Raw genomic sequence first — 70,385 nt, forward strand, 5'->3', positions numbered from 1 at the left:
CTTTTATAAAATGAAAAATAAAATATTATATCTTATTTTTATCTATTATATAATCACAATCAATCATGTTAATTTTTTATCATATTGAACTTAATATGATAAAAGTATATTAAATTGATAAATATTTAATTTTTATTTTTATAAAAATAAAATATTTATCTTAAAATATAATATGATGACAAAGCGACCTAACATTAACAGACTATATACTACATGTATAAAAATTAACATATTTTTCACTTTGTAAATATAATAATATATTGTGTAAAATGAATAAACATAGAAAATACTGTTAAAAAGAAATTCAGTTTTGAAAGACGGATAAAAATTTAACACAAATTAAATAAAAAATAATTGTCAAATATATTTTTCTTGCACATATTAATAACTAAATGTAAATACCATAAAATAAATATATAATAAGAAGCAAAAATACGTACAATAGTTTAAGCAGTTGATTATTTACAACATACAAACTATATACTATTTTATTTGAAATAGCTTTATAAATATTTAAATATATGATTAAAACTTAAAATGTGTACTACTAATGATCTAAATAAATATATATACATATAAAACTGAAAATAAAACCCGCACGGTTGTGCGAATCGAAATCTAGTTGAGAATTAAATCAAATACTAGATGAAGCGCGGATTTAGGGGCCTATGTATTTGCATGACCCCTGCGGAGGAACCCCTATCCCGGAGCCAATCCCCTATTGGTCCTGCCACCACGCCGCAGAACGAGAGCTCGTGTGGAACCTTTTCTTTCTGGCGTAACAGCGGTGGAACGTAACAAAAGATTACGGTCGCCTAACATTAACATAAGGGCGGGGGGGGGTACGGTAAACTCGGCCAAAATATGACACCCGAAGGGCCCGAACGCACAATCCTATCCCATCCGAGTCCGAGTTTACCCCTTGCACTGCGGACAGCCTTCCTTTATTTTTTTCTAAATTGACAAATATTTAGTAAATTTCATATTTTCATATATTTGTTTTTTTTATAAAAGACTTAAGCTTTTTATCTTTTTATCGTGTTTCATTTTAAATGAGTATAAGCCTGAGTAAAATATTCGGATCCGAAAAAACAATTCGAAACCGACCCGAAAATCAGGATCCCGAACCCGATTAGACCCGGGGTAGATATTCGAATGAGTTCTAAATTGCTGTAGCCGAAGAACCGGTCCCAAATCCGCCTCGAATCGAGAACCGAATGAATATCCGAAGATATCCGAAATGTGAATATATATCTTAAAATATATGTTTTAATTATATTTATAATTATTTTAATATTTTTAAATTAATATTATAAGTTAACCATAGTAGTTATTTTCGGTATTTTTGAATATTTTTTGGGTAAAATATGATAGTTTGGATAAAAGTTTACCCAAAAAACTGTATAGAATGGATATTTTTGGTTACTTTTGGTTACTTTTGAGTAATTTGGATACAAAAATTTGAACCGAATCGGATACTTTGGTTACTTTGAGTAAAATAACCGAACCCGCTTTAGATACTTTGGTTATCTGGTTATTTTTCAGATTCTTATGCATGAGAACCGAACCCACCCGGACCCGGAAAGATCCGACTCGAATCCAACTCGAAATTTTATAATACCCGAATGGGATTTAATTTCAAAACCCAAAAAACCCTATACTCGAAAGAACCGATCCGTACCCGAATGGTATAACTCTGATAAATTAATTTTATGTGGTTAATTTTTTAAATAAAAAAGTATATACTTTTAATAAAGATTTATACTTTTCAATAAAAAATTCAAAATTTTTTTATGAATGCTTAAATCATGTTAAAAAAAACATAATAATTAAGTGATTAATTTTTGTTACTACACAAAATATTAAGAATGATTAAAAAGAAAAGGGCAGTGGGCTGATTTCTTAATCGGCCCAAGAAAGATCTGATGTAGGCAGTAGACTGGATAAAAAAAAATGATCCAATATAAATGTATTATTAATATTACTTAATTGTCTTTAATGAAATTAATGTTTGTTAAGAAAATAGTATTTTTATTAAAAAGCATAATAGGATCATGCTTTAATAGTATAGATATTCTGAAAGTTCTCTCTCCTCTTCTCCGTTCTCTCACTAATCTTTCACGGGGAAGGAGATGAGACTTCCGATTTTTGTTGTAAAAATCTTCGATCAAGTGATCGATTTTCACCTTCGCTAGGCGATTATCTCTTCGTTAGGCGACTTTTGTAGTGTTTTTTCTAGACAAATCAGTTATGTTTTTCAAGTCCTTTCTCGTTTCTGATTTGGCTTGAACCAATAAAGATCCCATCTTGTTTTGATCGGTGATTTCGATCTCCTCCTTCGCAAAGTTATTTAAAATTCTGTTTTGTTTGGGTTGGATCTTCTTCTTCGTTCGGTTATGCACATTTACTTTATTTATGGGTATTAATCTTTACTCTCACTAGATGTGAACCAATAGTCAGGCAATTGAGTAAAGTCTCCTAGACGTAAACTAATATGTGATTTGTAATTGATTTTGTTTGTCTTTTTAGAGGCTTAGTAGAGTTGACACCTTTTACGGTGGTTCAACAAAAGGCTTTCTCTTGAGTCAAACAAATCAGATTCGAGACTTATCAGCCGGTGTTGATAATCAATTCAGCAACGAACGGCGGCTTAGGCGAAGGATTGGAGCTAATCGTTACATCTGATATCGGACGGATAAGAAGCTTTAATCTAAAGGTGTCAGACAGAGAGATGAGGTTGAGAAGCAATTTCGTAGAGGTCTATGGTGGTTGAACGTCGGAGCAGTTGTGTTCTTACCGCTTCACGCATGACGGACGCATGTAAAGGTGTATGTGTCTCATGCGGCTCAGAAATTGAACACGTGTAGAAGCCAAAAGATCCTAGACGCTTCTTTTGGATTGTATTGTATTATCTTAACTAGTTGTTTTGTTCGCATTTACAAATTTAATAGTTTTTTTTTAAAATATAAACAAATATACTATAAATTCAAAAACTTTATAATAAATTTTCTCATGTTTTTTATATATTTAATAACTAACTAAATATTAAATTGATATTCAATACTTTTATTCTAATAAATTTTCTCATGTTTTTGTTTTTGCTTTAAGGTTGGGGATGTAGGCCCCATTCTTGATATGGTAGCGGTGGTTCTTGAGATGATATCTACTAATGTACTCGTTGCTAGGACCACAGCATCAGCCATTCTCCGTGCTGCACATTAGGTACTGCACATATAGTGTTATAATAGTAAGATAGCCAAAAAAAAGCAAAATATTCAATTATTTTTCATCCAAAAATTAAATTATCCGAATAATTTTTATTTAAAATACTTAAATCTATGAAATACCCTGTATTTAAATTATTCTGGTGGTTCTGATCTTTTGTTTAGAGACTCCAAAAGTGATTGATAGATAGGAGATTTTGAGATTGACATAACAGCCTATAGCTCGAAACCTGAAAAGGCTATGATAGATTTTTGTTTTTCAAGACTCTTTGAACGTAGTAAAAGTTATTTCCTTTCATCCAAATTGTTTCAATTGAGTTTTTTTTTTTTCTGAATGAATTCATTTGCGTCGTTAAACCAGTGATATATAGCAACCGGTTGTCCTAGCTGGCTAGTGGAGGTATTTGAAAGTGATAAAAGTTGATCTTCTGTTTTTAGAAATTTTTGTGTTGATTTAGGTTAAAAATCTCAGCCTATTTTTCGGTTCGCTGTGGTCGTGCTTTTCTTTCAAGCAAGGCTTGATGATATAAGGTAGAACTAGGATGTGTATTGGGTCTTGTACGAAACTCAGTTATGGTAATATATATTAATTCGATGAAGGAAAAAGAGTTGTTACTCTAGTGACCGAACACTTTATCAGTTTCAGAGCCAGAGCTAGCCAAGATAGAAACCATAAACAACAAGACTTTGTTTCAAACTCCAATTCGTACAAAACACACACACACACGCAGCTCACGACAAAAAAAGACAAACAATTAACAAAACTTCACATCAAAGTACAAAAGACAACGAAGAAGACAATTCAAGTTTCTGCACGACTTTACGCTGCTTCTGTTCTTGGTTACGCAAATGCTTTCCTTAATGATACAACATTTTTTGTTTCATCACAACATACAAATGGAATGAATCAATCACAGTTGCTTCCAAACAAGAGCCAAGATGTGACTATTTGAATTATATGAAGCACATGATTACACGTGATAATATATATATTACGCCGTGTGTGTATATATATATATATACGAATGCACCGGGGTTTTAACATCCAGCTGCTTTCAAGAATTTATCGTAGGGGCTTGAAGGAGGTAACCGAAAAGAGTTTTGTTCCGCTTCGAGTGAGCAGAACGAGTACTGGCCTTGAGGTTGGACTTGTGCCACAGTGAGTGCCTTCTGATCATCTTCATCAGCTTCTTCTGTCTGCAATAGCAGTAAACAAAAAGAAGTTTAAACTTGATGAGAGGACAATTAACTTTTAACAGAACAGAGAAACAAACTCTCTCTGCCTCACCTCCTTGAGAAGTAGGAGTTCCTCCTTTTCATCATCTTCTGAGAAAGTTATAGCTTTGGTTGATTGGGGTTTGAAACTTCGAAGCACAGACATCTTCTGCTGCTTGCCCGTCACAAGAGCTTCACACTGATTCATCATCTGGTCGTAAGGTACAGGAAGGGAGGAAACAGGGAGACTTGCAACTTGCCTAGCAGTTTCTGATACCTACACATCACCAATGAAACCAAAATTACATGAGAAAAGCGGATCACAAACCAAAACAAGACAAATTAGATATACAAATTATATTCAAATATTTTAATTTTCTAGGTTTAATTATGAAATTATTTTGATGAATTATAAAAAATTTAGATATACAAAGAAAAAAAAAATCAGAGAAAATTGTACATTTTCGCTTGATTTAACAGAATTAAACTGGTTTAGCATAGTTTGAACCGATTTGAGGTAAATAAATCGGATTTTAAGAAAATCGTTTCAGATATTAATCGATTTTCCGACTAAACCGATTTTTAGAACCTTGCAAAAATTAGTATGAAGTATTGAGTGTATGTATATTACCGATTCTAACAACTCGTTGATACTCAGAACATCTACAGGGTTAGTGTTAGTGGACAAGGACGTTCTGTGACTCCCACTAGCCCCCGGTGAAATTCCTTCTATTTCTGAAAGCTCATCCTGAAGAATAAAACGCAATTTCAGTTAAGGAACTCACACACACCTGAAAGCAAGTTTCTAATGTGAGTCACTTATACCTCTTCAAAAGCTGGAAGTTCTATTTGATTAAGAGGAGAACCAGGTCCTGGTGTATCCATGAACAATGGTGCCCCAAGCGGGTATGCATCATCTCGTGAAAAATCTGACTCAATTTCCTTTCTCAAATTTGATTGCTCCTCCTAAGACCATTACACACCAAAACACAGTATTAGGATATAAGATAAAACAAAATAACAAAAGTATCATACGAATGGATACACCATACACTATAATTTGAAACTAGAGAAGTAAGTACCTCGGATAATGTCTGGAATCTCGATGTGAAATGACTGATAACGATTTCCTTAAGGCGACTATCATTTGTGGCAATCTCTGACGAGTTGAGGGGAGAACTATCATCTTTCTCAGATCCATATGCTACCACTTCTTCTTCACGTGGAAATCCAGAACAACCAGCACGCAGTCTGATATCTCCTTCCAGTACAAGATAAGGATCAACCTATTCAGTACATACAGATTAGATGACAGCTGAGCATCCAACAGATGTAATATTTAGCAAAAAAAAACTAACCATTTGGCTAGTTAAAGACTCTTTGACAACTGGAATTAGCTCCGGTATACTAGAAATATTGGCACTGAAAATGAGTAAATACGATGCAAACGTGAAGATTGATCTTCTACGAGAGAGCTGCAACCCTCCTTTAAGAATCATATACCAAAAAAATATACTGTCAGAGTTGCATTGTATCTAAAGCCAAACACAAAGTAGTCTTTTAACTTTTACCATCTTGATTCAATGAGAGATTCCGAAGCGAGAACGCAAGCTGAAAACACCGCACCAGAGCCATATGATTTGATTTCTGCCATTAGCATTCACCAAATCAGAGAAAATAACTACAAAATTCTCTCAGAATCCATGAAGTAACCAAAGTTCTTTTTTTTTAACTTAAGCATAAGATAAGCGTGGGCTAACCTTTGCTAGTGAAAACAAAAGAGTGGTATTAAACGTGATAGCCATTGCCTCAAAATTTGCAGGGGTGTTCTCGGTAGAAGTTGCTTGGATCCATAGTGATGTAAGGAGCATATTTACTTGGTGACTACTCAGTCGAAGTGAACATAACGACTGTAAAAACCATGAACATCACACTATCTCAATTAAACATCATAGGCGGAGGAAGGCCAAGCAAAACACACGTTTAGAAAAAACTCATACCTTTATAGCACCATCCTTTAAGCTATCCAAGGACTGACAACTAAGACCACTTGGATGAGAAATGTGGTTTACATCTTTACGCAGATCATTGTCTAAGATTTCCTCAACTTTATCTCTCTCTTCCTCCTGTAAACTGATACTCTGGCTCCTCACAGCATCTGAGGTTTCCTTATATTGGTCTGACCAAGGCAAAAGAAGAGTTCGAAGAAGCAGGACGGAGAATATATTGTGTGCATCAACTCTAGTTTCATAATCTGTGTGGGACATGGCAAGGAGAAGTTGGTGAAACAAGGCATCAGGGAATACCTGATATCAGACCACAGTAAATAAATCCGTTAAAACAGAAGATAGTCAAATACAAAATAAAAGTTGCAAGTAGTAAGAAAAATCTCACTTTCTTGTGGTAAGAAACATTTGGGACCACCGATACTATATGTGCAGCACGGAGAATGGCTGATGCTGTGGTCCTAGCAACTAGTACATTATTAGATACCATTTCAAGAATCACCGCTACCATATCAAGAATGGGCCCTACATCTCCAACCTTAAAGCAAAACAAAAACAAAATTACAATGTTCAAAAATATTTAGGCAGACAAAAATACACAAGATGATATTTAGCAGTATTTGTGAAGAGGGTAGGATCAAAACCACAAAGAAAAAAGGAAAGCAGCAAAACTAACCTTATTTGAGAGCTCAGCGATGCACTTATCTAAAGCTTGCTGCAAGTCACAGTTCTGCTTAGATACATCAGCAGACAGATCTGACTCAGCTGCATTCTGCAGGCATTTCCGCAAGTGTTTAATCAAGTCGGCGATTACAGCAGTCATCGCTGCTGAAGTTTGCTGTTTAGCATGTAGCGCAAGGCATGTAGCTACATTAACCATGTTAACTTGAATCCCTAGTTGCTTCATCACATTCTTATGATCCAAGTGCTTGATCAAAGAAGATACCAGCACATGACAGTTTTCTCCTGCTTAAAAATACTCTTCTTTAATCAGTCGCCTCATAGACAAGATTAAGAAACAGGAAATTATAGCAATATTTTATCATCTCTGACCTGATTCTTCCAGACGAGACTGAAGAAACAACAAAACAGAAGAGGCAACGCCCTTCTCTGGAGACCAGTAATCTCCACTGTCAAAAGCATTCAAAAGAGGTTCCAGAACACGACGAACAGTTGTAGTTTCCTTTGCTAATTTGGCTATATTGCAAAGGCATACCATAGACCAGTACGAGGGGCTCTTCGAAATGTCCCTGAATGGATTTAACGAGAGAAAAAAAAATCAAATAACAAATATATATGATGATGCATTTCAAGTGACAATAAAGTTCTGAGAAAAGCCTTACATGTTTTCCAACTTAAAGTCAGTCACAGGATTTGGTTTGAAAGAAACCTTTTCACTCATGTTGGTATCTTCTTGGCCCTTCTCCAAGTCCATGTAGTTCTCCAGAATCACAGTAATAATCTATTTCAAGATGAAAAAAGAAGAAGTTAATAATATAACTACAACGCACCATCACTTGTATGGAAATAGACCTGACTCACCATATCCAAGTCCATTGATAGTTGGGCATGCTCACCAATAAAAGAAACCTGGCACATAACTATTGGTTAGTAGGATATGGTTTTGAGAGAGAAATGTACAAATCTAAAACACATTACCATGAATGCCAAAGCCTGCATTCCTGCAGACCTTAAACGGAGGGATCTCTCATCATCTCCCATTTCTTGAGCAAGTTGACAAAGCTTAGGGATTAGACCTTCTAAGTTGAACATGTGTGAATTCTCAGTCTGTATGTAAGCAAATGTGTTACCATATTATTATTATGTAGTCCGAGCTGGAAAAAGTAGCTTGCGAATTAACATGTAAACCATGCGTACCTGTAAGCTAATAAAGTCAACAAGGGTATTGCAACCCAAGATCTGCACTTCTTCATCTCTTGTTTGCTCCAAAAGAGTTCGGACAACACTTAGCAAACTACACGAAAACAGAGGCCTAGAAGGAAAAAAAGAAAATGTTCAATATCATATTAAAAAATAGTTATAAGGAAGCAGAAGATGCCAAGTTTATCCAGAAGAAAGCTACTACTTACATCTGCTCCTTACATGATGAAAGCAACTTCTTGTAAATGCACAAGACGACTTTAACTGATCCGATGTTTCCATGTCGCAACTCTTTGTAACATTTCTGCTCAAGGTACTCTGTAATCTGTCAAGCAAAGACTGCAACACATGAGAATAAAAACTGAGAGTGAAGTATGTGCGAGCAGCAGCTACACACAATAGGGAATAATAACAGAAACATGCAAGAACCACCTTTGGGATTCGTAAAGGGTTCCTTGACGCATACTCACAAAGCTTGCCAATTTTTCTATCATTTGGCTCAGCATCCTGCCAAACCACACAACATGGAAAAAGAAACATGTTAATTTAATCCGAATTTTAAAGTAAAAAAAAAAAGTCATTTTGCCAAAACTTCAACAAGACTACCCCTCTAAATAATCACTAAACAGAAAGGAAAAGAAAACACTTAACAATCTAGATCATCTCCATTAGCACCAAAAAAAAAGAAAAAAAAGAAACTATAAGAAGATTACTATAAAATTTAACAAGTATAAAACATCAACAAGACTAGATGATCTTCATTAGTACTAAGAAAATTGAAACTTTAACACAATTGACTGATATAAAAAAAAAGAGGGGTTGACCTGATTACGAGGAAAAATCTCAGCGAGCATCTTCTTGTAGCGTTTAACGGGATGCCTAGACCTAGCCCTCAAGGAAGGACAGAAGAAACAGAGGTTACCACAGGCGGGTAAAACCCGTCTGGACATAACCCCCATTGTCTTCTATATCCTCTTCTCCCCCCAGCAAGCAGCAAGCCGATTCTTATGTAAACCCTAATTCAGTATGCACACCCTGTAACAAAAGGGGAAAGATTTAAGAATTGGGATCATCAGAAAAGGAAACAAAAGAATTAATCAAAAAGAGAAAGAGAGAAAGATGTGGGATTGAAAAATTTACCGAGGAAGATGGGGGAGGAAGGCAGCTGGAGAGAATTGATAAAAATCTAATCCAGCTTTGCCCGCTTGGAGGTGGCATCGTGTTCTTCTCTCTCTCTCTCTCGTCTCTTTATCATTATTATTAATCGCATTATTTTAAAGTCTTTTACAACTTCTTTCTCTCTCTCTTTCCGCCATTAATGTCGGAAAGTGTCAGTCCGAAAAACAGTGTAATGTACGAAATTACCCTTTGAAATATCTTTGTCTTGATCAGACACAGCTTTTACTTGGTCCGAGCAATATACGTTCCGGGTTTGGAAGCTTCTTGTCGGCCCGTGCGCTAAGATACAACTACTGGGCTACGAGTATTGGCCCATTTAATTAATAACCACCACACTACAAATATCCTTTGTAACACAACACCTAAGTTTGATCTGATAGTTTGGGCAGGGAAACAAATTGAATTGCGACTACTTTTTTTCTTAAAGTTTACTAGAAAGGAACAAAAGCCCGTATAGCTCAGTGGTAGAGCGTCAGTCTTGTAAACTGAAGGTCCGTAGTTCGATCCTGCGTGTGGGCACTTTTTTTAATTCATGGTTTAAAATACTTATTTTCTTCTTTTTCTAGTAAAATGAAATTAAACAAACCTGGGAAAATTCCTTTTTCTCGTTTATGTTTTTCCATTAAGATCGAGCTATGGATTTTTTAACCAAAACAAAATCTTTTTGATACTTTCCTATTGTGGTTCACCACTCAATTGGTTATTGGTTTTTTTTTTTTGCTAGCTGTCTTTCTTCAAGAAAAATGTTAATTAAATGGAGTTCTAAATATAGTAAATTAATTGTTTGAAACTTTGAATACTGCTGAAATTGAAAATGTTTGGACCCAAACGTGCAGCCAATCTCCTCTAATATGGGGATGGTGCGATCCATACTTGCCGACCATTATTTACAATCTGTCTTACACTAAAACATATATTTGCTCATCTTATTTGAGAATAACTGAATTATTCTTGATTAATTGTAGTTGGCCTTTTTACTGTGGAACTTTTAATTGTGATAGGTCTAATTGTTTTTTTTTTGAATGAATGTTAAATTTATTTGATACAAAAAACGTTCTACAATGCAACTTCACTTCTACCATCTATTGGCTAAAAAACAGATTACATGTGGAAAATTTCTTTAACTTGTGTGATAAGCAAACCAAACAGACTTTGCTCGCTCGTATCTTTTTTTTCCTGTATTTTGAATTGTGGAGATACTGCTACTGTTACATTGATAAGAAAGCAAACACATATTGAATTGTGCTCATAATCATTGTTAACACTCAGATTTCTAGAATGTAAGTCATGTGGTTATGTCGTATTTAACTAAATTATCTCTCCTATAAAAAAAGTTGTCATGTATACCTTAACTAATAATTTTTTTTTTGTAACTGGCATTAACTAATAATATAACCATCTTTTTATTTTTTAAAAAATGTTTTAACTTGTAACCATGATATAATGTGTTTTCGTCTCAAAGTGGCACTTGCATTGTACGCATATATAGGGAGACATGGAGCCGATAATGTGAAAGTCTTTGAGAAAATTCTATCTTTAAAAGATACACAAATCTATTAGACTATATATTACTCCGCTTTCCCCGTATTGTTCCTTGCTCATTTGTTTGGAATCATATATTAGTATCTCTTTTTTTTTGTCCAAAATAAAATAAAATATTAGTATTTTTTTTTTATTGGGAATTCAATCAAATCATTACCAAACAAATAAGCAGAAAAAAGAAAAAAAATCGTATCCTTTTAAAGCCCCCGCAACATTTTCTCTCAAACAAGAATAACATCAACAAAATGACAAATCTTCCTTCCCTATCCTTTTTTTCTTTTTTTGAAACACAATCTTCCCTATCCCTTCCTATATATTTTTGCTAACTATAATGTATCTCGTTTCATCTCTTTGAGTGTTTCTTTAAATTCCGTCTAGATTTCTGAACTGTCTGCCGTAGCTAATCGGAGCTCTCACTATTCCCCTTTTTCTTCCACACGCAATCTATAACAGTAAAGAAGAAATGGATCCAACGGAGCTCAAACGCGTGTTCCAAATGTTTGACAAGAACGGTGACGGTTCAATTACGAACAAAGAGCTGAGCGAGACGTTACGAAGCCTAGGGATTCATATCTCCGACAAGGAGTTGACTCAAATGATGGAGAAGATTGACGTGAATGGTGATGGGTGCGTAGATATAGACGAGTTTGGGGAGCTTTACAAGACGATAATGGACGAGGAAGACGAAGAAGAAGAGGACATGAAGGAAGCTTTCAATGTGTTTGATCAGAACGGAGATGGGTTTATAACGGTAGATGAACTGAAGACGGTTTTGTCGTCCTTGGGGCTCAAGCAAGGTAAGACATTGGACGATTGTAAAAAGATGATTAAGAAAGTGGATGTTGATGGTGATGGTAGGGTCAATTACAAGGAGTTTAGACAAATGATGAAAGGTGGTGGTTTTAGCGCTTTGAACTAATGTTTTTTTGTGTGTAAATGTTTCATTTCTTCTTACTTAAATTCTATTTATAAATATGAAAAGCACAAAAAACACAATGTCCATGTTTATCAGTTTATCACTACAAGAATACAGCTCAAGTCCGACAAATCGACAATAGTTGATGCCGCTGGCGGCTAGGCCTTCACGGCGTCTTGGATTTGTGGGCAACCCTTAAAAGAATATGGGAATATCATTCGCAAGATCTGGTCAATATTTTTTGTTAAAATTTAACAGCCATAATCGTTGGGAAGTTGTAACTAGTTTTCTTTGTCTGACTGTATGGTACAACTAGCGTAAAATGAAAAAGGTGAAAAATATTTTCAGCTGGTTTACTCTGGAAATGAGAATAAATGACGGTTGTGATTGGTAAAAATAAGTGGAAAGTTGAGTAAATAAAATGGTGGAAATCAGCGAGAAACAAGATGCATGGTTAAATCAGCGAGAAATCATTTAACAAAAAGTTTTCAAAAAAGCAAAACTCTCTCTCCTTGTGATATTTATTTCTCCGCCTCCCTTACTGTCTAGACCTGGAACTGCTCCGGTGACCGGCACATGGCGGCTCCGTTAGCGCCATCGCCGGTCAGATCTGTCACGGTTTCTTTTCCTTTTTGTTCTGCACTTTTTATTTGTCTGTTTTGTGGAGATTTCGTGGTTGATGAGGTTGAGAGTTTGCGGCTTAGAGTTGTTCGTCGCGTTTCCCATGGGTCCATGGTATGCTGAAGCCTCTGTTCTAAAGTTTGTTTATGCAGTGCTGGCTGTGGTTGGTTTTGGCTGCACATGTTCGATCAAGTCTAGATCCGACTTTTATCGGGTTGCAGGCTCAAATCAATCTTTTCTTACCGAAATCTTTTCTTTTATTATTATGGAATTTGGTGTAGAGAGTTTCATCGCTTTGGTTTACTTAGTGGAATGGTCATGGAGGGTTTATGACAAATCTTGTATAATATCAAAAGTAAGATGTCTTTTATTGATGAGAGAGCTTGGTTTATATACCCAGCTAAGTACAACTACAATAGGAAATTGATAAAGACAAACTAGAATAGGAAAATCTATGAAAACCTTATCTAAACATGATCTTGTATAATTCCTAAGTCATATAGGAATTATACTCCAATACCTCCCCTCAAGTTGGAGCATGAATATTGTTAATGCCCAACTTGAGAAGAAAGGCATCAAACTCTCGATGTCCAAGAGCCTTGGTAAGAATGTCTGCAAGTTGGTTTTGAGAAGACACATGAGTAGTGGCGATAACTCCTTTGACGATCTCTTTTCGTACAAATTGACAAATGATGCCCATATGTTTGGTTTGCTCATGTAAAACGGGGTTGGCACTGATGTGTAAAGCTGACTTGTTGTCGCAACAGACAGTCATTGGCGCGTCGTGAGTGATCCTGAACTCGGACAGAAGACCCTTGATCCAAATGAGCTCCTTTGTGATTGCTTTCATTGCACGAAACTCTGCTTCTGTGGAGGACAAAGATACTGCATTTTGTTTCTTCGTTTTCCAACAGATAGGTGACGAACCAAACTGAACAATCCATCCAGTAAGTGATTGACGAGTTGAGGAGCATGCGCTCCAATCAGCATCACACCAACCAGTTATATGAAGATTTGTGTTAGCTCTAAAGAGAACCCCCTGCCCAATAGTACCTTTCAAGTACCAGACCGTTTTTACTGCTGCTAGCCAATGTTCTTCTCTAGGTTTCTGCATAAATTGTGATAAAATGTGAACAGAGTAAGCGAGGTCTGGTTGTGTTGCAAGGAGATAGATCAGACGTCCAACAAGTCGGCGATAACGTTCAGGATCAGGTAACAAGTCCCCTTGAGCACGTCCTAGAGTATGATTTTGATCCATTGGTGATCCCGCAGGTCGACATCCGAGCAGCCCACACTCTGTAACTATATCCAAAGTGTACTTTCGCTGGCATAAATAAATTCCCTGAGGACTCCTAGCAACTTCTAAGCCAAGAAAATACTTAAGAGGACCAAGGTTCTTCATGTAAAAACATGTAGAAAGGTAAGCTTTGAAGGATTCAATCGCAGCACTGGAATCACCGGAGATGATCAAGTCGTCAACGTACACTAGAATTCGAAGCGAGATTCCGTTCTTTGAATAAACGAAGAGAGAGTGATCGGAATATGTTTGTTCAAAGCAATACTTGAGGAGAGCATCCACCACTTTAGCAAACCAACACCGAGGTGCTTGCTTAAGACCATAGAGTGACTTGCAGTGGCGGCAAACACGAGTATCATCTGAATTTTAGAATCCCGGAGGCAGCTTCATATATACTTCTTCTTGGAGATCACCATGTAAGAATGCATTATGTACATCCATCTGATGAATCTCATGATTCTTCTTTGCCGCAATATCCAAAAATAGTCGAACTGTTGTCATCTTTGCCACCGGAGAAAACGTTTCCGTGTAATCCAAGCCTTCTTTTTGATTATTATCTAAGACTACTAAGCGAGCTTTATAACGCTCAATAGTCCCATCAGAACGAAGCTTAATCGTATAAACCCATTTACAGCCGAGAGCTCTTTTTCCAGGAGGAAGTTCTTGAAGATCCCAAGTGTGGTTTCTCTCAAGAGCCTCTATTTCAGCCTTCATAGCATCGCGCCAGACCTTAGACTGCATAGCTTGCTTGAAATATTTTGGTTCAATGTTGGTTGATAAGGCGATGATGTAGCTGCGATGGTTAGGAGATATACAATCATAAACTAAGTAATCAGAGAGAGGATAATTCGAACCTGAGGATGGCATTGGAATGGAGAACGGGAGAGAGGGTGGAGAGGAAGTAGAGGGGATCGCAGTCACAGACGTGATGATGAAGTCTCGATAGCGAGTAGACGGCTTGCTTGTCCGATGACCTCGTCCCAAAGGTTCGGTTTCAGGATGCTCTGTTTCAGTAGACCCGTTTTCATGTTCTGTTTCTGAGACTTCTGTAGTTTCTGTAGTTGTAGGAATAGAAGGTTCTGAGTCATCTTCTTCAGTATGTGAAGATGATGGTGAGATGATCGAAGTGTCACATGATAAAGATGATTGTGTTTCCAAGTAAGGAAACACGGTCTCTTGAAACTCAACGTCCCGTGAGATGAACACAGTTTCTTTGTCTAAATCAAACAATTTCCAGCCTTTTGTTCCCGATGGATACCCTAGAAGTATGCTCCGTCTACTTCGTGATGCAAACTTGTCTCCTTTAGTATCTTTATTATGAGCATATGCGAGACAGCCAACAACACGCAGATGAGATAGAGACGGAGGATGACCATATAATACTTCAAACGGTGATCTCTGCTTCAGCAACGTTGCCGGTGTACGATTGATCAGATGAGCCGCAGTCAAGATACATTCTCCCCAAAATTCTATAGGTAGATTTGCCTGAAACCGTAAAGCTCGGGTAACATTCAGAATGTGTCTATGTTTGCGCTCTGCCCGTCCGTTTTGTTGTGGTGTGTGGACACAAGAAGTTTCATGTAACACGCCTTTCTCTTTAAAGAACTTCGTGAGACATGTAAATTATGTTCCATTATCACTCCGTATGGTTTTAATCTGTTTGGAGAACTGTGTTTCGATGAGAGCCAAGAAGTCCTTGAGTTGCTGAGCCACCATAGTCTTGTCGGGTAAGAGATAGAGCCAAACGGCTCGGGAGTGATCATCTACGATCGTGAGAAAGTATCTTAGAACCACAAAGAGAAGTATTCCGATATGGTCCCCAAAGATCACAATGAACTAAATCAAAAATCTCTTTTGCATTATTAAAACTGTCTGGAAAACTTTGTCGAGTTTGTTTGGCACGAAAACAAATATCACAAGACTTTAAAAAATCCTCGCTTTTCTTGGATGAAGAATTTCCTGATGCAGAGACTATGCCGGTAATACGAGAGGATGGATGCCCAAGACGACGATGCCATAAAACTGAGTCTTCTAGAGCAGTTGTCTGGAGTGACGTCAATGACTCGATCCCCCGAAACCGGTACAATCCCTCTCCCTCTCTTTCACCCGCTCCAATCAGCATCATCGAGGTACGGTCCTGTAAGATCATAAGTTTATCAGTAACTTGTCCAACCAGAAAATTATCTGTAACAAGCTGGCCAAACGATATAAGATTAATGTGGAAGTTCTCCACATAATACACATTCTGGATGTGTAGTGATGAAGTAAGCTTGACGGTTCCTTGTTTGGAAGCTACTGCTTCGGAACCTGCAGGTAATAAAACGGGGATGAGGGCAATGTCGCGAATGTTTTCCATCGTTTCAAGTTGCCCTGTCATATGGTGAGTAGCTCCGGTATCTAATATCCATACACCCACGTTTTCCTTACCCTTTAGATGATCATTGGTTGCTCCTTTATTGATTAGTTTGTGAAAAATGTTCCATTGTTCATCCGTGATTCCACTAAGACCTTGACGATCAGCATCTGTGATGGTAATGTTTGCTTGAACCGGTGCGTTGTTTGTTCTAGCAACACTTGCTGTATTGGCCTTCGGTGTTACTCCTTTTGCGTCTGCAGGTTTAGCTGGTGCGGGACGATTATTAGCTCTGTTTTTCTGTCCTTCCCACCATTCAGGGTAACCAATGATCGTGAAACAACCTGAAGCTTCATGCCCTGTTCTGCCACAAACGGTACCTTGACGAGTAGGATCTTTATTTCCCGGTCGTGTTGATGAGTTTGGTCTAGGTGTACTCCGAGTTTGAGAAGCAAATCCCATGACTGGTTGTTCCGGTGTTATGTTTGAACGAATAATCTCATTCTGCGAGACGGTTTGATAGACACTATCAAGATCAGGAAGTGGTGAGATCGCACAAATCTGAGATCGTATGACACCATGAGTATTATCATCCAGACCCGACAAGAAATCATGAACACGTAAGATTTCTGTTTCTTGATCTCTTGCAGAGTTTTGATATCTTGTGTATTTGCATCATTTTGATATTTGTTTTATTTTCTTTTTGATCATTAGAATCCATATAGTATGCATATAGGATGCATTTGCATTGCATTTGTCCTTATCAGGTATTGGAGATGCTAGTTGGTGATTTGGAGACATTAGAGATGATTTTGGAGCAAAAGAGGATGATTTATGTTCAAGAATCTCACCACGGCTAAGTGTCCCAGCGGTCTCGCGCCCCAGCGGTCTCGTGTCCCCGTCCTCCATGCCGCTGTGCATCGACAAAAAGCTGGAGAAAATACGTAAGCTCACTCGGCCTGGTCCCGCAGTCTCCCTGCCCGCGCCACAGAAATGAAGCTCCCACAGCCTAAGTGTCCCAGCGGTCTGCGTGCCCCAGCGGCCTTGTGGCGCCTCATCCAGGCTGCTGCGGGTCTGAAGAGTGATATTTTACCATTTTGCCCCTCTACGTTTTACTTTTCAAAAACCTAATTTTAAGTGTTCTGTAAGCCAGGGAGGCTAATCTATCTTTTTTACACTTGGTAAACATCAAAAACTATTGGGGATTAAAAAAAAAAAAAAAAAAAAAATACACCCCACTCACATCTCTCACCCAAAAATTTCAAGAACATAACTACAAACTCTTCAATCAAGGGAAATATCTAAACTCTTAAAACACAACCTCTTAGCTCATTCACACTTTGCTAGCCCCCTTTCTTTTTTTTTTTTTTTTTTTTTTTTACCTAGCGGCTACCGAGGCCGCGTCACAAGACCGAGTCAGAGTACGTCAAATTTCACACAAACCCCCGCGGTCTCCCTAGGCCGCTGCACCAGGCCGCTGGGACACTTCAGGAAAATCAGGCAACGCCAATTTCTTTGCTCCAATCATTTCATGCTTGCTTTCATACATGCAAGAGAACATCTTGACCAAACAACAATCAAAAATGTTCAAAAATAAAAACAAATATATACAAGGATAGACATGGGACTTCCTCCCAAGTGAGCTTGTTTTAAGTCTCTAACTTGACTTTGCCTCCTTTGGATCAGGCGGGACTAGGTGCAGAGAGTGGAGTTGACACCCCATCTTCCTCAGGTGGTAGCTCATCAAAGTGATCATCAGCAGGAGGAGGATTCATCTCTTCAATGGTGAAGGCTTGTCCAAATACAGTGGGGTTCCTCATCTTCTCCTTGATGTCAAAGTGGAGGATGTTCTCCTTGCCCAAATGGAGGTCAATCTTCCCTTCCTTCACATTCACAATAGCTCCTGCTGTAGCTAAGAATGGCCTTCCAAGAATCAATGGGTCTTGAGCCTCCTCACCCATTTCAAGCACCACAAAATCTGTAGGTATCTCATACCTTCCAATCTTCACAGGGAGGTTCTCTAGAATGCCCACAGGGTACTTCACTGATCGATCAGCCAACACCAGAGAGAGCCTACACTTCTTGTATTGAGTGAAGCCAAGCTTCTTTGCCACAGACAAAGGCATCAAGCTGACACTAGCTCCCAAATCGCAGAGACATTTCTCAAATACCATAGGTCCAAGAGCACATGGGAGTGTGAAGCATCCTGGATCTTCTAGCTTCTCTGGAGCATCAAGCCTCTGAATGATGGCATTGCACTCATGACTCAGAACCATCATGCCCTCCATCTCCTTCTTCTTAGCAGCTACAACATCTTTCAGGAGTTTGCTGTATTGAGGAATCAGCATGAAAGCATCAATGATGGGCATTGTAACCTGAGCTTCACTCATCTGCTTCTCAAACAAAGCCTTGTACTTCTGTAGCAGCTGCTTCTTGAATCTACCCGGGAATGGAAGCTTTGGTTCATAGGGAGGGGGAACAGGAGAGCTCTCACTTGCTGGAGCAGCAGATTCACCATCTTTTGTTGTTTTCTTCTCTTCTCCAACCTTTCCTTTACCCTTGGCTTTCACAATCTTCTCCAAGATCTCAGCATCTGTCTTCTCATCAACAATGACCACTTCATCATCTAGGTTAATGGCCACCTCCTCACCTTGTTTCTCAGCATCCTTGGTGAGGGTTACATGAGTCAACTGCTTACCACTCCTAAGTGTGACAGCTTTTTTTCATTTAGTTTGCATTATTTGCACTTTTAGGAGAGTCTAGAGCATATAGGTTGCATTCATTTGCATTGGGAGCAATGATTTAAAATGCCTTGTAGAGAGCACTGTCTAGCCTCGTTAGTTCATGCGCCTCTCTTGAAAACCTTGTAAGTTTCGTGCCTTGAAAACTCTCCATGAAACTCAATCTCTTAAGCCAACTACAACCTTGAATGAACTGAATGAACTTAATTTCTTGCTCATGGTCCCTTGTGTGCTAAGTCATGGATATACACACTAGAGTTGTCACGCCTTTTATGCTGATCTTTTTGACAATCTCTAGTGGCAGTCCACTCCCTAAAACCCTCTCCTCCTTTTAAGCCTTCATTGATTGTTGAGTGAGGCCTTTTTTCGGAAAGTCTTGCATGTGCATAATCTTGAGAGTATTGGGAGCGACAATGCTCAGTCTTCATTCTTGCTAGATTGGATACACTATTGTCTAGCTATAGGTGGGGGGTGAGTGTTGTGAAGTTTGACTTGGGAATTTGAAGGTTGAAAGAAAATGATTGAACTCTTGTGCTTAATTGTCTCTTTGGGAATTGTATAAAACCTCTAGCTCAAGTTGTGAAAGTCTTGGCCCCCCCCAAAAAAAAAAAAAAAAAAGAAAACAACAAAAAAATAAAAAAAAAAATAAAAAAAAATATAAAGAAAGGGGGCTAGCAAAGTGTGAATGAGCTAAGAGGTTGTGTTTTAAGAGTTTAGATATTTCCCTTGATTGAAGAGTTTGTAGTTATGTTCTTGAAATTTTTGGGTGAGAGATGTGAGTGGGGTGTAACTTTGGGAATAATTGTGTCACTTGTATGTTTGAAAAAGGGTAGAACAATGAAGATTGAGCATTGTATGCATTAGTTGATCCCTTTCTTAGATATATTATGTGCAATGTCAAGGCTACTTGTTTTGAGAGTGAACCACCTTGAAGATAAAGAGTTTTGAACCCCTTGATCACTAGAACAAAAAACCTTCCCTTACCCAAATGACTTAGACCAATTGACCATTTGCATAGAGCTCACTTGTTGTATTGCTTAATGAATGTGAGAGTTGGCTGAACTGAATGTGTGAATGAATAATGTTGAGTTAAGATAGGCCTAGAGAAGCTAGAGGATAATAAAGAGAGTGTGCTTGCGCTGAATTCTTATGTTGAAGCGAGTGCTTGTGTGTTTCTCTTGGCTATGAGCTCCCACTTTCAAACCTCTTTCCCTATGAGTTCTAGAAAGTTCACTTGTGGACAAGTAAAGGACTAGTGTGGGAGAGTTGATATCTTGTGTATTTGCATCATTTTGATATTTGTTTTATTTTCTTTTTGATCATTAGAATCCATATAGTATGCATATAGGGTGCATTTGCATTGCATTTGTCCTTATCAGGTATTGGAGATGCTAGTTGGTGATTTGGAGACATTAGAGATGATTTTGGAGCAAAAGAGGATGATTTATGTTCAAGAATCTCACCACGGCTAAGTGTCCCAGCGGTCTCGCGCCCCAGCGGTCTCGTGTCCCCGTCCTCCATGCCGATGTGCATCGACAAAAGCTGGAGAAAATACGCAAGCTCACTCGGCCTGGTCCCGCGGTCTCCCTGCCCGCGCCACAGAAATGAAGCTCCCACAGCCTAAGTGTCCCAGCGGTCTGCGTGCCCCAGCGGCCTTGTGGCGCGTCATCCAGGCTGCTGCGGGTCTGAAGAGTGATATTTTACCATTTTGCCCCTCTACGTTTTACTTTTCAAAAACCTAATTTTAAGTGTTCTGTAAGCCAGGGAGGCTAATCTATCTTTTTTACACTTGGTAAACATCAAAAACTATTGGGGATTAAGTTTAGATCACATTCACACTTTCCACAGCTGCATTGCTTGGGTGTCATACAGTCGGAGATACCATCCCATATTTTTGTTAATCGTCCAAAGTACTCATCAATGGAGGACCCATTCTGTTTGCAATTTGCAAGAGTGTTCCGGAGTTGTTGAAGACGAGCTCCACTCTTGAGAGAGTAACGCTTTTTGATTGTATCCCATAGATCTTTAGCGATTTCTCGAGTTGATATAGAAGATCGGAGCTTTGGTTCGATGGTTTGTTTTATCCAACCTACGATGAGATGGTTATTTGCTATCCAATCTTCAAGGTAAGTTGAATCGGCTGCCGGTTTAGGAAGACTGCCGTCAAGAAATCCAAACTTCTTTCGTGAGCTTAATGCCATACGAAAGTTGATGGCCCATTCGTCATAGTTGGTTCCATTGAGAAGTGGTTGAGAGATGATGGCGCCTGGATTAACATTAGAGGATAAATCATGCGGCGTTATTGTTTTGTATTTGACGTCGCTTGCTGCAGAAGTAATCGCCATGCTTGATGATTAAGATGAAGTCTCTGTTTCGCGGTAAAACAGAGGTTTGAACTGGATGTGTTGTTCTACGATTTGTAGAGACAATAAGATGTCTGAAAGTTTTGAAGTTTTTGAGAAATCGGTTTTGAAGTTTTTATTTTTGTTCTTGCTCTGATACCATGACAAATCTTGTATAATATCAAAAGTAAGATGTCTTTTATTGATGAGAGAGCTTGGTTTATATACCCAGCTAAGTACAACTACAATAGGAAATTGATAAAGACAAACTAGAATAGGAAAATCTATGAAAACCTTATCTAAACATGATCTTGTATAATTCCTAAGTCATATAGGAATTATACTCCAATAGTTTACCGTGAAAAAAATGGAATGGTCATGTTTTTTTGTCTTCACCTATCGGGAAATTTGTGGCTTACTTATGGTCTCTTGGTTCCTAAGCTTGTAATGTATTCAGGTCTTGATGATGTGAACGCTTTCTTGTCGCAACTACCGGTCTCTTTCAGTTGCCGGTGAGTTTGGTGGGTTAGACCTCGTTTTCCAGTCCTTTTGAGGTTGGAGTGTGCAGGCTTTTATCGAGGCTAGTTTGGTCGCATGAAGTACGTCGCTGCCGTATCCGGAAGAGGGTGTGACCCTAGAGTGGATCTTGCCGGGGTATAAAGTCTGGGTTGGTTGGGTTCGAGAGGTGCTCTCGGTGTGTCGTTAGAGGTTGAGGTTATCGTTCGGTGGGCCGTGGGCGACAACGATAAATCTCGTTCACAAGCGCTTGGAGTTATTGTATTGTTGCAAGTTTGGTGTTCTAGTATCACTGTGAGTTCCATTTAATTTTCTTAAGTTAGTTGTGGAGTTCTATTTGGTCTTGTAAGAAGCCCCTGCGTGGGTTGAAGTTGCCTGTTCGTGGGCTCTTATTGCTGTAGTTTCAGCTGATGTATCAAACCTTGGTTTCTTCCTTTGAATAAATTTTATCAGACGGAAAAAAAAAGATGCATGGTAAGAGGAGAGAGAAAATTGGAGTAAACGAGTTTCTCTAGTCAATGCTAGAGTAAAAATTAGAGAGCTTTTTTCTTTATTTGTACAGTAAATGATTGAAAAGGTGAAACACTTTATTCTACCTGATTGGTAACATTTGGCTGAATCTGGAGTAAATTTAATTTTAGAGTAAATATTTACTCTATTAATACCATACAGTCATAGTGTAGAGTAAAGTTTTATTCAACTCAAACGAAATGGAAAATGTTTGGGCCAACGATATTATCTTCTCTTCAACTCAGTTTCACTTTTTCTTTTCCACCTTTTTACTCATCAAGCAACCAATCACACCCTCTGTATTTGTACTCTGTAATTTTCTCAACACAATTCAAGGAAATACAAAGGGTATGATTGAAAGCATTTATAGAGTAAAAGTGTGGGATAAAAAAGTGTAATTACTCTAAGAGTGTGATTGGTAGTCTCAAGAGTAACATGGAGTAAAAAAAGAAGTGGAAAAGGGATGAAAATAAAATGAAAGAAAAGAAGAGAGAGATAAAGAAAGTGGAATAAAATATTTTACTCTAGCAAAGATCAGAGTAAAAATGTGTGTGTACTTTTGCCTTTTAGAATAGTAAGTAGAGTAAATTGGTGGAAATGACATTCCACCTGATTGGCAAAATTTAAGTTGAAATGGGAGAGAGAAATGTTCTCGCTAAAATATTATCGCCAGAAAGACTATTCAATCAGACCCTAAATGAAAAAATAATATTTACTCGCAGTCTCGTTAGAAAATAATAATTGATATTTTGTCTTTTTTTTTTAGTTTGTGGTATTCTTTTCCCTCTTTCTTTTACTGGAAGAACGTAGTAACAAAAAAAACTCTAGTTATATTTAATTTAATCTTTTATTTTACTCTCAATTTGTCTATTTTTTTTTATTTGTCTTACGTCTAATTTACTCTGAATACTTCTACACTTGTTACTCTAAAATTTTACCAATCACACCCAAATATTTCCACTTTTCAGAGATCAATATCAACACTTTTAACAATATTGTTTGTCTATAAAGTCGTCGGAATACTGTTTGTCGATAAAGTCGTCGGAAACAATAGCAAAATTTGCGGAAGAGTAATGTACGGTCATGTGTCCTGTCTAATTTCTAATTTTTTAACAGATATATAGAGAATGATTAATTCCGGTCTTTTATCCAAGTTTTTTAACTCATAATTTGATATTTTTTTTACATTTTTCAGCTAAAAATGGTTCTTATATCTCTTATTTAAGAGATGGTTCTTATCTTTTCTTAGTTAAAATCTATGAAAAACTAAGAACGTCTTTTAGCCAAAGTTAAGAACCACATTTAAGAGATCGGGGTTAATCACGAACATTTCCATCTGAGAAACTTCAAAATACATGACTAAATGTAAAAATAATTATAATTTAAATATATTTTGACTATAATAAAATTTTAATAATTGTTGGAAAATAAGACCAGTAATATGTCATTAGATATCAAAGAGAGTTTGAAATCGGTTCTTAAAAAGAATGTATGCACATAACTCCTAACACCTTTTTTATATTTCTATCTAATTTTTATTTTTCTTAGTTGGTTTATATATTGGTTTAAAATTCTTTTTTTTTTGAAAGAATGTTAAATTGTGTTCCTCAAACAAAGCCTTTGTACAAAATATTTTTGCTACCCATGATTAAACATGAAAACTACACCAACTGAAAAAAGATAAGAAAGCTAATCAAACTCTAGTTGCAAACCAAAGTTGCAAAACATCTTCCATCCCTTTCACTCTCTTGGATATCAACAAACTCAGTTTATTTCTTACTCCCTTATCTGTTATCTTCTTTATCACCTCCACTGGCAACAACTTTTCCCCATGTTTAACTCTATTGCGTTCTCGTCAAACTCCATACATCACTGCTTGAAAAGCATAGCGAAGACAAAATAGCCTCTTACGATCCATACGTCTACCTTCCGCTATCAACTGCATAAGATCAGACCATGAACTCGTAAAAGAACTTCCCATAATCCCCATTGCAAGACTTCTCCAAATTTGAGCAGAGTAAGAACACTCGAAGAACAGATGATTTCTGTTTTCTCTCGCATTCTTACAAAGCACACAACCTTCATCAATTCCTGGATTCCAAACAACAATTCTATCCATTGTAGATAACCTGTTTAGATTTGCCAGCCACACCATAAACGCAAACTTAGGAGTAGCCTGTGGGAACCAAACTCCTTTAGCCCACACACACCTTTCCTTTTCTCCCCGAGTAAGCTTCCAAGTTTCTTCAGTCGAGAAAGAGTTTTTATACCCGATTCTCTTCTCCACAAACTCTCATCTTCCATTTCTACATTCAAGTTCTCTTTCATATAACACAGCTTCTCTTCAATACCATTCAAAATCTCAATTCGATGCCATCTTCGTCTACGAGGTTTGAATACTGCTTCTTCTACCGTAGCTTCTTTTCGTATACCCAAATCTATGAACCCTCTAGCACCCAGCAGATCAAATAAGACTCCATCATCACACCAACTATCAAACCAGAAGGAAGTGTGCTTCCCATTACCTATATCTTTTCCGGTAAAACCTTTTTGCTATCTCCCTAAGTTTGAGCATCTTTCTCCACATCCAGGAACCAGTTTGAGTCTTCACATTAACTTCCCAGAAGCTTTTCTTCTTCATCAGATTAGACTTCATCCATTTACTCCATAAAGACTTCCCCATTAGTAATCTCCATACCAACTTCAGCCCACAGACCAAGTTAACTTCTTTAAGAGCTCGAATTCCCAAGCCCCCTTCTTCTTTCTGTTTGCATACTTCACTCCATGCAACTTTCGCACCAGTTGGTCTGAGAACCGGACCAGTCCAAAGAAAAGCTGCACATAACTGTTCCACTTCCTTCATACATTTACTTGGCAAACGAAAAGCTGCAGACCAGAAGTTGACTATGCTCATAATCACTGCTTTTATCAGTTGCAATCTACCTGCATATGATAAAAACCTGCTTGTCCAAGTATTCATTATGCAACGGATTTTCTCCACCAACGGTTTAAAATTCTATCTAGGCCTCAATCTTTGGCCATGTTCTAGGGTCTATAGAAGTGCTTTCAACCCAAAACTAAAATGTAGCCAAGAAATTTTTTTGTGTCCCCAATTATATTTGTTTCTAGATCCGCCTTTGGTCGAAAATGCTTTTTTTCCTACCCAATTTACGATGCACCAATCAATTATTGTCAAGTTTTATTATGTATTTTTAAAAAAATACACCCAACCAATAGAATTTCGTTATTTCATATTCTGTATCTTTTAAAAAAGGAAACAAAATATTTTCAAGTTTTATTATGTTTTTTAAAATGAAAAATAAATAAAAAATAATAGTAGTCACAAAAAAAGATTTTATATTTAAAATACCGTCAATAAAACACTAAACCCTAAATAATAAACCCTAAATTCATGGTAAATCATTGGATAAATTCTAAATCTTTGCATTTTTAAAAAATATTTTTAAAACAGTTCGCAAAATACTAAACCCTAAATACTAAACCCTAAACCCTTGGATAAATCATAAATCCTAAGATTTAGAATTTATCCAAGTGTTTTGGATTTACCAAGAGTTTAAGGTTTATCAAAGGGTTTAGAGTTTATCAAAGGATTTAAGATTTAGGATTTTGGGTTTAGTGTTTGGCTGACGGTATTTAAAATATATTTTTTAAACGTGTTTTTGTTTGCAATTAATATTATATTTTTGATAATTTTTATTTTTTAGTTTAAAAATATAATATAATTTGACAATATTTTATTTATTTTTTAAAATATATTGAATAGGAGTGAACCCAATAATTTCTCATTATTGGTTGTTGTTTTTTTTTTGGTTGACTGAAAAAAAATTATTGGTCGTCGGAAATTTATCTACGAACATGAGCTCCGACGACTTTACAATATCTTTTGCTGTTGGCATGGAGACTTTTCTCGCAATGAGATTGTCAACCTAACCCCGTCGGCAACTATTGAACCGTGATTACCAAACCGTAGATATTATATATTTATATCGAATGCACAAACCAACAAAACGCACATTAATCGTCAACAGAAAAAAAATTAAATAATTAATTGGAAAATACAAGAACATATTTCTTACCCCATATGTTTACTCTTCTGTTAAGAGAAACACTTCTTAAAATAAATAACTGGAAAAAAACAACAGTTTTATTACACTAGCTTATTTGTCCGTAATTTTTTTAAAAAAGTAACAGAATATCACACACACATCTCTGCAACAAGATCGTCCAAGCAGTTGTACGAGCTTCCACCTTCTTTAATGGCCTCCATACCTTTCTCCCTGAGCTTCATCAACCTAACCCTCTCCGGAAAATCATCTTTCACTGAATCTGCTAAAACCCCAGCGAGTTTTCCCGAGTCCGGAACCGAATCTTTGTTCTCTCCAACTCGCACCGCAACTCCTAGGTCATCAACGAGCAGCTTCGCATTTTTGAAATGGTCTGCTTGCATCGGCCATGCAAGCATAACAACTCCTCCGACCATTCCTTCTAGAGCCGAACCCCAACCCAAATGGGTCAGATACGATCCAACGGCTCTATGCTCAAGAATCATCGTTTGTGGGGCCCATCCTCTTATTACCAAACCTTTGTCCTTAACTCTCTCCTCAAACCCTTCCGGAATCACATCAACATCATCACCGGAGTTATCTCCAGAGTTTACTTTCTTAGCTGCGTCCCTCACGGCCCATATGAAACGCACACCGCTCGTCTCCAAGGCCGCCGCAAGAGCCGCCGTTTGCTCCACCGTCAGTCGGATCTGGCTACCGAAAGCGATGTAAACAACTGAGTTATCCTCGCTGCACGTTTCCAACCAAGCCAAGACTTTCTCCGGCGGGAGGGAGCTCTGTCCGCCGCGGTCAGCGCCGGCTTTAACGGCGAGTAACGGTCCGACGGTCCAAATGCGGTGGTGAGTCAGGTGTTTGGTTTTAACACACTCTACGAACTCAGGCTCGAGTTCGTAGAAAGTGTTGACGACGAGACCGTAGCTTGCCGTCGTGGCAGTCTCGAGCTCGTCGAAGAAGCCTCTATCTTCCTCACTCCATAGGAGGGAGATCGTATGAGCATTGATGGGTAAGAAATAAATAGCCTTTAAAGAGAAAGCGTCAGCTACTTTGTTAATCCAAGGGCTGAGAAAAGCGCCTCCGAGGATAACGTCGGGAAGATCCGACGGTGGCTGACGGTTCAGGAAGTCAACGAGAGGGTCGTGGAGACCAAAGAGAGCTTCGAGCATGTGAGGTAAAGCTTGTAGAGGAAGTTGCTGGAGTGTCTCGACGCCTGGAGGAATAGAAGGGTGAGAAGGAAAAGGAAGGATTAGTGTTTTGAAATGTTCCGGCGAGTGAAGAGAACGGAGGGGCTCGAGATAAGGAGAGCTTTTAGGTGTGACGAGGACGGTGACTGTGGCTCCACGGAGGAGAAGCTGATGAGTAAGGTCGAGATGTGGAAGCATGTGACCGGACTGTGGAAACGGTACCACGAGAACGTGTGGCTTCTTCATTCTTTTTATTGTTTTTATTATCACTTTTATCTTTTTGTAGTTTGTAAATTGTATAACGAAGATGGACAAATGGATCTCTATTATATACAACGAAATAATTTTTGTTATATAACACCTCAACCACTCGTTAGACCAACTACACTGTGCAAGAACACGAGTTGGTATTTCTACCACACAATATTTTATTAATATGTTTTTTGCTTTTAAGAGAAACCAACTAATATTTAGAAATTTTTTTGATCAAAAAAAAATAGATCTTTTATCTTCAATTTTTTTTTTGTCATCATCTTTTATCTTCATTTTAAATTTTGTTACTGGTGACTAGTATCCAATTCGCACATTTTTTTGTATTATTCAAGTTTTGCGTTAAAACATTTACTTTTTAGTATTGTACAGTTTGATTTTAAATGATGTGTGAATTGTTACTTATCTGGTTGTTCTTTATTTTATCTTGTTGTGAATAAAGCGAGATACTGATTTTGTTCTTCTTATTTATATGTATAAGTTGATCGATAGAGAGATAGAGAATTAACCTTTTTATTCTGATCACTTTCGTATGTACCTTACAAATGAGGTTAGGGGGCTATTTATAGCAAGAAGAAACACATACAATAATAATAAGATAAGTCGGTGGTGGATTCATCACCAAGCTACGTGATGGTGTGGCAACAAGCCACGTGCCTTGGTCTTGATAGATAATCATCAAATTAAAGGATAAGTCTTATCCTTAACACTCCCCCTTGATTATCTATCTTGTATTACGTAGTGTCTCGTTAAAAACCTAGTCATGGAAAAACCCAATGGGATAAAAACCATGAGAAGGGAAAAAGAGTACACTGACGTAATCTCCCCTGAAAATAATGGACATAGCTCTTTCCTCATAGGTCACGCAAACGCCGCATCCCGATACCATTAACGTGCTTTCGGAATGTTGTAGTCGGAAGAGCTTTGGTGAACAAGTCGGCCGGATTGTCGCATGACCGTACATATTCGATGTCCACTTCTTTATTTTTCTCGATCATATCATAATCACTTATTTTCTCTCCACATAACATCATCCTTGAAGTAATTCCGAACATAGCGGAATTAAACTCACTTACACTTTTGTAGTCCTGGAACCGGAGATGGATCCACTCGTGTTTGGCTTTTGGTAAGATCACATACTTCTGGTGATCAAACCTCTCTTTAAGAGATTGCCAGAGGTCTCCAGGATCCTCTTTCGTAATATATTCATCTTTTAAACCATCATGTATGTGGTGTCGTAAAAATATCATGGCTTTAGCCTTTTTCTCATCCGACACCGTTTTAGTATTATCGATGATTTCCAAAAGCCCGCTACCTCTTAGGTGCATTCTTGCACCTACTGCCCAGGTCATATAATTATTTCCCGTAATATCCAGGGCATTAATTTCGAGCTTTGTCAAATTCGACATGATTTACTGTATCATAGAATAATAATATAATATAGACGAGAATAAATGCATAATTTAAATGCAGAAATTAAAAGCATAAAGTAAAAGCAAAAAAATAAATTGCGTAAACTTAAATTACAGAAATTTAAATAGCATAAATAAAATTGGGGGTCCAGCCCACCATATGATCCAGGAGTCTTAGACTTCCATATTTGATCATTTTGAAAGGTTCGAGGCGACATAGTTGGCCATATTAACCTTTTCTTTTAATCAAGGTTCGAGGAGGCTTAGCCTTCCATTTTTGACCTTTTATTCACGGAGGTAAAACCTACCACGTGTTTCTCTGATCGTGAAGGCCTAGCCTATCTTAACGATCAGCCGGGGAAGGCAACGCCTATCATCCCGGAAAATAAACGGAGAAGGCCTAGCCTCTCACTCCGGAATAAATAAAAATTTAAATAAATTAAATATATTTAAAGACATAAATTTAAACATCACCTCGCTTGTTTGGTCTAAGAACGGTCGGTATAAGAGAGCTCGTCGTGCTGATAACGTGTTGTGAATAAAGCGAGATACTGATTTTGTTCTTCTTATTTATATGTATAAGTTGATCGATAGAGAGATAGAGAATTAACCTTTTTATTCTGATCACTTTCGTATGTACCTTACAAATGAGGTTAGGGGGCTATTTATAGCAAGAAGAAACACATACAATAATAATAAGATAAGTCGGTGGTGGATTCATCACCAAGCTACGTGATGGTGTGGCAACAAGCCACGTGCCTTGGTCTTGATAGATAATCATCAAATTAAAGGATAAGTCTTATCCTTAACATATCTGTATTTTTCGTTAAAATTGTTTGTTGTTATGAATTTTAGTATAAGTCTAGTTGCAGTTGACTAAATTTTCTAATATCATAGTTGTGATATTTGAATAAGGGTTTGTTTTTGTTTTTTGTTTTGGCTATGTTTTTTTTTTTGTCATCAAACATACAGACTCATATTGACTCTGTACACCAAACTGGTAGCTCGGTATCTATGTGAATGACAAAAGACGATTGTTGTCTGGCACTGCGTGCTAAACGATCCGCCCTTGAATTTGCCGTCCTTGGTACATAGATGAGCTGTGAGCTATGAAAACTACTTTGTAAGCTTCTGATATCCTCCAGATAACTTGCGAACGCCGGCCACTCTTCTGGTTCCGAAACCATCTTCACCAACTGAGAACAATCCGTTGCAAATGTAACCTGAAACTGACGTAAATTCTTCATACATTCCATTGCCCAAATCAATGCTTCCACCTCCGAGTGAAGGGGAGATATACTTGCCCGAACATTTCGTGCCCCCATTAATCCCTCATATCCTTCCAGAATACTGTACCATCCTTGTCCCGAGAAAAAGTCTTTATCCTTCCACGAACCATCTGTGAAGCACCATCTCCCTGAAATTGAAGGAGGCTGATATGCTTGCGGTGGTATAGTGTGTCGGATAGTCAACTCTTGGGTCGCAGCCCACATAGTAGCCTCCGTTTCAGCCAGCTTTAGTGTATCCATGGCATCAACATCCAGATTATTAAAGACCTTACTGTTCCTTGCTTTCCAAATATACCATAGGATCCATGCAAATTGATGATCAGTCATCTTGGGTAAAACTCTCCAGAATAAATGATCCATGTTATTATACAATGATTCCGAGGGGAAAACATGTGGATGTGTTGGTATAGTTGATAATGCCCATATTTGCCGTGCTGGAGGACATTCAAAAAATACATGATTCAAAGATTCCTCTGTACTCCCACATCTGTCACAAATAGTGTCCCCTTGCATTCCTCGGTCTTTTAAATTCTTTTGGCTATGTAGAATTTTAATTTGTTTACTTTATTTGAGTCATTTAATTTTAGTTCTAAATGTGATTATTTGCTGGATTATTTTATATTGCATTTCAGTTTGGATTATGTACTTTTCATTTTCATACCATTAGTAGAATATTTATGATTGAGTTTCTTTTGAATTCAATATGTAACTTTCGTTTTTTTTTCATTTTTGAGTACAGTAATTTTACGTAGGTGGAAAACTAAATGTTACAAAAGAGGTGGGAAATTAAATTTGTTTTGCTGTCGTTTAGAAGTAGATTCTTGCATCGAATAGATTCTGGTTTGATGCTTTCGCAGTTTGGTTGTACGATATATAAGAAAACTAAGTGGTTTGTTTTTCTTTTTTAAAAATTTGATGATATGAAAAATAGTTCTCGTAAATTAATTTATACAAGGTGGTAAAATATGGATGCTATATAAATGCATCTGTGTTGCTCAAAAAAAAAATATAAATGCATCTGAAATAAATTATTAGTAAAACGTATATTTATTTCTCTGTACGACTCCATTTGAAAGCCCATCCATAAACTGTATGTTAAAATTAAAAAGTTGGTTATGGACTTGACCATGTTGAGAGGATTGACTATGTTAGAGAATATATGTGGACTTTAACTCGACATGCCCCATACCCCTCAATAAAATCTTCCAATCTCCCCATATTTTAATATTAATTTTTTTTAAATGAAAAAAGTGGCTAATTACGAACTACCCCTCTATTAATTTCGGTATTTACTTAACCCAACCTAAAGATCCGACCCACCCTAAGCTAACCCAAAAACCCGACCCACCCTAAACCTAAACGATGTCGTTATGCTAATTTCTAATCTCCTCCTCCTCTAACTTCTCTCATTTTCTCCGATCTAACTTCTCTCTCGACTCTCTCTCGAAACCCTAAAGGGAGATTATGATCGATTGAATCTGTTTCTTGTTCTCCTGGATCTAAACCGAGAATCCATCAAACGTCCAACTCTCTCTCTCATTTCTCGTGTCTCAACTCTCTCTTTGCGATTTAAAACCCTCTGAAACCTAAGTCGAGAAGCGCTTTGTTTCTTCTTCCTTCCTCGTCGAAATTAACTCGAGAAGTCTTCGTTCCTTGTGGTAAGTCATTAGTTTGTTGTTCTATTGTGTTGAGTTGTGTTGTTGTTTTGCGGATTGAGTTGATAAAATTGATTTTCGAAGTTCAGTTGTGTTGTTGTTTTGCGGATTGGTTTGTGTTGTTTTGCGGATTGAGTTAATAAAATTGATTTTGCGGATTGAATTGATCAAATTGTTGTTGATAAAATTGATTTCCGAAGATGAATTGTGTTGTTGATGAGACCACTTAATTGATGTTGTTTGTTGTAATGTCTTGTACAGGGAAGTTATGAAGGGAAATCAAAGGCAAGTCTCCAATGAAAGGCGTCGTCAGTCTCTTAGAATCAGAAAACCTCCGGTCTCAAATGCAAAAAAGGGAGTAGCGCAGAAGAAAAATAAGAAGAAGAGTACACCAGTGAGAGAACCGAGTATACACTCGCTCTCAGTTTCATCTGGGTCTGAAAGTGAAGACATGTCTGCTCCATCGTTTGAGGTAAATATATTTTGTAATCATTGCCATTGTTAGTAATTAATAGTACTAACATGTATATATGTATTTTAATTGCAGGAAATGCAACCAATGCAACCCCTTGAGTTCTACTTCAAAAGCAGTGAGTTCGCTCAGACTTGCAAGATACAAACAAAGTGCTTTGTGACCAAGACAGTAGAAAAGATCAAGAAGAAGCTTAAGCCTGAGGCTGAATGGTTCAGAAGTCATCCTCAATTTCGACATTTCTTCCACATGCCAGATGAACCAAACCTGAAGCTCCAAGGGATGTGGATGCTACTCCTGCGCACAATTTGTACTCCAGAAGATGATGTTGCATGGTTTGCGGTTAATGGTGTACCCATCCGCTATTCTATGAGGGAGCATGCCCTCATCTCTGGCTTAGACTGCAGGGAGTATCCGAGGAACTATGAGAAGCTCGGGAGTCATAAGTTTGTGGATTATTACTTCCATGACGTAACTAAGATCACCATCAGTGATGTGGAGCAGAAGATGTTGTCTATGGCGCCGTGTCCAGATAGATTGAAGATGACAGTCTTGTATTTCCTTGGTCGGGTTATCAGAGGGAAGCCAAACGATACAAGACCTTTAGACTCCTTCATATTAAGGATAGTGGAGGATTTGGACGCTTGCATATCATTTCCATGGGGCCGTCTTACATTTGAGGATGCAATAAAGGAGATTAAGCATGTGATGAACCATCTGAAAGGTGAAGTGAATGAGACATGCGGCTTTCCTGGTTTCATAATCCCTTTAGAGGTAAATCATGTAGTTTTGTGAATTTTTTATTGTTATATAATTGAATATCTTACACTGTGACATTGGATATACTAGGTTCTTGCTTTCGAGTGTATTCCTGCTCTTGGGAAAAAGTTCAGAATCACTCCAGAGAACCCTAGTGAAGACTGTCCAAGGATGTGCAAGAGCCGGTTTATAAAAACCAGTCTGAGGGGTTATCCTTTGGAAGACATATATGATGCGCTTGGAGAAACAAAGGTACATGTATGCATTTATAGACTTATAGTAGAAGCTAGTAGAACAAAAAAAATTAACTGCTGTTATTTATTGTTTATTTTCAGGATATTAATAGTGTGCTGGTTCCAATTTTGGGTGAGGAAATTATGCTGGCTCGTATCATTGATGAGGAGCGAGACTATGACCGTCAAGGCAGCCAAAGTGATACATGGAACTACTGGTTAAATGTGAAGCAGAAGACTATTTGGTGGGAAGAGTTGTATGAGTTAGATCAAGCTGCACGAGTGTTTCCAAAAAAGAAAGACAAAGCAAAGGTGGAGTTGGCAGAAGGATCATCCTCTCAAACCGATTTAGATTCGATCTTGAAAGGTCTGGAAGGGAGGCTAGTGGAGTTCATGGGAACAGCATTTGCCAGTCTTAACTTTACGGTGGAGGCAAAGCTGGAGTCCATTGACTCGAGGATGAGTAAAATGGAAGAAAGGCTAACTTCTATTGAGAGTAAGCTAAGTGAAGAGAAGAATCATGGTGAAGACATGGATTTTCGACAGTGGGATCATGGGAATTATGGGGATTATGGCACAACAGCGAAGGATAAGGGAGACAAGGAAGAAGCTGGGAAAAGCGGTGAGGGTGAAGAAGAAGCTGAAAAAAGCGAGGGTGAGGGTAATAAAGACAAGGAAAACAGTGAGGCTGATGAGGAAAACGGTGATGAGCAAGAACAAGTGCTGAACCGAATGAAGGATGATGAACTGTGGAGGAGTTTGATGGAGGATCGAGAAGAGGTTGGAGGAAAAGTGATGGAGGATCAAGAAGAGGTTGAAACCAGTGAGGAAGTAATTGAGAACAGTCAAGAAGAGCCTATGGTTGAGGCAGAGATCAGTGAGCCTCGGGTTGCGGCAGAGATCAGTGAGGCTCGGGTTGCAGCAGAGATCAATGAGCCTCGGGTTGCGGCAGAGATCAGTGAGGCTCGGGTTGCAGCAGAGATCAGTGAGCCTCGGGTTGCGGCAGAGATCAGTGAAGCTCGGGTTGAGTCTCCGATCAAAGAGCCTCATTTTGGATCTCCGATCAAACAGCCTCATTTTGAGTCTCCGATCAAAGAGCTTCGGGTTGAGGCACATCAAACTCCAACAACACCTTCTGGTGGTAGGACTAAGGCAATGGCTGCAAGGAGAGTAGTTAATTCTCCAATAACCACTTGGGCAGCAGTGATGGAAGCCCGAAAAGCTGTGGAAGCAGAGGAAAAAACTAGTGAGAAAATTGTGGAAGAAGAGACTGAAGAGGCTGAGAAAGTTGTGGAAGAAGAGACTGAGGAACAGACAGGAGAAGTTGAGGAACAGACACGAGAAATTGAGGAATATACCGAGGAAGAAAAGCAAAGGTGGGTCATGGTCGCTTGCAATGCCTGTGAAGATGGTACCAATGAGGAGAGGACGGATGGGAATAAGGAAGCTAGGAGGCCTGGGATCAGACATAGATGCAAGGAGAAGACAATAGCGTATGGAAAAGAGAAAAAGACTGAACCATCAAAGTGGGAAGAGAAAGACTGAACCATCAAAGTGGGTGCAGACTCCTTTCACGGCAGGGAAAAAGCATAAAACAAAGGTTTAGGCTTAAGAGAAGGCTTATGTATTTAGGATGTTAATTTAAGTATTTTGAATGTTGGTATGTTTAAAACTTGTAATGCTTTTGGATGTTTAAAACTTGTAATGCTTTTGGTTGTTGATTTGTTGTAAAAGACAGGTTTGGATGTTTAAATTTACAGGTGTTACTATGCCCAAAAATGAGTAAGTTGGATAACTGGATTTACTGGGTTTACTAAGAACAATGGAAAATACATGTAAAATACCAAAATATATATAATATTTAAAAAATAAACACATGTAAAATGCCAAATATATATAATATTTTAAAAATAAACACATGTAAAATGCCAAAATATATATAATATTTAAAAAAATAAACACATGCTAAACGTGCAGCCGCCATATAAATATTTAGTATTATATTTAACACTTAGTAATACATGGTAATCTTCAAGGTGTTAGTAATACTGCTATCCACATAGTAATATTTTGGCAATTTTTACGTTTTTCTAGTTAAACAATCACTAAATAGAATGTTTCGTAGTAAAACCATTACTTTTATACCATAGGTATCGTAAACTAAGACATTTACATAAAAAGTTTACCAGAAATACGTATTTTGTTTCATGTTGCTTACTATACTTGAACCATTCACACACTACCATTGAAAGTTAAAGAAGTTTTTTGGAAAACTGAAAACAAGCTTTTCTTTAACTATTGAAAACAAGCATAAAAATAGTCTAAATCTACGTAGTTATTATATACATAGTTTACGCATTGAAAATAATCACCAAAATTGTCTAATTTTACATCATAAACTATAATACATATAATGGTTTAAATAACAAATAATAATACCAGTAAATCTTAGTAATTCAAATAATGCATAATAATACCAGTAATTCGTAGTAGTTCAAATAACACATAATAATACCAGTAAATCCTAGTAGTTCAAATAATACATAATAATACCAGTACATCCTAGTAGTCCAAATAACACATAATAAAATAATCAAACACCTGAACTGGAACCACTTCCACATTCAAAATACGCTGCAAGACCTTCTCCTCTGGCTCTACCCGTGCCTCTGGCTCTCCCTCTGCCACTCCCTCTACCACCTCCCCTGCCTCTTTTTCCTCTTCCACGAGATTCTCCTACAGATGGAAACCTTGTTTGTTGTGGTTTTCCTTTCTTGACTTCAAAATCCGGAGGAAGTATTTTCTTTGCTCTAACTTCTTCTGGTACAACCCAATCAGACATATGAGGAACATGATATATTGTCCTGTGATAAGCCAAAGCCCATTGCTCTACCAAATAGTACTTAGAGCAATACTCAGATAGATGGAGTTCCTTTCCTGCCTTACCAGTCATGAATGTGGCAGCCGCTACTGCATGCACACATGGGTATTTGTCTTTATCAAATTGCTCACATCTGCAAGTGTACCTAGCCATATCGACTGTATAAACCTTCCCGTCAGCACCATGCACACTGTACTCAAGAAAGAAGCTGTTTAACTCATCAACCGTGAGAAACCCTGCTTGAACACATCTTATAGACATTACGTCTTCCACAATAGGCACAAGCTTCACTGTGACCGGTACTTCAGCTGCCTTCTTCCTATACTTGTTAAACCATTCAGCCATTTTTGCAATGATGAAATCAAACATTGGCAGTAAAGTGTACATTCTCGCATTCTTAATAACACCATTAAAAGATTCTACTGAATTGGTGGTGTCAACATTGTACCTATCTCCTTCAAAGTAACATCTAGCCCATTTCTTCTCTTCAACACTCTTGTCAAGATAGACCGCTGCGCTTGGATACTTCCTGCGAAAAGCATCATAAAGATACTTGAACTCAGCCACTGTATAAGCGTATGCGCATTCTCTAAACTTGAACGCACAAGTATCTTTGTTGTTATGGACGTGGCCTTTAACATTCTGAGACAAATGCCATATACAATACCCATGTTCGGCCTCAGGGAATACTAGACGCACTGCCTTGATCAAGCTTCTGTTTCTATCTGAAAGAAACACCAATCCGGGGACATCAGTTATCGCTAATTTCAACTGCTCCATAAACCATGTCCAGCTTTCATCATTCTCGCCGTCTGCTACACCAAACGCAATTGGGTAGTGGTGATGATCGGGATCCTGAGCAGTCGCGACAAGGAGAACTCCACCATAGACATTCTTGAGGTGTGTTCCATCCACAATGAGGACTTTCCGCATCGCCCGAAACCCTTCTATGCTAGCTCCAAGGGCAAAAAACAGGTACTTGAATTTGTTTTCCTCATCCACTACCACACTACTTCTTGTGCCAATATTTTTCTCCTTTAGCATGTGTAGATAACAGTTCAATAAAGTAAAACTCTCTTCTGGACTTCCTCTCACTTCATTAGCAGCTTCTCTTTTTGCTCTCCATGCCGTTGTGTATGATACTGCCACACCAACCTTGCGATGAACCAAATCGATAAGAACTTTGGGAACTGGTGTGTCAAATGTACCAGGATAATCTTTGGCCAAAAGAGATGCACAGATATGTGTTGTGCCTTTCCTTCTATTACGCAGTGTTCTTGTAGTAACAACAGAACATGTATGCTGCTTGATGTAGCTTCTAACCGTCCAAAGATCTGAATTATGCAAATTTGCAACTCGTACAAACCACTTACATCCTTCTTTGGCTCCTCTGCATTTAATCACAAATCTCTTAGCATCCGACTTAATGATATCAAACTCAAAACAATTCTGATGTGCGGCCGTCTGAATATGAACTTTTGCTTCCTCCTTGGTTCTAAATTCTTGACCTAATTCCAAATCAATACCATCATCCCGTGGCTCACACACAGCAACATGCACCTCAATTCCTTCTTGAAGAGTTAGCACACCACCAGTACCTTCATTATCAGTTGCATCATTCTCAGTATGATCTTTATCACCAGCCTCGATATCAGTTGCCTCTCTATCAGTAGTCTCTCTATCAGTGGCTTCTCTATCAGGCAGTGTTCTAGTAGTAACAACAGAACATGTATGCTGGTTGATGAAGCTTCTAACTGTCCAAAGATCACCATTTTTTAACTTTGCAATTCGCACAAACCACTTGCAGTCTTCTTCTTTGGCTCCTCGGCATTTAACCACATATCTTTTTGTATCTGACTTAATTATATCAAACTCAAAACATTTCTGATATGAAGCAGTCTGAATAAGAACTTTTGCTGCATCCTTGGTTATAAATTCCTGACCTAAAACCAAATCCATACCATCATCCCGTGGCTGATACACACCATCATGCATCTCAATGTCTTCGTCAAAAGTGAGCACACCACCAACACCTTCGTTACCAGTTCCATCATTCTCAGTACCATCTTCATCACCAGCCTCAAATTAGTAGTCTCTCTATCAGCAGCCTCTCTATCAGATAGACCAACATAGACATCATCTGTTTCATCATCCTCTTCTGAAAGTTGCACTTCTTTATTGCTGAACTCCACATGTAGAACATTTCTACACATCTCGTGATTTACTTGCAGTAGATAACCAAAAACGTCTTCATCATTCCGGATATATGATGGCTTGTACGAATACAATAGCATCGGAAAGTAACTAATCTTCACTTCCATCTTAGATTCATCTACCTTTATCTTTCTGCAAATACCACCAACCAAACCAGAGTAAGTGACCTCTTCCACTGATTTCTTCAACACAATCGTGTGAATTTCATCTTCTCCATCACCATCTCCCGAGACCCATTTTATTTCAGCCCCATCCTTCATATAATATCCTCCATAATCAAAACATATAATTGTGCAATGCGGATTCTGCATTTTTCCTGAAATAAAATAGAAGTATAATTATTAAGAAGTTTAAAATTGATTGTGACACCATATTATCTTATTTTACTAATACTAATTCATTTCAGTACTATAAATAGTAATACGAGTAATACTAGTCGAACTTGTCAACATAGTAATCCAAAGTAATACCAGTAAAACTATTTTGTCTTAGTAAAATTAGTTATCTTAGTAGTACCCAGAATCTATTCTTCAACTAACTAATCATCTTTTAAGGACGAAATTGTTAGGATGTTACATTACCCATAATGTGTAATTCATCCTAATGAAATTACACACAAAAAAAACATCAAAACGGACATAAAATATACCCAAAATCTATAGACCTAGTTTTCAAAATCGTTTTTAAACTCACAAATTTTCATCGGATCTTCTTGTTTTTACAGTAGACAAGATATACAGTTGATATTTCAGCAAAAGTTTCATCAAAAACGGATATAAAATATACCTGAAATCCATAAAAATAGTTTTAAAAATCGTTTTAAAACTCTCAAATTTTCATCAAATCTTACAGTGTTAACGTTATCCATCATATACACGTTATTTAAATGTAAATTTCACAAAAAAAATCATGGAAAACGAACCTGAATTATCTGTTTTGGAGCTTCAAAAATCGTCAATGGAGAAAAAAGAGAAAACGATGAAGAAGGGGAGAAGGAGACATGTGGGGCACAAAAAATCTGATTGGTTAAAGTTTCTTTGTGGGCCATGTAGGTGGTTGAAATATGGTTGGTATTTAATTGGAGAATAAAGAGGATGAAAGGGAGAGGGAATGATCGAGATGTGTAGAAAGGAAGGAAGGAGAGTAAGGTAATTGCAAGGAAAATGAAGGGATAAAAGGGTTAGTATGAATAGGGAATGGATAGTGTGAATATTTTTGAGAGGGCATGGGGTATATAGAGTTAATCTCCAATATATGTCCGCCCATAACAATCCCCGAAAATCATATAGTATGTGGTTTAATGTGGTTTAGTGTAATAACTATAAACCGGTTTCTAATCATCCGGTTATAGATAATTACACCAGATAGTTGCTTGCTAGTGCCAGCGTCGCTTCTTCCTCCTGAGAAAGTTCGTGGCTTTCAACCTCTCTGTGTCTTCGAATCCGTAAAGGTATCATTTTCTCTCTCTCTCCTTTGCTCACTCTTTAGCTCCATCTGTTTCCGTCTCAACTTTAATTACACTGGGTCGATTTACTCAAGCCCAATCAGTTCTCGTTTTGGAGCTCACGAAAGTAGCAATCACAGTTTTGGAATTTTGGAATTTCAATCGCCGATTACTTCCATTCTCTTAATCTCGTTTCGCTTTATTGAGATTTTAGTTTTTTTTTTAATATATCAAAGGGTTTTGGAACATAGAGCTTACCGTTTGTCTAAAATCCGTGTGTCCGCATAAGCAATAAAGCCTTTGGTGGACTTTGTTCCCTGCACAGTTTTTTTTTTAAGCTTTGCTGTGGATCACGTTTAGATTACTGCAGATTGGTGTCTTGTTTTCTTTCCTGTTACTGTTTAAGAACTTGTTGTTTGGTCTAGGTTCTGATCAAGTGTTTAGCCAAAATCTTATTGCTAAATAGTTTTGGAATTGATGTTTGGTGATGCAGTGGTGTGCAAAAGGGAAAATGGGAAGAGAAAAGAGTCCTGGCTTGAAAATCCTCTGGGTCTGGACTATCGGCACTGCTGCTAGTACTGTCACACTCCTTCTCTCATTCTCATTCTAATCTATGGATCGATCACTACTAGATGATCTGTCTATGCGTGTCGTATCCATGTAATCTTTATTTATTTGTTTGTTTGAAGTATTGGTGGCGAGTGTTGTCCGGACAAGAATGCATGACATGGAGACTATGATGAACCAGGAACAATCGCCCAAACAAAACCAGAACATAACTGCTACTCATCCCGTCTTAACCGATGAAACCGTTTTGCCTGAGTCTGATCGAGAGATTGCCAAAGAGCTCAAGTGAAGAACAAGACTGCTTCTGCTGTTTTTTTTATCTTGTTTCTCCTCTTCCTTAGTTTTTTGTATGTTTAGTATGCGACTATCATCATTACAAGATCCTAGATGTTTACATGGAGAATAATTTGACAAATGAGTCGAGTTTGTTGTACTAAAGATATAGCAAAAGACATGAATATCCCATCTTTGTAAATATCCACGATGAGTAGGAGACAGAGAGAGGCAGAGATTTAGATACATGTTTGTTGTACTAAAGATATAGCAAAAGACCATCGTATACGTATCATGTTCAAGAGGTATATGAACAAAAAAATCAAACACAAACATCTCACAGAGATACGGACAAAAGACGAAAAGTGTAATAAGCTCTCCAACATAGCTTACTCAAGTTTATTATAGATTATGACACTTAGACTCCACGTAACATCCTCCTTATGCAGATAAGTTTCTAGCTTTTTCCATAGAGGAATGTCTAAACATAAGCTTCCATCTAGCTTTTATCCTAGATCAGGGACAATAAAATGCTCTTCTTCATCATCATCATCATCTTCTCTGATTTCCAACCTAGGCTTCTTGTATGAAACGTGTGACTTCATCGGTTTGTATGAATGAACTTGACCCATATGCGAAACAGAAAGCTCGGGAACTTCAGCTGCAGGAAGAGTCTGATCACCGAAAAAACCCATGTCTGAAAACCACTCAAACTCCCCAAGATCAAGCTGTCCTTTCTGCTCAATATATAACAAAGTCAATACAAAACTAGTAACAAAACAAAGTAACTAGGATCGACATATATATATCAATCTCAGTCTCTACCTTATCAGTGAACTCAGGCTCAGAGAAGTGAAAGATTCATCAAGAGCCCACGGAAGAGAAGTAGTAGCAGAAGAAGGCTGCTGCTGGCTTAGGATTTTAGCTGGAATCTCCTTAGAATGATGCTTCTCCATTTCTTTGGTGCAACTACTTGAGCTCAGAGCCACTTTGATCCCAGTAGCTAAGAACCTCTGGTGATTTGCGGATCTAGAATTTGCCACGTGAATGGATTCATCACAGTCCTTGCAAAGCAGAGCTCTATCCTCAACACAGAAAATGAAAGCTGCCTTCTCCTACAAGTCACACACAACATAGTGAGCATATACAAACCTTCTTCAGTTGCTGTTAGATCTAAAAGTCTTTACACTTTGCAATGAACTATAGTTCTAGACCAAAGGGAAGAGGTGTAATAACTATACTTACTTGGCAGATATCGCAACGAGGAAACTTGGTGGAGAAAGAGTTGAGATGGAGGCGTCGGTGCTTGCTTGCGAGTTTGTTAGCTGCGTGAATCTCCACGTCGCATTTAGGACAAAGAGCTGCTTCGTCTGCACAACATATCACTGTCGCCCGAGCATTCTCACACACATCACACTGTATCTTCATCTTATCGTTTCCTAAACTACACTTCTTGATTTATGGGTTTTGAATCAAGAATACTAGTATCTGAGAGTAGCTTAGCAGAAATGTAGGTGAAGAGAAAGTGTTTTTGAGATGGAGAAATGTGAAACGATAAGCAAGTGGTGGTGAATGAAAGGGGAGAAGAAGAAGAAGAAGAAACAGAAGATAAGAGATTTTGATGAATCAAAAGGGAACACTTACAGCAAGGTTTCTTGGGTCCCACTCTTCTTCTGTGGCTCTCCTTTCTCCTTTCGGTATCTTTCCACATTTGGATACTATTCAGAAAGTGGAATATTATTATACGACTCCACGCAATCTGAAAAAATGACATTTTGGATTTATTCTATGGAATGACGACATATCATCATGTAACATGCACCAGTAGATGAGATATTTTCTCATTTTGTAATCCATGTTTTGGAAAACTCATTTATTTCCGTAATTTTCCATTCCAAAAACATTTAACTTTGTAGTTTTCGATTGTGTTTTGATTTTGCTCATACATTCAAGATTTTTTTTTTACAGACTTAAAGCTTCAAAGCCAAAACCATAAGAACTTGAATAAAAGCTACAGACTTGGATTAAGAACAAGGGTTATAACCAAATCCAAGAACTTTTTAAAGAGTTAGGACCATAAACCAAAAGACGACTGTGAACTACCAGAAGACAACAAACAAAGGCTTCACTAACTCTATAACTCTAGAATGGATATTTTCCAAGAGTACCTCACTATATTACTGGCCGTTTAGATCACTAAGATGGTCTTCTTTTTTAGACAAGAATTGGGTTCACTCCCTATGGTGAACTTTTAAATTCATCACCTCCCTAATAACCAATTAAATTACCAACTAGATTAATGATAAAAATAATTTAAAAAATAAATAATATCAAATTTAATAATGCTAATATCACTATTTAATCCCTAAACTCAAACTCTATACCCTAAATTCAAATTCTAAACCCTAAATTTTAACTTATAAATCCAAACTCTATACCTTAAACTCAAATCTTAAATCCTAAACCCAAACCATAAATCATAAACCAAAAAATCTAAACTCTAAACCCAAAACTATACCCTAAACTCAAATCCTAGACCCTAAACCCAAATCTTAGACTCTAAACCCAAACCATAAACCCTAAACCAAACCGTAGACCCTAAACCCTAAACCCTAGACCGTAACCCAAACCATGAACTCTAAATCTAAATTTTAATTCTTAACCTTAAATTTCAAAAGAACAACATTAATATTAATCTAAATATTTAGGGTACAGGGTTTGGATTTTGTATTTACGTTTTGGGTTTAGAGTCTATGATTTGGGTTTAGGGTATATATTTGGGTTTAGAGTTTAGGTTTTTGGGTTTATGATTTATGGTTTGGGTTTAGGGTTTAAGATTTGGGTTTAGGGTATAGAGTTTGGATTTATAATTTAGAATTTAGGGTTTAGAATTTGAATTTAGGGTATAGAGTTTGAGTTTATAGATTAGATAGTGACATTAGCATTATTAAAATTGACACTATTTATTTTATAATTATTTTGGTTTTTGAAAAAAAATATATAATATTTTTTAATCATTAATCTAGTTGGCAATTTATTTGGTTATTAGGGAGGTGGTGAATTTAAAAGTTCACCATAGAAGGTGAAATCAAGTTTTGTCCTTATTTTTTCACCAACAATCAATAAGATGTCATATGTCTTTCAACCAAAGTTTGACTGGGTCCATAAGTTGTGGCCCGTGTGGTAAAAGAGAAGGCCATATATCCATTTGTAATTGAAAGAGAAGATAATGATAGACAAGATTTTCTTAAGAGTGAACTTTTTTAAAAATATATTTTACTTAAATATTATAAACAATATACATTTTGTTCTCAATAACTTTTTTATATTTGATTAAAGATGAACATTAGAGTTCCATTTGATTTGATTCGGTTCATTGCGTGTTTGGTTCAGTTCAGATTTTTGCGAGTTTGGTTCAGTTTGACTTCGGGTAATCTATCTAAATTTTTCAAAATCTAAAAATAAAAATAATATATAACTTATAAATTTTAATAATGTATGTCAAAATACTTAAACTTAATATAAAAAATTGTTTAGCTTAAATATTTGGATAAGAAATCAATAGAAATTTTAAGTATTTTAGTTATCTTAAGTATCATTTAGCTATTTTAAGCATGTACTTATAAGTATTTGTATATATTTCTAAGTATTTTGGACAGCTTTAAAACATCTTATATATTTTATATATTATTTTAGGTATTAAATGTAAATTTAATTAATATATTTAAGTATATAAATATGGTTCGGATAAATTCGGATACCCAAAATGTTTCGTTTTTGGTTCGCATTCGGTTCCAATTCTATAAAATTTTGAATCCACTCGAATATCTAACGAATTTGGTTAAAATTCACTACTAGTCTTTGGATCGGCTTTGGTTCGGTTTTTTTGAATTCAGATCTTTTATCCAATCCTATATTTTTATTGTGACAAAATTTTAAACGAAAATTATGATGGTTCATATTGATTTTGGGTATGCAATAATTTTTAAACAAAAACATATTTTACTATGTACGTGACCCATTTAGTTAATCATTAAAAATTGTACTAGGCCCATTTAAAAAAAACAATGACCTGAACTTTTTAAAAAGTTATCATTTCATACCATTTAAAAAAAACAATGACCTGAACTTTTTAAAAAGTTATCATTTCATAGTCAATTCACACTTCCAAATATTTTTTGTCGTGTTGGGACGAATAAAAAGGGGTCGGGGTTAGGGTTAGGAAATCAAATTTGTTGTGTAATCCATGTTCTCGTTAAGTGATTTCAATAACTTCTAAATAAATCTTAGTTTATCCATTTTCTAAGATTTTCAAACAATATTGTTTCTTTATTAATATATACTCACTCTGTTTCATAATAAGTGTTATTCTAACATTTTTTTACTTGTTATACAAAAAGTGTCACTTTACAATTCAATACAAATTATACTTAATTTCATCTAGAAATTACTTGCAAACTGCATTGATTTATAAATAGTTTTATTTATCTCAAATCCTATTGGTTAAAGAGATGTAATTAATAACAACTTACATATATTTTCGTCGTTTTTTTAATCTCTGTGAAAAATGTCAAATTGACACTTACATAGAGTAATCACATAAATCAAAATAGTACTTCTAGTTTATTTACAATATATTTATGGTAAATAAATCAAAATAATTATTTAATTTAATTTATATGGTATATAATTATATTTCAAAGATATTGACATAAATATATAGTATATTTTAATATAAATATTAATATTGATACTTTTTACTCATATGATTTTATTAACATTTGCATATTTGATGTAAAAAACAATTTAAATCATTAATCTCAAAATTTCCGATGTGGTATTTTTCTGATGTGTATTTTTTAGATGCAAAGTTCAAAATTAAAATATTAAGTTTCAATACTCTTTCAATTCAAATTTCAAAAATAACATATTTATGTATTTTTAATGGTATATATTTTAATTTGAAGATAGATATATATATATATTATATATATATATTATATATATATATATTATATATATATATATTTAATATGAAATCTATCAAATAAAAATTCATATTATTTGTATCTTGTTATAAAAATTAATAAGACATTGATCACAAAATTTTCAAAGGGATTTTGAACATTTTTGTAATTTAAAGTTGTTTTAAAAATTCAAAATATTACATATAAGAAATTTTAATTTTTAATAATATAAAATTAAACATGGATGAGAAGGATGCAAATATTGTTATCAAATCTTTATTATTTATAATCATTAATTTTCATATATATGTTAATCATATTAGGTAACTCCGTAGCTTTTGTTTAAGAAATAATACGTGTTTTTTATATTTTGGTTTATATAATATTCCCTAGAAATTAGATTTTGGACCAATTTTTTTTTCAATTGATTCTTAAGTTGCCACGTAATATTAGTTGGTATTTTAAAACAAGTGACAACTCAGCAAAACTCTTTTGTAATTATTACAAAATACTGATTACAACTTTTTAAATGTTTCTCTATTAGTATATAAGGGATAAATTTGAATCAACCCTATTAATGGGATTCAGGTTCGATTACATACCCATTTGAACAAAATTTTCCCATTTATTACAGTGTAACTTCGCCCACCCACTAAACCCGACACATTCTACATGTCTGTTTTTGAAATCCTTAGAAAACGATAATTATTCTCAACCTTCAACGAGAATCACGGAAAAGTGAGTTTTCCTTGTTCCCTTGGATGTTGGGAATTCCCATGACGCCTTCGGAGTATATAACTACTGATGAACTCTTCGAAATTTATAATCGTCACTGTCGATGAAGTATTAGACGAACAAAGAGATAAAATAACTCACCCCTGACACCAAGAGATGAAGGACGGTCTTGCGGTGGCCACCACATTCCGCCTAGAGAAGACTCCTGACCTGAAAACGTTGCGGAGCCCGGAGTCCCGCCACTGCCGATGAAACCAAATGCACAAAACCGGCTCAAAAAACATCACTGCACTCTGTCCAAGCGGGTTTTGTTACTATCTACACAGAACAAAAGTCAAGGAAACTATCAAGAAGGATCAACTAATCGCTACTTGGCACTGAGATATAGCCAAGACAAAATGAGACATCACAGCCAAGACGACGAAAGAGCTCGCCAACTCCGTCATTACATTTGCTGTCTTCAAGAACCGAAGAACGGTTTACTGCGTCTCACTGAACTCAGAGCTCTGATGCCGCTGGAGAAGAGTGGCCATGAAAAAATCAAGAAACAACTCTGAAGCATAAAGCCATAGCTGTACTCAAAATGACCTGAAAAAGATACCTGATAGGGGGAAATCAATGAGAAGATAGTCGAGAAGCAGCCTCCTTGAAGTCATAGACGACAACTGATTGAACTGCTTGCTGAACCAATCACGAGCTTTAACTAGAGCTGACCCACCAACACCAACTACATACACCAACTCTTGACTAGCCACCAAGTATAAGGAACCTGTGGGGCTCATATGACGATGAACCTGAAGGAAATCAGATTTCATAACCAGATAACCAACCATCTGAATCAGTCGACAACACCAGAACGAGATCTATGGAAGCACCTCTAAAATCCGAACGAGTCAACCGATTCACCTCTTCCACGTTGGATGAAAACCGTTGAATCCTAAAAGCCCACTCAAAGCACTTGCCACCCAGGAGCGAATGCACAGCCAGTGGTACGGGTCACGTGCCCCCTAACTAATTCTTAAATTTCCTGTAGTAATTAGTATAAACTATAAAAGCGCCCTCAATTTAAAAATTAGATATAATGTATAAAAATTATGTGTCCCCAACCAAATATAAACCTAGATCCGCTCCTGTTGCCACCGCGTCCGTAACCCGTAGATCCGGAAATAGAAGCTCCACTGCCTGGTTCATACTCCTAGCCTAAATTGACGAGCATATCAAAAAGGACAACAAGGGATATGTGAAGAGCGAAGAGAAGACCAGCATATCACCCCAATTGATAATTGAATGGGTGCAATAACTCTTCAATTCAGATTAATCTTAGAATACAAATACCATCAACTTTTAAAGGTTAATTAAGCTTCCTGTTTTAATTTTATTGCAATTTCCTTGAACATATTGAACCATGTGAATGCCTTGTGTATATTCGCTGGCTCTAAAACTCCGTATCATTATTATGTACACCACATGGTAAGCCTTACGGTGCACATAACTGGGTCCATGCAAACCATATTTGACGACCACTGAGGTGGCAAGACAAGTATATACAAAATGTTATACAAAAACATTGTTCTTGTTTAGGCCAGAAATAGTAATTCGGCTCAACTATCTCGTGTTCAAAACGAATACTCTGTTAAAACAATTTTACTTCAGAATTCAGGGGTCTTATTTACAACCTAGACGTGTTCAGACATCAGGTTTTCCCAAAAATAAAACTGATTGATCCTCTGGTTCATTATTGTGTCATGAGGATAAAATACAGTATGCTGTTGAGTAGAATTTAAAGTTTAAAATTTTGTAGTCCAGTAAACACAGTAAAGAACAGGCTCGAATCAATGGCGAGGCATGGCCTTAAATGATAGCAAAAACAGACAGAATCAGATTGGACACCGACCTGTATTGTATCATTAAAATCTCTGAAATAGAGGAAGTTTCACATTTTCTTCATTGAGATCTGTGATTCAATTCATTTACTCGCTTATGTAATGACCTATGAGACATATAGGTTAAAAACTAATTAAATAAAAACAACAATCACATAACTTCAACTTCCGGTGAAGACTAGTTAAAAGAAAGAAACAATGGGTATGCCCATTTGTGGTGTTTGCAGGTGCGGCATTGACTTTTTGGCCCCAAGTCTAATTAATGTCTATCGTAGTTAGGCCAACTCCAACGGTAAATTCTCGATGAGGGTCTACCATATTAAGAAAATTTTAAAAATCAGAAAACAAGAAAATATGTTGGAAAAGTTTTTTGCAGTTAATCTTTAAAGAATCGATGTCATTTTTCAATTGAATAACTTTTTATACAAAATACAAAAATAAATAAAAACAAAATAGTTATCAAAATATTAGTAATATGTTTACTACTAACAATCTGAATTGGATTCTTATGATGTTGAAATATGGCACTGTGGTGGCTTGTGGGTATCTTGAAATCGTTCATCTACGACAATAATTATATTGCCCGTAGTTTATACATTCTATGTGCAGTTGTGGTTTTGATTTATCTTTAATTAACTCTTTTTTTTTCGTATCAACTTGGTGAATTCAAGATTTGCTTGCCTATTATAACCTTCTTCACTGAAATTTTGAACCTAAGATTTGTCCAAAATTACAAAAACTGATATCCCAAGATGACCATAATGCACAAGTATACCAAATGAACACGAATGTGGGTAGTAAAGCTGATCAGTCGAACCTGGTTTCCAAAAGATTGCTATATATATATATTAAAAAGTATTGCTATATCCCCTATATATTAAAGGAGAAGCATTTTTAAGGCTTTCCTTAAACGGTTTTCACTAGAATGCATGAGAAGGCTCCATTCCACGTGTCACTCTGTGAGCGATTTGAAAAAAATACAACATTTAATGCTTAACTTTCTTTCATTTTTTGCTTAAATAACAAAGGAACATAATGAATTTTTTTTTCATAGCTTTGACGTCAAACGACAAGAAACAACCACAATAACAACATATAGTTTCAATCCCCATCTCAACAAGAGGATATAGATCGTACTAAATTCACCACCACGAACCAGAAACACTTAGAAGCATTTTCGGTGAGATTTCTCTGTTTCTATTTCATGTCTCTTTGTCTCTCTGAAACACTACTTGAACGTTTTCTCTGCGTACGTAAACGTACGTATCTTGCTTTAATTTTAGTTGTCAAGGTAACTAAGCGAGGAGGAAGAGACGGTGTAAAGACAAGGAGGCGCGAGGATGTAAAAGAACAACCATTGTTCATAGCGAACATAACCCAAAGCGAGACGTGTTCTTCTGAGTTCCCTTATGCATTGCCATACCATCTTGCATTAGAGAATGGCGAGGAGAGGAAGCTTGATTCAACGTTAGCATACGCTATGCAAGCATTGAAGGTTGCAGCAGAGTCTGATCTTCAAGTATGGTTGCTTCTGGCTCGGGTTTTATCGTGGATGCAGCGCTTAACGAGACAGGGAAGTGGGAACAAGGGAAGCTGTTACGTCTGAATGCAAAGGTTCATGTAGCCAAAGGAGAAGTTAAGGATGCTATTGAGACTTACGCACAACTTCTTGCACTCCTTCGGATTCAAATCATGAAGCTTTAGTTCTGTAAAGAAAAATCCAAAGGGATGTGATGTAGAGGGTTTAGAAGTCTTGAGCTTGGGACGTGGAATGATTTTGCTCATATATATATAAACCTCTCGCAATGGGATGACGCAGAGACATGAGCAAGATCATGACAATCGTGTTGATGAGTTATATATATAAACCTCGCGCAATTGCCTCTGTTTCTTCTCCGCATCGTCTCAGTTTCTTCTCAGTATCTTCTCTGTTTTTCACGTAAATATATAGTTTTGCGGTCAGTTGATGAGTTGCGAGGTTGGTTGGTTGAGGTCTCTCTTAGGTTTTGTTAATGATCAACTATATAAAATGAAGAGATAATGACTTCATACAATCTGTTTTTGTTATCAATTCATGCACGTTCCTTTGCCTTTTTAATTCATGCAAGAACAGTTTTGTTAATTGATGAGTTTGGTCTGTTAGAATAACATAATCTTCAAACACATTTTTTATTTAATAACATGGACATTATCGTGACGACCGTCTATGTTTGAATAACATAATCTTCAGATGGTATATCAGAACGATATAAAGGAACTCCATGGTATACAGATGAAGAAGAAGAAGAAGATCGAGAACAATTGTTTAAGTTATGAACTTTGTATATATCTAACCCTTTTATTAATCTTCGACCTGGGTATTTTTGGTATTTTTGGCGTTTTGTGTGGGATTTATTTGAGGACCTTTTTATTAATTAAAATTAACAATTTTTTTAAGTAGAGATAATAATATTTATTTTCTTGCTTAACAAGTTTCAAATATCTACGAAAAGAAGAAAATTTCATAAAAAAATAACTAATATAAGCTCGCTCTTCTTGATCGGAAGATGGCTACCGCTACGGAGATAGCGAAGAGGATACATGTTAAAGCGAAGATGAGGCATATCACCGGGCGTCGTTGTTGTTGTTGTTGTCTCTCTTTGAGAGGAGTAACAGATGAAGTCTTGATTCGGGTGGGTTGTGTTGAACCTGCAGACTCTGTTCTTGACCCGACAGTCTCTGCATTTAGCGAAGTACGGGTCTCGAGACATTGTAGCATTTGTTTTCACAAACAATAACAGTTTGACACAAGCGATAACACATTCTATACAAACTATAAGAGTTCTTACTACAGTCTCCCATTGTCAAGTATGCTTTACGAGTCATTCTCACGTAGTACACGTAAATTTTAAAGCGAATGAAATACTACAATTTTATTACACGTGAATTTTAATAATATGGTTAAGATTTTTAAACCGATATCAATGAATTCTACCCATCCCGAATTAGACCGGCTAGCATTAACGTTTGGACAATATTTATATTTTATGAGTGATTAGCAAGGTAAATTGATGATACTAAATGTCATATATTTCACATTTTTTGTTATGGAAATTTATATATCTAAGAGTGATTGGCAAGGTAAAAATATTTTTCATTTAATACGATATTATACCAAGATACCACATTTATTGAATTAGGTTTAGTAAACCTATATAAGACTCACTGCTCCACTTAATTTTATTTATTCACTACACCCGAAACCTTAACAAGTTTATCTCATTCTCCTATAATGGTTGCGGTAAGTTATGTGTTTGATTTGAAACTATTCAAGTCAATGTGGAAGATTATGGTTAAGATCCTTTATTTGTGGAAGCAATATTCTGCTGGTAGTGGTCTAACTATTGAAATGGTTTTTATCGACTCCAATGTAGGCATCTTTACTCTTCACCTGATAAATTTTATAAACTTCGTTTTCTTTATTTAAACATGTCTAAGTTTCGAGTTTTTTTTTATTTCGTAGGTTGTGAAGATGCTTTACGCAGACCAAATTGAAAAATCTATCTTATTAAAACAGAAACATTCGGTTGGACCTAACATTTATTTTGTAAGTTTTTAAATTAAATACACATTTATACTTTATAGTTAAATCTACATTAAATCACTAATGTTCCTTTCTTTATACTACTATCCATGTTTCCAAACAATATACTTATTTCTTTATACTACTATCAATGTTTCCAAACAATATATTTTATATACTACTATCAATGTTTCCAAACAATACAATAATTAATCTTAGTTATTTTATATCCATCATTTTCTCTTAAAATTTTTTAAAAACGTCATAATTTCATAAATTACAAAATAATAAACTTTAAAATTTGGATTATAAGATTACAAATTATGAAAATATTACAATTTCAATCAAATTAGATTACATATCGGTCATCCATCAGTTCAATCGGTTAGTCTTGGGTTTTAGTGACTTTTAATATGAATATTTTAAAAAACTAAATTGAATTGTTAGATCTCCGGATTAACCGGTATAATCACAATCGGGTTGAATTTAAAAACACGGATTTAAATACAAAAATAAATATATATATTTTATTAAAATTTATACACAAATATGATTAAAAACATACAAATATAATCAGAAAAAACAAATATCAAAAATTAAATTTAAAACAAAAAAATATACCCGCCCTTTTAAGAGCGGGTCAAAATCTAGTAAATGTTAAAACATAATGCTTGATTGTTAAAATTCATTGGCCTTATGTTTAATACATTGTAAGAATTAAACTCAGCAGGTTCAATGTGTAGATATATTAATGTTATTGTTTATGTATGTATTTTTATACAACGATTTATATATATAATTTAATTGTCATTATTTAAAAAAATATTTTGTAATGACTAAGTATATTTTATATTTAATTAATTTAATTTAAAAATTAAAACTTTCATTTGTTATATGAACAAACATTTCTTTCAATATTAGTTAACGCTATATGTATATAGCGATAAAACACTTTAAAAAAAAATTTACATACACACAAATATGCACATTAAAGTTAGTACTTATATAACAAAATGTGAGGTGAAGATTCTAAATCAGGCGTAATATAGAATATTATTATTTTAAAATCTTCATTTCACTATTAACCAAATTGTAATGAAATGAATTGTTTTATAGGCATCTTAGTTTTCTTCAACAGTTATATAAATTTGATTTTATTATGATTTTTTCATAATTTATAATATGAAACGATTGTCTAAAATTCAAAGAACATGAAATCAAACAAATACAAATAGTCTTTAGTTTATCATTAAAATCCCAAAAATCTCAACCATTTTAACCGAATAAACAAAAATAAATATGAATGTAAATGTATCTATATCATAGGATCTTAAAACCCGAAAACAACCTAAAACTAAACTAATATCTAAAATAAATATACCTAACGTCTTAATATCTTAAAAATAATCTCATTCCGTGCAAGGCACGGATTATCATCTAGTTTGAAACTAAAGTTGAATTAATTATTTCATGGAACCTTAACGTTACATATAAAATAACTGGCCAATATAGGACGATGCTTAGGATTTAAAGAACTTCCATGTAGAAACAAACTGAGACACAGTGTCAGCTATAGTATGCTTGTTTGAATATTTTTTATATATAAAATTTGCATGTAACTCAGATGGTACTACTATATTTTTCACCCCGCAAAGATCGTGTGATTAATGTTCTCGTTGTTACGATGTTGAGAGTACGAAGTTATGGTATGTATGGGTGTCATGAAAATCTTTCATTCAAAATGAATAGAATGGATAAGGGCTACATTCTGTGTATAAACATTTACATGGACCAACAGTCATTTTTCATACCTTTTTTTGTTTGTCTACTCGTAATTTTATTGAGATGCATATATAGTAATTCAAACTTCAATAGATGCTGATGTATATATATAATGGACAAATACAAAGAACTCGTTTTTTGTAGATCAATAATAGATGTGGATATATCCGTTATTTTAGGTTTTTGGTATCTGAAATTCTATTTAGATGGATAATAATGTTTTTCCGAGATGGATAATAATGAATTCCCCTGTTGCTACCATGTTCAAACTTAGAAGGTATGGTATGTTCTTTTAATGAAGGAATGGGTATGTCATGTGTTTTGGAAATAAAATAAATCTTATTTGTTCATACGAGTATGCTTTTAGACATACACATGGACATAGCAGTTGAGAGCTGATTTAAAGATAAATGCATACACATATAGTTCCTTTGTAAAGAGTTTTGAGACCTGAGGATTCACAATTCACCCAATATAGGCACTGGTATCAAGTTAGATTTATTTTAGGGAAAATTAGATTTTTAGGACACTTTGAACTAGGATTTGTCACAATAGGATTTTTACAAGATGTTTTGTCAAATTAGGATTTTAATTCTTGTAAATACTATAATGCCCTTAAAATCTCATTTTTGTAATTGAATTATAATTATAAATAATAATGTTCGTAGTAGATTTATTATTTAAAACATTTAAAAAGTAAAAAAAAAATTAAAAAGGGAGAACAAAAAAGATCCCATTTATCGGGTAAAAGGGATCGACACCCTAATTATTTTTTACCGTCTTCTCCGCCGAGCTTGCTCCCATGGCGATTTATGAGGTTTCTGTTTTTATCTTCTTCTTTATCTTCTGAGATTATTGTCTCCATCTTTGATTGATGTCCTTTTTAACCTCTTTGATTTTGTATTGTGTCATGTGAAGATGGTTTATAGTCTCTTAGATTTTATTTTGTATTTGATTTGATAGGTTATTTTCTTTTGTTCTTGATTAGATCATTTGCTAATGGTGGCCATTAAATCGGAGTCACCAAATTTATTCACGTTTTTTAAGTTTTGAAAGCTTGAAATTAGAAGATACATTCTAAATCTACAAATTAAAACCATACCCAGCAAGAAAAACGCAAAATAATGAACTAAATCAATCAAAGAAAACATAGCGGCTCTGTAAAAATGTCTCTGTAACCCTAAAAACTGTTGAGGAAGATGATGACTTATTTACGGTTATGCCATTAATGAAAATAAACACTAAAAAGAGCAAAACGCGTTACTTGGGTATCGAACCTGACAACCGGGCAATGGAAGTTTCCAAATTTTCACGATTTGCCTAGAATACGCATACTACCTACCCAGAACACCGTATAATAGGTGTGAACTGTATTCCACCTTCAGGCGTCATATAAGGTAAAAGATATAACAGGTTATGACACGTAATGTAGCGGAGCTCTGTGACTGAGTTGTAGTTATATCTCGTTTTCTAGCTGAAGGTACACCAAAGACATCTTTCTTGATTATAACGTAACTGAATCTATCTTTGCCAGGGTATAGAAGAAAGGTTATATTACGGTATATAGCCTGGATATATCAGTGTTTTAAACTTAGAATCCGAATTATAAACTAAGTAGACTGCCAGAATGAGTATTCTAACTGTAGCCAGAAGATAAAATAAAATATGATTCGAATTTTTTTTAAAAAAATTTAAACTTATATATTGTCATACTTATGTTTCCTACAGTTTTAATATTTTTTTATATTTTTAAAACCCTACTTACTATTTTTCTCATAAAAACAAGGGTAAAATATGTCCAAAATTGCCAAAAGTATGAAAAGTCTTATTGTGACAAACAAAAGTTCAAAGTGTCCCATTTTCCAATTCTCCCTTTATTTTATACTCTTGGAAAGTTGGATGATGTCCGTTAAAGTTATAACGTATAAAAGAATTTCTGTGATAAGCTTGTAAGTTTTTCTACATGAGCTTGATTTGCATTTGCAAATCTCTATTCGACAGCATGTGTGTGTTTTGACCATTCTGTGATTCTTGTTGGAAAAATATATTTGGACAACAATAAGAAACATATTACTTTTTTTCCAAAATAGCGCACAAAAGATTGAAAACATTATGTTGCGAACACCACTTTCGAATCTACTCGGTTAACAGTCTCCAACTCAGGTTCTATGCAGATATGCATTGAACCAGCATTCATACAATTATAAGAAATACTAAAATAGTTCTTTTTTTTGTTGGTATTATATAGTACATGTAATGTATATATAATAAATTAAACAGTCAATATCGAGCTCCGTGTCAGCTTTATGCTTCCAGGCATCATCTCTAGCTTCCAATAGCAATAATATTAACAAGTTAATGAAACTGTTATGACGACTAACGTCCAACTGCAACAATATACATACTCGACGGTAAAGTGGCTCTAGAGAAAGGAATTAACCTATGTAGGTAGTCAGTTTCGAACAATGAATAAAAGAACAAGTTCACAGACTCTCGTTCTTAGGTTACATATCAGTTTTCACATACATAACCTAGAACGACACTACTTCAGTTCGTCGCTTTGATTTTATGAGGCAAGTTGAGAGAGCCACAAAAAGAATATGTATATATAGTTACATGCATCGTCTATCTATGGATTGTAAAAATATTTTAAATAACTAATAAGTACAAACACAGCAAGTTAATGTAGCTAGTATTAACGACTACGTCCCAACTGTGACAAGCCAAAAATTTACACACATAAGATTAAAAAGGGAGCATGCACACAAGGCAAAGGCCAAATCCTCGTGCCCCACAATTTCGAATCACGCCTTAATCCCCCGGAAAGCTAGGCACGTGTCTGTGCATGCATTAGAGAATAAATTACGGCGTCCATTAGTAAGTCAGTCCACTCTATTTAATTTATCAACCCTTCCCCTCCAAGTTACTATAAATAACAACGATACTCATTCCCAACCTTACACACACAAAACCATCACAGCACTCTTTGTCCAAGAGTCTTTTAGTTTCATCTACTTACAAAAATACTACAAAATGTCAATGGCGTTGGAGGAGGAAAACCACCGGAAAAATGTGGAGGACAAGGCTGAGATGGGGAGGAGAAAGAGAGCAATTTGGCAAAGGAAGTGGAAGAGACTGGACATTGTGAAAGCTTTTTCTTCTCTCTTTGTGCATTTCCTCTGTCTCTTAGCTCCTTTCAATTTCACTTGGCCAGCTTTACGGGTTGCACTCGTTGTCTATACGGTGGGTGGACTCGGTATCACCGTCTCTTACCACCGTAACTTGGCTCACCGGAGCTTCAAAGTCCCTAAATGGCTCGAGTATTTGTTTGCTTATTGTGGCCTCCTTGCCATTCAGGTTCGATCTTTTATTTTCTATTTTTGTCACTTTTTTAGTTTAACAATCTTTTATTTGTTTTATTAACAACATGCATTTGAACCCTACTAGTTACCAAATCTGAGATATTAGTCCAAATTATTAGTCTTTTAGTTTGATACTCAGTCTGCAACACTTTTCTACCTCACATATGTTTTCGTAGTCCCGAAATTCCATACTCAACACGAGTACAGTAGAACCTACCCAATTTCTTAATTCGCTTGACCGGTTGAGTTATACTAATATATATATATATATATATATGGGATCACTGGCAGCATCAATCTTTTTAAAAGCTATTATTAATCACAGTTTTGTCAAAATAAATCATAGAATGTAACAAATCTTATGTCTGATCTTGTGTGGACTCGTAAAGAAGAAGAATACTCAACCACTAACCTTTTAGATTTAACATTTATCAGACTATTTAATATTGCCCATGCTAGTTTAACTATTTTGGGTAGCTATTATAGTTTATACTATGAATTCTTGGGCAACCTATAAATCCTTAAATCCTTTTAGTATTATTTAATTCTGTCATAAACAATGAACATTGATTTCATTTTTGCAATAGGGAGATCCGATTGATTGGGTGAGCACACATCGATACCATCACCAGTTCACAGACTCGGATAGGGACCCCCATAGTCCAAAGGAAGGCTTTTGGTTCAGCCATCTCCTATGGCTATTTGATACTGGTTATCTTGTAGAGAAGGTATTTAACTATTGGGGGTATTAATTAACAAGATTTAGTTTACTAGATCACAATCAAAGTTTAATATCATATTCTAATGGCACAGTGTGGGAGAAGGACAAATGTGGAAGACTTAAAGAGGCAGTGGTACTATAAATTTCTTCAAAGAACGGTCATGTACCACATTTTAGCATTTGGTTTCCTCCTCTATTACTACGGTGGTTTGTCTTTTCTTACTTGGGGAATGGTAATATTTTACTCTCTTATCTTATTTTTATTTTTTTGCATTTTATTTTTGAATTGCTTGCCAAAAAATCGTCAGAACAACTATCTATATAACTAATGCAGGTATTGAGTAAAAATGATAAATAATTGTAATATTGGCGTTTGTAGGGTATTGGGGTAGCAATGGAGCATCATGTGACTTGCTGCATCAACTCTCTTTGCCACATCTGGGGAAGCCGAACCTGGAAGACCAATGACACTTCACGTAACGTTTGGTATGTATGTCTCTGATCAATAATAATTATAATGAGTGCATATACTAGTGTCATTTCTATAGGTATATACAAATCCTTCACTCCCTAATTTCGAGTTATAAAATATATCGGGATTTCTATTTGGCCATAGATAATTAATATTTTGAGCTGGTTAAACGAAAGATGCCTCAGCCAACTACTTCTGTTTGATAAGGTTGGTGAAGATATTAAATTTCACATTCTCCAAGAAACGTTTAATTTAAACTAGTACTTAATTTGACCAACTAGGAAAAACAATACAATAGTGAGTGATATGCAGATGAGTACAAATTGTCTGAAATAGAAACTCTTCTGGGCCAATTTCAAAGGCATTTATTTAGTTCATCATCCATAAAACCCTACATACATAATATACATTTTGACTTTGTTGTTTTTGTCTAGTCCATCTCAGTTAATACCACGTATATTGTTCAAAATAGTATCTTTTATTTTTCAAGTAGATCATTTTTTTCAGTGTTTGATTTAAGAAATAATTGTAAGATTGTACACAACGCAAACAACTTTTAAACTGTGGTTCATATTTGAATTTAAAAATCAACAAATATTTAACATTAACAATTATTTTCTTAGACTACGAAGTAAATACACTTTAAAGTTGAAACAATATTTAAGCTGATAAATGAAAATAAAGTGAATATATTGTTTTTGAAGCTACTATTTGTAACACAACCAGTCGAAGAGAAAGGTCCTATATATAGATTTCCCCCGAAGTTTCAGACTGATCCAAAAAATATTTTGGTCCCTGACTCGCTAAGACAGAACATTAAGTATATTTGACAAATAAATAAATGGGGGAAGGTCTATGCATGCATGCTTATATTTTATATATGGCAAACATATAATGATAAATTCTTTTTGAAGAAAATAATTAAGTGGTAGGAAATGGTAAATAGGTGGCTATCTGTCTTCTCGTTTGGAGAGAGCTGGCACAACAACCACCACGCGTTCGAGTCATCTGCGAGACAAGGCTTGGAATGGTGGCAAATCGACATCTCTTGGTACATCGTCCGCTTCCTCGAGATTATCGGTTTGGCTACTGACGTTAAGCTCCCTTCAGAGAGTCAGCGACGTCGTATGGCTTTGGTTCGTTGAAAATGGAGAATATTACAGCTCGATTTCTCGTCTCCGTTAAGTATACGTTAATATCTACGTACGCTTAAAGTTTTAGGTAACGTAACACTTGTAATAACATTGTGATATGCGGTGTTTTTCGTTGTCATGTCGTGTGTGGTGTTGGAACGAACCTGCTATATGATAAAAGTTACAAACTACGATGGTGAGAGAATTGAAGCTTTAGTTGACAAAACACAAGGTTTCATTAAATAAAATAGAAAATCAAACGTCTATGACCAAACTTAAAAGGCTAAAACGCAGCCAGACCTACTATGTAGTACTTTATCTATCAACCATCAATTTCTACAGACCCCAAACAAACTCAAAAAGAGAGCTCAAAACAAAACTTTTATTACGCTTAACTCTAGCCCGCAACTCTAGTATCCACAAACTTCGAAAATGAAACATTAACGCTTCATATATGAATAAGTAGTATATACTGAAACCTGCCAACAAAGTGTGCACGGAAAGTTTATATTAAAACGTATTAATTGATGATTACGCTGTATAAGGAATTTTGAAGTGTGAATAGGTGATATAATATAAAACAATACAATAACGAAATATTCTCAAGCAAAGTAATAGCTAAAATTTCGTCTTCTCTTATTTTTATACTGGTATTACATTCTTGCTAAATTCTAAGATAGTGAATAAATACTATATCAAAAATAATTATAGAGGAAACAAGCTTAAAGTCTAAATGATGGACTCTCACGATGATTTAAAACTGAACCAGAGTTTGACCCGCACGCATGCACGGATTTGATTTTGACATTTTTTTATAAATTGTTTAGTGACATTTTTACACATATAATTTATTTAGATATTTTTAGGTTCATACAAATTTATCCAGACTTTAAAGAATTCAAATTGAAGACTGTTCAAAAAAATTTAATATCCAAACATAGTTTAATTTTAAAATCCAAAAACTCGATACTCGTAAAAATCGATTTGTAATGTATATATGAATGTCATGTCTAACTGATTATATAAACAAATAAAATAATTTTGTTAATCGGTTTGAATTCTTATCATTAATAGAATAATTTCATTTAAATACGTGAAATTATTTTGATTAATACGTAAAATAAATGTCATCAAATTATTATGGTAAATATAATTAATGAAATAGTTTACAAGAGTGAAAAATAATTGCAAAATATATAATAAAACAATTAAATGAAAAAAAATAAATAAACTGGTTAGAATTATTTAAAAAGAAAATGAAATCTATAGTAATCCACTTAAAATTAGGTAAGTAGTATTTTGTAATTCAATTTTAATGAAATAGATACATTCGTAGATATAAATGTTTCCAAAAATGTCAAGAGGTATCAATATGCGTGTAATTTTATGAAGTAAAAGCCTTCGTAAGCTATTAATGTATTAATAGCTACAAATGTCCATGCTTGTACATGTGCTTATTATGCTTAGCTCGAAATTCTCAGAGTAACCAATCAATTATCAGCATTACGTTCTCGTTCCATAGAAACTTGGCTCATCGGAGCTTTAAGCTACTACCTAAATGGCTTGAATATTCATTTGCTTATTCTGCCATTTTTGCGCTTCAGGTAAATATCATCTCAACTGAAAGCAAGCATGATACACATATGTATACTCAGTTATTTCATTTATTTTTTTGGAAAGGGTCATCCAATAGATTGGGTGAGCACACATAGGTTCCATCACCAATTCACAGATTCGGATCGTGATCCACATAGCTACGGCGTGATCATTCATGATCAAACATCATCCCAGACTCGTGCATCACTCCCTTTTTGATCGTCCTCAAAACTACTTTTTTGCTGCCTTCAAATTATTTTGGTTTTAGATTGTGCAATTCCAATATCTCTCCACTTCTCATTGTGTTTCAAGGTGTGGAAGAAATCTCTGGCATTGTCTGTGTTATATAGAAGAAAGGATGGTTACTTTCTAACCATTGCATCATTTCAGTATTAATTTTGGCCATTTGATTTTTTCAATGGTCCAGATCAGACCATTCGCCTATGGCAGTTGTCAGACATCATGGGCTTGCTAAGCCACTCTTGGACATGTCCAAACCAAGCCCAAACCAATCACCAAGCCCTTTACCCTATCCTAAGAGCCCACCGGCCCATCACCACACATGGGTTGTCCACATGGTCCGACCATAATCCGGACCCGGCCCAACTTCACAAAACTTGAACACTCAGTCCAGTTGAGTTGAGCTGATCTCCAGCTGATCCAGCTGATTGAACTAGTCCTTCCAGTTTAGGGGACTGACACATTCTACCTGAGCTTCATCCAAGCTTCGTCCAGCTGGTTGAACATCTTTGTTTTGCATCGCTTAGCTGCTATACACTTCATACAGCTTGATATCTTCATCTTATTCAATATGTCTATGTCGTTTGATCCATTCTTTGACCTTGACTAAACTTTCCAATGATATATCTTGATCATTCATCTCATCCCACTTTGTTCATGATCTATTCTCATGATCTAAACCAATACAGCTCATTTCTGTCGAAATGTCTAGGCCCTATGTCCAATTCTAGGATTGGGGATACTACACTATCAATGGAAATGACCTAAAATAACCTCCTTTTAAGAACCCATGAGTTAATGTTGCTCTAACTACGTACATGTTGAAACCATGCATATAAACGTAAACAGTGTGGAGGACGTGACAACGTGATGGACTTGAAACAGCCATGGTTCTATAGGTTTCTACGAAACACAATTGGTCTCCACATCATGACGTTTTGGACCCTCGTCTATTTGTGGGATACCTTACCTAACTTGCGGTGTGGTAAGAGCATCATTAACCCAAGTGGTTTAGAAGAGAGGTGCTTAAAATTTTTTATTCTTTTTTTAATTTTTTTTTATGTGATTTAAAAAAAAAAAAATTAAAAACCAACCAATCGCGGGCCACCACATGTTAGTGGAACCCGCATACTGTTGAAAAACCATCCAAGATCGTAGCTTATATCTTTATATATAAAGTACAGTTTCTATCCCTCTTGGGGTGTCCACCTAGGATGCCATGTCACAAACTCGAATCATGTAAGTGTGACACGTGTCTCTCTTTAAAAAAAAGTTCTTCCGACCACGGCTAATCGATTTGAGTTCTCCTAATCTGTATCAAAGTCCGGCACCATTACAGAGTCAATTGGATTCATGCATCTTCATTAAGGCTCGCATTTACACTGATTCCCCTCTCCTTACATGATTTCCGATTCAAGCAACATCATCATTCAGTGAGCTATAAATATGTGAGTCACCTTCCATGAATTTCACCAGTCCATTCTTCTAAATTATTTCCGGAAAAAAAAAATCCGAAATAGGAGTAGCAAGGGCTTTTCAGTCATTCGCCGTTTTGGAAACCGGCTCCACTGTCGAAGCGCGTCACCTGAGGGTTTTGGAAGGCTCGAGGCGGCAAGCTTGGATCTCTACATGCGACCCCTCAACTGAAATAATTCTGATGAAATCCCTTACGGTTCTCCTAAAGAGGCGAAGAGCAAAGAAGCTGCACACTAGCTTCTTTTTCTTTCAGTCTAAAGAATGGTGTCTCTTTTGGGCATCTTGACCTGTTTTTAGTTTGGTATTTTTCTGAGTCATTCTTTAATTAAAGCTTAGAATCCATGTCTTTACTTCTCTTTTTAGATTTATCGGTTTTATTTAATTTGGTTCTCCAGCTTCTGTTGTTTCTTTTGAGATTTCCACCAAATATGTTGTAAAGTTCTCCTTTTTGTCAAATTAAATCAATTGTACTTCTTTTAAAGACTCCAACGCAATCAAGGCTTTAAGGACATTCCTTTGGATTCTGCTTTAGGTACTTGTATAGATATTCATAGTTGGATCTGAGTTTCTGAGTAAACTGAATATTTTCCTGAAAAAGTGATTAAAAACAGTTAATTCATACTTTGTTTAGTTTGGTTCTACTGACTTTCAGACTAACCACCAGCTTTTCAGGTTTGAATCAGTTGGATTTGTAATTCTAATATTGGTTACAATGCTTTGTCTTAAACTTCCTTTTTAACCTGTTGGACAACTATCAAGTTTTCAACTTGAACCAAAATAAATCTAAATGGCGGAGACTGATAGCTCTGTCCCTTTTCAGGGCATAACGAACAATGTCATTTGGAGACTCAAATCCTACAAGAATGATTGGATCGGTGGCTTCAGAGCTGGATTTAGGCATGTTCCTGTCTCTTCTCTTTTGCTTTCACAGAATCTGTTACTGCTTGAGAGAGATAAGGTTGATCTTCATTTATGAAAAAAAACTAGGATTCTAGCACAAACAACATACATATTCTTTGCATCTCTGATTCTTGTAATTACATCTGGAGAACAGTTAGAGAGAGATACTGATACATGAGATTGACACTTTTTCTCCCCCACTTACTATATTTCATGTTACCAAGTGTAACAATAAAACTATCAACTTGTGTTTTCTTTCTTTTGCAGTTGTCCAGCAGGGAAGATCATAACAGTTCAAAATTTAGTGTCGACAGCATTGTGTGGAGTGATACACCTTCATCTTCAATTTCGCCAAGGGCATACATGATTTGGTATCAAAGTTAAGAAGTATCATCATACTTTTTGCTATAACCTCACTAAAATTATGAGCTCCCAAATAAATAAGTGCCCGTGTAGCTGATCTAACTAAAAAAATAGTTTCCTTAGCTTCGTAATAGATTTCCGTTACAGTAATTATTCTCCTTCTATCCAATTTTGCTGTTTAGATGAACTAGGCTTCAGCAAACATCATAATAGGAAAACAATCTGAACAGTTACACTCTACTTACTCTTACTATTGTTTTTAAAGAATTTGTGCTGGACTTGAAAAGTTAAGCCTGATTTCTTCTATGGTTTAACCATCCTAAATTAGATGATTTGTGCTGCACTTTAAATTTAATAGATCATGTCTGCGTTGGATGGCTTAATGATTCCAAGGAATACATAGATGCTAGGAAAGCCATGGACGACGTTGGGATCTGATTCTGAAGATCAGGTGCTTTCCTTTTAGTTGTTTATTTACATGCTCAGACATAAGTAAAACTCTACTTACATTCTAATTTTGCCGGGTGCACTCTTCCGTATAGTGTATACATTCCTTCCTCTAGGGAACATCATGCTTGCAGAGGGTCAAGAATCAGAAGCTTCAGAACCTAAGGACGAGAAATCATGGTTCCATCTAAGCATCAAGGTTGTTTACGCTAATGCTAAGGTAAGGCTTCGCCTCACTTTATTCACTCATATTTAACCTTAAACTGAAGCATATTTAGATACCAGTAGAAAACTTTTTAGTATATGAGTTATGACAATGTATTTGGTAGCAAGAATTCATCTTTGAGAGACGTTAAGCGACATTGTGTTAGGACTCCACGTCTTATCATTGATCTAATTAAGCTAGGAGTTTTAACTCTATCTGATCAGTTCAGTATCCTTTTATTTATTAGGTATGCTCTTCGTTGATGCTTTCGATCTCTTAGGAAGAAATGAACATTTGATTGCATTAAAGCAAAATTTAATCATATATTTTAAAAAGAAGGGGGATACTTTGTTGAGACTTCCAATATCTTTTTTTTGTCAGCTCCATCACCAGGCGAGAGACGTTGTTTTCAGCAGCTCGGTATTGTCTCACCAAGAAGCATTGTTAATATATACATAGCTGCAGAGAAAAATTAAAACTCAACTTTTTTCGCCCCATAAAAGCCATAGAAATCTTTCACGATCAATGGTTTAACAAAGTTTCCTTATTGTGTTCTCTTTGGCTAGATTTCGTTTGATTTAACTTATAATACTCCAGATTTTAATTTAGAGAAGTGTTGTGAGTATTAAAACACTATAAAATCTTTCAACTCTAAATCAAATCAACGACAATATTGAGTATCCTCACATATCATTTTTAGTTATATAATTCAAATTTGGTGGAAACAACACTAATCTATTAACATAATCATACTCACAATCAAATGAACATCAAAGAAAATTTACACAAAAAATTATATCTTTGATAAACGCAAATAGATCACATCCCGTCCGTAGGGCGGGTTTCCCCTAGTAAGCCATAAAAGAGTTGGTTGTTTCAATTGATTGGGACCCACCTCATATTTTTATTAATTTTTTGGTAAACCACTCACCGTAATGCGTTAAAAATGATCTAAGAAAGTTTTCTTGTATTAATGTGATAGTGAAAGGATAGTATTATTTATTTGTAACCGCCCAATATAATTCTTAGCTCAACAAGATGTTGAGACTAATCTCAATATCAAGAATAAACATTCAAGAGTCCACATTCAAAGTCAATAATGGCCGGACCAACCAATGTTTTGAAAACCGGACCGGACACCAACTCGGTTAAACTACTGGTTGACTGGTTAGACCGGTTCAACTGGTCGAACCAGATTTTTTATTTATATAAAAATATATATAATTATATATTTATACTATATAAACTTTACTTTTACATATAATATTTTCTCTATTCTTTTTTTATTAACTCAAAATAAACAACAAACATAAATCATATTTATTTATTTTTACAACTAACATTTCAAATTTAAAGAATATGGTAGAATAAAAATAGTATATGAGAGTCAAAAATATATTTTTCATATTTTTTCTTAGAAAAATAAAAAATCAATTAAATAGTGATAGTTGAACACTAATTATAAAATATTAAATTTTAGTTAGTAATAATTAAAACACTTAATTATATGTTAACTTTTAAGAACTGGGTTTTAAAATTAAACCGGGTCACCGGTTTTACCGGGTTTCAGCCGGTGTTACTGGTTTTTATCAAATCCGGGTTTTAAACCGAACCGGACTCGGCTTCTTCAGCGAGTCACGGTCGGACCGGTTCGACCGGCCGGTCCGATCCGGTTTTCAAAACACTGTGGCCAACCCTTTCACTACATATTACATCTGTATTTAGAGTTTAGTGTTTAAAATTAAAAGTTTTGTTCGATAAGAAACGGGAAAAGCTTCTCATTTATCATCGACCAATAAGTCATATATATACATGATACATGTAGTTATCTAAACTATAAGATAAACACCAAAGGGGAAGTGATAAAGACGAAACAGAATATGTCGATCATATATATCGGTACATAACACTCCCCCTTGATCGACACATTCGGTTCAGGGTTCATTCATGCTTTTGATGTTGCCTCATTAAAACCTCTCCTGGAAAACCCCAAAACCAATGTGGCAAAATGGGAAACCAAGGACATGAAAAAGAGTACAACACATGAACTCTCCCTGATGAATGCATCACTGTAGTTGACGCATTCCCATCTGGTATCCGAGTCTTCCTGAACGTTGAAGCTGCTTGTGATTTGATGAAGATGATCAACTGGATTCTCCTTTAATGAACTGGTAACACATGGACGTCTTGGTGTGTTTGGAACTCCATAAAGGTGTGGTCAGGATGTACACCTTTGTTGCTGATCACTCCTTGTCTTGGTCGGACTGATGGTGCTTCGAACGGTGCTCGGATGGACTTATAATCTGCAATAAAACTTTACTTGCAGGTCCTTTTCATGTTCCACGGGTTCTCTTCGGTTATATGGCTTTATTAAACCGTGGACACTTTAATATACATTGAGTCATAGACCCAAAACACATACGAACCACTTTACTTCATATCTTTTGTTCATTCGGACTTATATCTCTTCGTACGTGCCAATGGCTTTATCCATTGTAACCAATCTTTCTTTATTTTCTTTTGTCGATCCATGTTAAGCTATAGACCTTGTCTATACACGTCCATTACCATGAGTGTCTAAGGTCATACCATTAATAATTATTTGCTGCAATGGAACTCATCAAACTATGAATTCGCAGTCAAATACACTCATGTCCTTTATACATGGTTATCAATCTTTTCTTGCCTTTAGCAATGCTTTATTCATTAAGCCACGTCCAGATATGCTTCTGGTCATTATCTCAGATTATGGTCCTTACTTTAGGCGTGTTGATCTTTATCATACACACTCACACACGGCTATAATTTTCTGCAGTTTTACCATATGTAAAACATAGCCTTTTTAATCAATTGATAACTTGTATCATTGAAACTTTTGAACCATTTATCCTTTCTTTCGGTTGGTCTTTATCATGATCACAAGGAATTATAATATTTTATGTATGGACTGACTGCACTAAGTATTTACTTAGTCTTTCATATTATTTACAGCTGTTGTATATCCAGTCCATGAACAACTTAGGAACAAAGCTTGTTCTATGAGAATTTCTTTCTCATCTTTCTATGGTACCTTTATTCTCATTATCCAGTGATCCACATACTGCTTACTACACCATTATTTCTTACTTATGTATCCAGACAAAATCAATCTTGATTTTCTGTAGTAGCATCCACCACATAGGAGCATATCTTCTTATAAATTCATTCCTTGGTCCTTGTGAGTATCCTTGTGTAATCAAGCTATACTTGAACGTCATTTAGAAGGAACATTTACACACTAGACCACGTGGTCATGTCCTTTAATCTCACTGAATTTATTATCTCACAAGATCCATTCACTGGTTTCATTCTTAGATGACGTTTATGTATGTACATGGCCATTACGCCCATCTGTCTATAAATACTTTGAATTCTTTGAACATCCCCACGTCCCTTTATTCTTTTATGAGTACTCTTACGTGGGTTCATGATCCTCAGGTTATATCTTTCAAATCTCAAGTGCTACTATCTTTTATGAGCTCTTATGTATGTAAATACATCTTTGGTGTTAACACTCTTTATCTTTAGTTTCATACTGTTCCAGACATGATCTAATTAGATTTGAGATCTTATTATCCAGGACCTTTATACCTTGCAGTTTGGCGTCCCAAACTACATGGTCTGGTACCTTAGATGTGTGGTTGGCCAACCTTATTTCTCTGTCTGAACTGATTTCACTGTGAACTCGGATTTGTATGATTCTGTGCACCTTTCATTACTTTCCGAGGTTCTTTATCATTTGGAACTTATTGGTCTATCTTTAATAGACATTGTAGCAACTTGATTGTGTCTCCTAGGACATCAAATTTCGTGGTGCTTAAGCTGGTATGACTTGGTCATTATTTTTCTTTTCGGGTCAGTGTGTCTGGCATATTTTTCTGCTAGCTTTTGTATCTTTTGATCATATTATTTTAAGACGTCTAGATCATAATCTTTGGTCTGAGGATCTTGCCAAGACACCTATGGTAAATACCATTATATTCCTATTTTACTCTTTACTCTTTACCAGCTTATAACTTTCTCATTTTAATGTTGGATAATCAGATTACTATCTTTTGCAATCTGTGTTCTTGGCCACTGATTAAATCACCCATGTTTGGCACAAGATACATTATAATTTCGTGGAGGAAGTCTTGTTTATCCAACATGTATTCCCAATCCTCATTTGAGGTTCCATTTTAAATGGCACACATATAGTGGTGGTATATTCATATTCTCTTAAGATGGTTTGTGTATATGTCTGGTTTATGACCCTTAATCATTCAGAGATGGGAATATTTATGCTCACTTGTATGGCCTGATGTAAATCAATATTTGTACATGTAATACATGTGGTGTTCCTAAGCATTGGGCTGGACGTGGATGATGTACCACCAGTGAGAGCTTTAAAGCTTTCCAGCCGTGTATATCATGGTTTTAAACCATGGAATCCGAATTTATGGTATGGTCATGGACTGTGGGTTTTAGTCCTCACTCCCCCTCATGAACATACTCATAATTTTGTGTTGCTTAGGACAGTAAAGCCTTAATTATTTTAGTGAATTTCCCTTTGTGTACATGTAACACAATGTGAGATTTTATGGGATCACTTTTGTGCCTTTATTAATTTTACATCATGTTTGGACCAAGATGGCTAATCTGGTCATGCCATAAAGTGTTTATTTCGTGGTCAACCTTACTGGTTACCATGGCTCTTTTCCTCTTTCATACTGATCCTTAGCATAGAATAAATAAGTAGAAAATATGGGTATATGCATTCATAATGCCTTAGGCGATTTTTCAAAATCTGAAAAGAACTTTTTCCTTTGCTCACTGGTTCAGAATGTAAACCATTCTTAAATCTTTATAACACAATGAGACTTATTATTTTGAGTAATTCCGTGCGCAGTGTCTTTGGGCCGTGGTGTATATATGGATTTACTATCCTTTTATTAAGATTTCTTTTGTCATTTATCAATCACACATTATTAAGCAAATCAAGCAAGATAAACATAAGACCAAAATCAATTTTATTATTGCTGTAAATTTTATAAATGACAAGCAAATCAAACAGAACATAAAACATGAAATATAAAATCAGGATGTCGAAATCTCTTTGATTCTTTAATCAATTAAGAAACCAGGCTCACTTTCCATGTTTTGCCACTCGGTCTCCTCAGATATTTTTCTTAATATTTTCATCCTCACTGTTAGCAGGAGATATCATCTTACTGTCTCTATACTGATCGTGTCTTTTCATAACTCTATCAAATTCGCTGATGGTCTCTCTCATATGCTGCTTTCTCAGCTCCTATTACCACTATGTTACATAGTTCAAGACTATATACGATATTCATTAGAGCTGAGTGATAATTGTCCACGGACTGGAAGTCCTGGAACCTGAGAGCCTTACATTTATTCATGGTCTTTTGCCAGAATATCATT

General features: G+C 35.8%; 8 protein-coding genes, 2 long non-coding RNA genes, 1 other non-coding gene and 1 pseudogene across 12 annotated transcripts; 7 read left to right on the top strand and 5 right to left on the bottom strand.

The window, feature by feature from the left end:
* Window positions 1-2,074: 2,074 nt before the first annotated feature.
* Window positions 2,075-3,782, top strand: LOC108862465 (uncharacterized). Of its 2 annotated transcripts, XR_001951003.2 has the most exons (3): window positions 2,075-2,828; window positions 3,109-3,222; window positions 3,586-3,782. It is a non-coding gene; the product is annotated as an uncharacterized LOC108862465 (long non-coding RNA). The 2 variants fall into 2 exon arrangements; XR_001951002.2 differs by lacking the exon at window positions 3,586-3,782 and having other exon boundaries at window positions 3,109-3,344.
* A 108-nt stretch (window positions 3,783-3,890) lies between these two features.
* Window positions 3,891-9,624, bottom strand: LOC108862463 (protein SEMI-ROLLED LEAF 2). The gene is made up of 20 exons (XM_018636603.2): window positions 9,467-9,624; window positions 9,151-9,361; window positions 8,759-8,833; window positions 8,536-8,651; window positions 8,324-8,438; window positions 8,105-8,233; window positions 7,988-8,035; window positions 7,789-7,907; window positions 7,499-7,695; window positions 7,122-7,411; window positions 6,834-6,983; window positions 6,440-6,745; window positions 6,200-6,349; window positions 6,011-6,086; window positions 5,798-5,925; window positions 5,522-5,725; window positions 5,265-5,405; window positions 5,071-5,187; window positions 4,513-4,716; window positions 3,891-4,421 (listed from the first exon to the last, which is right to left on the bottom strand). Exons 2-20 carry the CDS (start codon window positions 9,283-9,285, stop codon window positions 4,263-4,265), a joined length of 2,859 nt encoding a protein of 952 aa, XP_018492105.1. The 5' UTR covers window positions 9,286-9,361; window positions 9,467-9,624; the 3' UTR covers window positions 3,891-4,262.
* Window positions 9,625-9,952: 328 nt separating this feature from the next.
* On the top strand, window positions 9,953-10,024 carry TRNAT-UGU (transfer RNA threonine (anticodon UGU)). The gene has a single exon. It is a non-coding gene; the product is annotated as a tRNA-Thr (tRNA).
* Window positions 10,025-11,221: 1,197 nt separating this feature from the next.
* LOC108860695 (calmodulin-like protein 7) lies at window positions 11,222-11,977 on the top strand. Its single transcript, XM_018634553.2, has one exon. It carries the CDS (start codon window positions 11,511-11,513, stop codon window positions 11,964-11,966), a length of 456 nt encoding a protein of 151 aa, XP_018490055.1. The 5' UTR covers window positions 11,222-11,510; the 3' UTR covers window positions 11,967-11,977.
* Window positions 11,978-24,198: 12,221 nt separating this feature from the next.
* LOC108858519 (uncharacterized) lies at window positions 24,199-25,257 on the bottom strand. Its single transcript, XM_056985785.1, has 3 exons — window positions 24,890-25,257; window positions 24,554-24,792; window positions 24,199-24,434 (listed from the first exon to the last, which is right to left on the bottom strand). The coding sequence occupies exons 1-3, from the start codon at window positions 25,255-25,257 to the stop codon at window positions 24,199-24,201; spliced, it is 843 nt and encodes a 280-aa protein (XP_056841765.1).
* Window positions 25,258-26,378: 1,121 nt separating this feature from the next.
* LOC108863247 (flavonol 7-O-rhamnosyltransferase-like) lies at window positions 26,379-30,092 on the bottom strand. The gene is made up of 2 exons (XM_056986204.1): window positions 29,766-30,092; window positions 26,379-29,294 (listed from the first exon to the last, which is right to left on the bottom strand). Exon 2 carries the CDS (start codon window positions 27,853-27,855, stop codon window positions 26,560-26,562), a length of 1,296 nt encoding a protein of 431 aa, XP_056842184.1. The 5' UTR covers window positions 27,856-29,294; window positions 29,766-30,092; the 3' UTR covers window positions 26,379-26,559.
* Window positions 28,734-29,288, bottom strand: LOC130494937 (uncharacterized). The gene has a single exon (XM_056985786.1). It carries the CDS (start codon window positions 29,286-29,288, stop codon window positions 28,734-28,736), a length of 555 nt encoding a protein of 184 aa, XP_056841766.1.
* A 2,815-nt stretch (window positions 30,093-32,907) lies between the features above and the next one.
* On the top strand, window positions 32,908-35,244 carry LOC108839050 (uncharacterized protein At3g43530-like). Its single transcript, XM_056985787.1, has 3 exons — window positions 32,908-33,481; window positions 33,557-33,718; window positions 33,802-35,244. The coding sequence occupies exons 1-3, from the start codon at window positions 32,957-32,959 to the stop codon at window positions 35,242-35,244; spliced, it is 2,130 nt and encodes a 709-aa protein (XP_056841767.1). The 5' UTR covers window positions 32,908-32,956.
* Window positions 35,245-40,089: 4,845 nt separating this feature from the next.
* LOC108856947 (uncharacterized) lies at window positions 40,090-41,268 on the top strand. The gene is made up of 3 exons (XM_018630853.2): window positions 40,090-40,244; window positions 40,732-40,813; window positions 40,928-41,268. The coding sequence occupies exons 2-3, from the start codon at window positions 40,750-40,752 to the stop codon at window positions 41,092-41,094; spliced, it is 231 nt and encodes a 76-aa protein (XP_018486355.1). The 5' UTR covers window positions 40,090-40,244; window positions 40,732-40,749; the 3' UTR covers window positions 41,095-41,268.
* Window positions 41,269-41,346: 78 nt separating this feature from the next.
* LOC108856945 (B-box zinc finger protein 24-like) lies at window positions 41,347-42,736 on the bottom strand (annotated as a pseudogene).
* A 14,224-nt stretch (window positions 42,737-56,960) lies between these two features.
* Window positions 56,961-59,886, top strand: LOC108859788 (delta-9 acyl-lipid desaturase 1). Its single transcript, XM_018633698.2, has 5 exons — window positions 56,961-57,364; window positions 57,957-58,097; window positions 58,183-58,323; window positions 58,470-58,576; window positions 59,509-59,886. The coding sequence occupies exons 1-5, from the start codon at window positions 57,041-57,043 to the stop codon at window positions 59,705-59,707; spliced, it is 912 nt and encodes a 303-aa protein (XP_018489200.1). The 5' UTR covers window positions 56,961-57,040; the 3' UTR covers window positions 59,708-59,886.
* Window positions 59,887-64,210: 4,324 nt separating this feature from the next.
* LOC130512845 (uncharacterized) lies at window positions 64,211-65,513 on the top strand. The gene is made up of 3 exons (XR_008946450.1): window positions 64,211-64,721; window positions 64,813-64,916; window positions 65,304-65,513. It is a non-coding gene; the product is annotated as an uncharacterized LOC130512845 (long non-coding RNA).
* Window positions 65,514-70,385: the final 4,872 nt, after the last annotated feature.

This window comes from Raphanus sativus, chromosome 5 (genome assembly GCF_000801105.2).
Source record: "Raphanus sativus cultivar WK10039 chromosome 5, ASM80110v3, whole genome shotgun sequence".
NCBI classification, from domain to species: domain Eukaryota; kingdom Viridiplantae; phylum Streptophyta; class Magnoliopsida; order Brassicales; family Brassicaceae; genus Raphanus; species Raphanus sativus.

What these genes read in the sequence shown, in the direction of transcription:
- LOC130494937 (XM_056985786.1), bottom strand. Translation starts at nt 29,288, where the DNA reads ATGTCGAATTTGACAAAGCTCGAAATTAATGCCCTGGATATTACGGGA.
- LOC108839050 (XM_056985787.1), top strand. Translation starts at nt 32,957, where the DNA reads ATGCCAGATGAACCAAACCTGAAGCTCCAAGGGATGTGGATGCTACTC. An exon ending in GTTTCATAATCCCTTTAGAG is followed by an intron (nt 33,482 to 33,556) that starts GTAAATCATGTA and finishes TGGATATACTAG; the next exon opens with GTTCTTGCTTTCGAGTGTAT. An exon ending in ATGCGCTTGGAGAAACAAAG is followed by an intron (nt 33,719 to 33,801) that starts GTACATGTATGC and finishes GTTTATTTTCAG; the next exon opens with GATATTAATAGTGTGCTGGT.
- LOC108856947 (XM_018630853.2), top strand. Translation starts at nt 40,750, where the DNA reads ATGGGAAGAGAAAAGAGTCCTGGCTTGAAAATCCTCTGGGTCTGGACT. An exon ending in GACTATCGGCACTGCTGCTA is followed by an intron (nt 40,814 to 40,927) that starts GTACTGTCACAC and finishes GTTTGTTTGAAG; the next exon opens with TATTGGTGGCGAGTGTTGTC.
- LOC108858519 (XM_056985785.1), bottom strand. Translation starts at nt 25,257, where the DNA reads ATGAGCATAGTCAACTTCTGGTCTGCAGCTTTTCGTTTGCCAAGTAAA. An exon ending in CTTAGGGAGATAGCAAAAAG is followed by an intron (nt 24,793 to 24,889) that starts GTTTTACCGGAA and finishes GCTGGGTGCTAG; the next exon opens with AGGGTTCATAGATTTGGGTA. An exon ending in ACTCGGGGAGAAAAGGAAAG is followed by an intron (nt 24,435 to 24,553) that starts GTGTGTGTGGGC and finishes TTTGGAATCCAG; the next exon opens with GAATTGATGAAGGTTGTGTG.
- LOC108862463 (XM_018636603.2), bottom strand. Translation starts at nt 9,285, where the DNA reads ATGGGGGTTATGTCCAGACGGGTTTTACCCGCCTGTGGTAACCTCTGT. An exon ending in AGTCTTTAACTAGCCAAATG is followed by an intron (nt 5,726 to 5,797) that starts GTTAGTTTTTTT and finishes TGTACTGAATAG; the next exon opens with GTTGATCCTTATCTTGTACT. An exon ending in AACTCCTACTTCTCAAGGAG is followed by an intron (nt 4,422 to 4,512) that starts GTGAGGCAGAGA and finishes CTGCTATTGCAG; the next exon opens with ACAGAAGAAGCTGATGAAGA.
- LOC108859788 (XM_018633698.2), top strand. Translation starts at nt 57,041, where the DNA reads ATGTCAATGGCGTTGGAGGAGGAAAACCACCGGAAAAATGTGGAGGAC. An exon ending in GTGGCCTCCTTGCCATTCAG is followed by an intron (nt 57,365 to 57,956) that starts GTTCGATCTTTT and finishes TTTTTGCAATAG; the next exon opens with GGAGATCCGATTGATTGGGT. An exon ending in CTTTTCTTACTTGGGGAATG is followed by an intron (nt 58,324 to 58,469) that starts GTAATATTTTAC and finishes TGGCGTTTGTAG; the next exon opens with GGTATTGGGGTAGCAATGGA.
- LOC108863247 (XM_056986204.1), bottom strand. Translation starts at nt 27,855, where the DNA reads ATGAAGAAGCCACACGTTCTCGTGGTACCGTTTCCACAGTCCGGTCAC.
- LOC108860695 (XM_018634553.2), top strand. Translation starts at nt 11,511, where the DNA reads ATGGATCCAACGGAGCTCAAACGCGTGTTCCAAATGTTTGACAAGAAC.